Source organism: Anser brachyrhynchus (genome assembly GCF_964034855.1).
Source record: "Anser brachyrhynchus genome assembly, chromosome: 13".
NCBI lineage: Eukaryota > Metazoa > Chordata > Aves > Anseriformes > Anatidae > Anser > Anser brachyrhynchus.
Genome location: NC_137708.1, coordinates 2,718,701 through 2,779,648, shown reverse-complemented (window position 1 = coordinate 2,779,648; position 60,948 = coordinate 2,718,701). Strand labels below are relative to the sequence as shown.

At 42.3% G+C, this 60,948-nt stretch overlaps 1 protein-coding gene and 1 long non-coding RNA gene across 13 annotated transcripts; one reads left to right on the top strand and one right to left on the bottom strand.

The window, feature by feature from the left end:
* The first annotated feature begins 502 nt into the window (after positions 1–502).
* Positions 503–52,372, top strand: HDX (highly divergent homeobox). 12 transcript variants are annotated; one of them, XM_080554400.1, is made up of 11 exons: positions 503–723; positions 9,311–9,457; positions 11,276–11,341; positions 13,309–14,433; positions 20,410–20,463; positions 31,170–31,316; positions 35,529–35,736; positions 38,784–38,863; positions 41,691–41,774; positions 43,885–44,007; positions 45,020–52,372. In XM_080554400.1, the coding sequence occupies exons 2-11, from the start codon at positions 9,311–9,313 to the stop codon at positions 45,143–45,145; spliced, it is 2,160 nt and encodes a 719-aa protein (XP_080410526.1). In that variant the 5' UTR covers positions 503–723; the 3' UTR covers positions 45,146–52,372. The 12 variants fall into 12 exon arrangements, with proteins under 12 accessions (XP_080410526.1, XP_080410523.1, XP_080410522.1 ...); XM_080554394.1 differs by lacking the exon at positions 503–723 and adding an exon at positions 997–1,154; XM_080554398.1 differs by lacking the exon at positions 503–723 and adding an exon at positions 1,548–2,096.
* Positions 52,052–59,936, bottom strand: LOC308177341. Its single transcript, XR_013939023.1, has 2 exons — positions 55,073–59,936; positions 52,052–53,917 (listed from the first exon to the last, which is right to left on the bottom strand). It is a non-coding gene; the product is annotated as an uncharacterized lncRNA (long non-coding RNA).
* Between the last annotated feature and the right edge of the window lie 1,012 nt (positions 59,937–60,948).

Here is a 60,948-nt window from a genome sequence, read left to right as displayed (position 1 = left end):
TAAAACTAAGTAAAGTCTGGCACTGTGCTGAAAACAGTATCAGTAACATAAAATCTTTAGCTAAATTAAGCTTTATTAATTGATTGATCGATTTTCCGATGCGGCGGAGGAAGTGTAATTAAAATGTGGACAGAACACAAACTACTATTCAACTACGAAAGGCTGCTCGCGAAGGATGTACTTCAGTTGTGAGCGAGCGAACACGCAGCGCATCCTGCTGCTGCACGGGAACCCATAGGCAAGACGGTGGAAGTTGAGTACGTCAAAAATTGGTTGTAAGGTCTTTCAACATTACTAATATCTTATTGTAAGTTGAGTATACGTGCATATTGACCGCTTTTCTCCTGCCTACCAGTGACATTCTTGTGTTTCAGTCCTACGGAGACATTGGACAAGGCCAGATTGCCCAACACCATGGCACGAGATTTAACTGTGTCTGGTAACGTGGGGAATTGTGGCGCGAAGAGTTCAGGATAGGAACACGGCGTGCCTGGAGGTTTTGCGGTGAACACAACGGGGCCTCACATCCACCTGAGACTTTCCTGTGAGGTGACAGAGCGCTGGGCCAGGCTGCCCGGGGAGGTTGCGGAGCCTCCTCCTCTGGAGACATCCAACGCCCGCCTGGCCGCCATCCCGCGCAGTGTGCTCGGGGTGCTTGGGGGGTTGAACAGGGCGATCTCCAGAGCTCCCTTCCCGCCCGGCCACGAGGCGACTCCGTGCCAGGTAAGGGCTCTGCGTGACTTCGAGGCTCGCTGTCGCGCAGCCCGGCGCCGAGCTCCCCTTGGCCGGGCAGGGGCAGGGGCAGGGGCAGGGGCAGGGGGGGCCCCAGTGCACGGCTCGCCCCGCACGCGCTCGGTGCCGCCGGGCGCGAGGCGCTGCTCAGGGGGAGGCCGCAGGGGCCGTGCCCGCGCGCCGTGCGCGCGCCCCGCGCCGTGCCCGCGCAGCCAGCCCGGCCGCGGGCCTCCCCCCCCCCCCCGGGCGGGGGGCGGGTGCGCGCTGTCCCGGCCGGCGCTGATCTCGCGCCGCCATTGGCCGCTGTCTGCGCTGACGTCACGATCATGCTGAGAATGGCTGATCGGGGCCGCTGATTTCATTGTGTGACGCCGGGACCCGCCCAGCCCCGGCCGCCTGCAGCCGCAGCCCCGCGCAGCACGGTGAGCCCGCCGAGGGGCCGGCGGCCGGGCGACGCCCGGGGGGGGGCGGCGGGCAAAGTGGGGGGGGCGGCCCGGGCCCCCCGGGGGCTCTGCGGCCGGGCCGGGCCGGGCCGGGGCGGGCGGGCGGGAGGCGGCGCGGGGCCGGCGGGAGAGGGGGGGCAAAGGGGGGGCGCCGCGCGGGCTGGCGCGCGCAGACCCGCCTCGGGCGCGCACGCGCACTGCGCCTCCCCCGGCGGGCCCGCACCGGCCGCGCCGCCGGGAGGGGGCCGCGCGCGCATGCTCCGCGCCGCCGCGTGAGCTGGGGGGGGAAAGCAGCGGCAGGCGGAGGGAGGGCGGCTGCGCGTGCGCGGGGCGGCCCCGGGGCGGGCTGGGCGCATGCGCACAGAGCGCGTTCTCCCCCCGCCGCCGGTTTGCGTTGCCCCAGCTCCGCGGGCAGCGGCCCCAGGCCGGGCCTGGGGGGGCGCGGGCTGGGGGGGCCGCGGGGGGCCTCGGCTCCCGGAGCTGTGGCCGGGCTGGGTTGTCCTGAGCGCTTCGGAGCCTCTGCACGTACAAAAATACCACGCCTGTGATTTAAAGAGCGCTGTGCCGCGCAGTCCAACTACACTTGGAGCGTGGCGGTGTGTGAGGGGGTTTTTCGCCTTTTTCTGGTGTGGCGTGAGGTAGCGCCGCGCTTTGGGGCACGCGCTGCTGGTAAAGCATCGAGACGGGGTTGGAGTCAGATGCTTCTGCTCTCTGAACGCGCGCGGGCATCGGCTCCACGATGCCCGATGAGCGCAACCAGCGCAGCGCCCAGAGCCCTGCCCGCCGTGTCACGGCTGCGCCAGCGGGGCTCAGCGTGCGCTCCATGGAGGGTGGCTGGAGCAAGCACTTGAAGGATGAAGGTGTCCTACGCCGAGTGTGTTGTCTTGGAATAAAACCACCTGTGAGAGTTCCCTGGGCTCGGTACGGTTGCTTAAGTTAGTGCTGCAAGGGCCTTTCATGCTCTTGTTCTGTCTTACTAGAAATAATCCACCCAAGTCTACTCAAATAATAATTGAGTACTCAAATAATAATCCATGAGGTCTACCCAAAAAGCCCTACGCCTTACAAAGTTTTTACTAAGTGGCAACCAGAAGTAGTCCAACGTCCTCCAAACTGGAGTCTTGAAGCAACCGGTGTCCCCAGGGTAAAACTGACCCCTTTTTCTGATGAGGGCCTTACAAATGCTGGTGTACTCGGTTGATTTAAAACCTGGCTAATGCAGCTGAAGCCCGAAGTCTCATCTGTATGCATAAAGTTAGATGGGATGCATAAACCTGCAGAGCAGATGGCATAGGTCATGATGTTACCAAGCTTCTGAGAGCTAATTTGTCCCTAATGAAGGGCTGAGTTTTATAAGCAGAACTCTAATATCAGATTGCAAATGCCGTACTTGGTGGACAAGGAAGCAGTTGTGCTGGAAGTGATGGAGACTTAAAAGTAGCTTTGTGGGACAGGCAGTGTATTACTCTCACCTGTGGATCACCGTGATCTGCCACGCGGTCAGGTAGTTGCAGCTGGTGTGGCCTGCATGGGAACGGACCAGTAACCTGCAAGTGCAGGGTATTAAACACTGCTGCTGGGTGCTGGATGTCTGCTACCTTCACGCACACTGTGCGATTGTGTGTGTGTGTTGGGGGGGGGTTCATTGTTGTTTTTTTGTTTTGTTTCTTAACTTTCCCCTTGGGATGTGCGAAAAAAACTCAGTTTTTGCCAGACGTGGGAAGTGAATGAACTGATTGCTAGCACAGGTCAGGTTTCTAAAGCTAGTTAATAGTGTCTCTACTGCGGTCTTGTTTTATTTATATATATAATAGCTTCCTTATTGTAGTCGCAGTTCTGTCTCGGGTTTGTATTGGCACTGAGTCTTTTTATTTTGTACCACTGGAGTTCTGTGGATGGAAAGAAAAAATGAAATGAGGAAAGTGCTGATTTTCTTACTGCGCCTGCTGAGGATGGGCAGACTAGAAGAGCAGTAGGCTTAGAGGCTTTTACAAGGTGACTTTTTTTTTTTCCAAACAAATTCTTGTATGGTGCTGAGGTTAGAAAACAAACAACAACAACAAAACAAAACTGTTTGTTCCCTCTTATCACTGTGTTAATCCCTGACAGTTTTATAATGGTTTATAGTGTAAAAAAAAAATTTACAGTTATTTGTGGTGGCTCGTACTCTGAGTAAAAATCTTCTTAAGCGTAATTTCAGCTCCAAGACTGATTTCTGTTACTGCTTGAAATGAAAGGGATACCCTTAAGTTTTTATTTCCCATCTTTCAAATGAATTGGTATTTTTAACGTAGCATCTTACAAATACTTACCTTGTAAGTTTACTTGGCTCAGCAATCTTAACATTCCGAGACTTTTTGATGTCTATAATGCTACACACTGTAGACTCACTTCAGACCACAGACATATATTTATTTTTTTCCTTCTGCTGCTGCTTCTCTTTTTACGTTTACTTTTTTCCCCCAGACCTTTCAAGTAGTCGTTGCAGAGCACTCTGTTTCTTTTTTTTTTAATAAGGAATCATCAGTACAGGAATATTCCCTATTTCTTACGGTTGTTCCTTCTCTTGTGATGCTCCTTGACACCAAGTTGTTTTCAGTAGTTTCTAAAAATACATCTCCGGGCTTCACCAGGTCTCCCTGGAGAGATTTTTAATTCTGGAAACTGAATAAAGCAGCTAGAGCGGAAGAACTAGGCAGTTGTGGCAAACTGGGATTGTCATTACGTTAAGTACTTGTTTCATAAAGCAAATGCAAAGTTGCATGAAGCAAACTTCAGAAGCCAGCTTGGCTTTAATTCTCCCTTCTCCCCTTGTGCTCTCTTGCCACAGAAAGGGCAAAAAGATGGATGCTTTGGGAAAAGTTGCTCAAATGCTGTCTACAGAAGTTCAGCCATGAGAATAACCTTGGTCTCATCTGACGAGGAGCCAGTGTGACAGGCTGAAGTGTGTTAGCAGGATCGTCCTTCCTGAGGCTTGTATTCAGCTGTCTTGGAGGAACTGAAGGGCATGGAGCTCCCATCTTGGTCCTTACCTCTCACAAGCCTTACATCCCCAGGGCCCGACTTCACCACTTGGGCTATTTACATCTCCCTAACTGCTGCATATAGAGAAGGGGTTCTTCTGGTGCTATTATATATATATATTTTTTTTTTTCAATTAGTTTTCAGTTTAGAAGGGGAATGAGGATCAACATCTTCATCTTGATGGGTTCACCAAAGACTGAGGAGTGGGAGACAACCAGACTGGGAAGCTGATTGATGTTTGTTGGCTTAGGACATACAGCAGTTGTGAAGGAAATGCTTAGAGGAAACCTGTTTTTCCACTTGTCATAGGTTATTCTCAGCACTGTCACTTAGACATCAGCATACTTGCCAAAGCTGCCTTATTTTATTAGCAGAGCAGGTGGATGTCGAGTCTCCAAAAATACCGCTTTGTTACCCCTACCTTTTGCTGAAGGTTCATGCAATTTCAGTTCTCTTCTGTAACAGTCTCTCTTCAGCTTCAATGTATTGCCCACCAGCTGGACGCCTGTTTTTCTGAAAAGCTCCAATGTGTGTTTTCTAAACTTGGCAAGTCAAACATCAAAAATTAAATCCTGATAAGAACCCATGCGGATTTCTAACTCAGTCTGAGGTTCAGGATAGAGGTGAGAAATCTGAAGAAGCTGGAGTGCTTTGTGGATACACGATTTGGGAAAAGGAGATTATTTCCTTTGAAGTTACTGAGATTCTCCTGAATGATACTGAGTTCGTTGTGAAGGCATGTGAACTTCTGAGTACCTTGATACTAACGGGGCTGCATTACTGCTTAGCGACGTCGGCACTTTGTAAGTTATCTCCAGTCTGTGCGTATTTCCACTGGCAGCTGGGGATCTCCAGTGTCAAAGTGTAAGAATTAATATCCAGTTCTGAATAGCTATGGAAACCGATGCAAAATCAGTAATACTTCTCCAAAAAGCCTCAGTGTAACACTTTGATGAATATACCCTGCATGGTTTTAGTCTCCAAGTCACGTTTTCCCTTTGCGGATGCTCAATGTACTCAGTGTAGATGAATGGTAGGTCTGACAGGTATGGGAATAAGCAAAACCTGCCTGTGAAGATGGGATGTGCAGAGGCAACACCTCGTGAATTAACATGATCATCACAGAATGGTTTGGGTTGGAAGGGACCTTGAAGCCCACCCAGTCCCCAGTGCCATGGGCAGGGACCCCTCCTGCCAGCCCAGGCTGCCCAAATCCCACCCAGCCTGGCCTTGGGCACTGCCGGGGATGGGGCACCCACAGCTCCTCTGGGCAGCCTGGGTCATGGCCTCACTGCTCACAGAGTGAAGAACTTCTTCCCATTATCTAGTCTAAACCTACCTTCTTTTAGTTTAAAGCCATTCTCCCTTGTCCTGTCATTATCTGTCCATCTAAAAGGTTGCTCTCCATCTTTTTGATAAGCCCCCTTTATGTACTGAACTAATGCTGAACTCATTAGGTTCACGTGGGCCCACTTCTCCAGGCTGTCCAGGTCCCTTTGGATGGCATCCCTTCCTTCTGCTGTATCGACTGCACCGCTCAGCTTGCTGTCTGTTTGATGCTTTGGGAGTATAGATGGCTTTCTAATGGAGTTTCCAAACATTCAGTAATTGGGTTATTCAGCACAGGGTACTGTTCAAGATATCCTAAATAAGTGCTTAAGAACTGCTGATAGCAAACTGATTTCCATCTAGACTTTACAGATAATGTGCTATCGGTGTGGTGGTGGGTTTTTTTAAGGCTTCAAGAGAAGAAATATTGCTAAATGCCCTGCACACTTGTGTGAAGACAGCATGCAAGTTATTTTGTCCTCTGCTATTGAGGTGGAGTACTTGGAAGTTTACTATTAGTCCTAGTAGAAATAGTAGTAACAATCTTGTGATTTCTTATTCCTAGTTAGAAACTATGTAGGCAATCAAAACAAGCAAAGAAACAAAACAAAGAAGCCCAACAATTTACCATCTGAAATTAAGGTGATTCCTGATTTCCTTCCTCTTGTTCTTTGTAATTTGAGATCTTCACGAGAAGTTGCATTTCCTGCCCAGCTACGAACATCTTGTGAGGTTTGCTACGTCTGCAATCCAAACAGCAAAAACCACTTCAGGTTCTTGGGGAGGCGGGATGGGTTTCTTGGGCTTCATCCCAGACATTAGTGGTGTATGTTGAGGTTATCTATCCCTTGTACGCTCTAGAGCTTAACACCTGCTTGTTAGTGATGGTGTTATGCTGAACAACTGTAGTTTAGGTGACGGTACTGTGGGGTGTAAGAGAAATGCCGCAGTGGAGCGCCACAGAATCGGTCGGTTGGCTTTGGGTAGAATCTGAACCTCATTTTCTGTTGGGCAGGTACAGCGGCCAGCACAAGCCCGCTATTCTGCTATTTAGCCCTACGTTTTTGTTGCGCCTGATAACAGGCAGTTTTTAAAAACTTCCTTGAACAGGCTCCCTGTTCCCCAGTCACAGCACCAAGCCTGCTGGAGTTCGAGAAGCGTTTGGACACCGCGCTCAGACACATGGTGTGGGATTTGGGTGGTCCTGTGTGGAGCCAGGGGTTGGACTCAATGATCCTCGTGGGTCCCTTCCAACTCAGGATATGCAGTGAATTAATTGGCAGAACAGAATGAATAAGGTTGTCTTACAGAGCAGGATAGCTAGTGAGGTTTTTTTATCAGTCGGAACTGGAAATAAGAGTATTTTCTTGTCCTTTCTGTAGTTTCGGTAAATGTGTGTGGATGGGTTGGGCAGTGGGAGGCAGTACGGGGCTCTCTGTTGACCTCGGGTTCAGTATAAAATGCAAAAAGCATTAATAAATTCTTACTTGCTCCTTTGAAAGTTGAGCTTACATTCTGACAATAAAGTTATGACTCAGCTTCCATAACTCTGTATTGGTAGTGTCCTGCAATCTATTTATTTAAATCCATCCCTGATTGCCTCTGCACAGATACTCTGAGCTGTACTTGATCAGGCTCGAAGGCAAAAGGAGCTGAGGAATCTTACCAGTGTTTTAGTGGAGGTGTAATGTCCAAGCAATTGGAAGGCACCACAAAAATGCGATGTTTAATAAACCAGGCTGTGACCTCTTCTCAGTTTAGGTAGGCGAAGTCTGTCATGCAATGTGTATTTTGGATTATTATTGGATGACAGGCTTCATCTTCTGCATCAGGAAAGACAGAAGGCTCATAACCATTTCTGATGAGGTCATTCCTGGGTGCCGATCTCAGCTAAATAAAACAGGATCGCTGGTACTGGGACAGAAACTGGATCTTGTCCTGTCATCTTCAGTGTTTTTTCTTAGAGGCCTGTCGAACTCAAGTGTCCATTACCATTAAATAGCATAATTATCTTAATAACATGAAAGGTGCTGGGTGTTTGCTCCTGCTCGTGACTCCTTAATGATTTTCTTTATTTGCTGTTAGATGTTCTGTGAAGATTATATATATTTCCCTTCTCCTTTCCGGCTGAGACTTCCAAAAACAATAATTAAAACTTGGTAGCTACAAAGGGTTCCCCCCATAGCTTTATTTTCCTGTAAGGTGACAGTGTGGTTTCTTATTTTTTAGTTTGTTCTGCATTATTTTTATGTAAATACTGAAAGTATTAAAAATAACTTGTGGCTGGTGCCATTTTCCTTTTCTGAAGCACTGAGTCAGATGCAGGCCGTTCCTGGACAGTGCCTTGATTTGTCTCAGCTGGCAGCTTGCTGTGTGAGACAAAATAAAGGCCTCATTTTGGAAATCGTGTGGTGATGGGGCTTTTCCTACCAGTCTTGGTAATACTAATTGGAGCTAGATAGCCAGCGGATTGTATGTTATTTGCCTGTGTAGAGCGTATAGCAAGTGCGAAGCCTGACTTTGCTGGTACGGAGTCCCTTCTGTAGTAATTTGCTCACACTTGGCAACATCCAGCTGGCTGCCTTTTGCAGTCCCGGGTGTGAATTTCACTGGTAAGGAGGCTGCGCCTGGTCTGACGCTTCCACCAGGCCGCAGCCGAGGAGGCCGCCTCAGCACCCTCACCACGGAGCCTGGGGGGCTGTGGGCACGCTCCTGGGGCAGCTGCCCTGGGTGGCCCGGGCCCTGCGCGGCTGCACAGGGTCTCTCATGGGGAGACCCAGTGCTGGAGGCAAGACCCGAAAGTGCTGCCAGGTTCCCGTGAGCTCTGGAGGAAGCAGGGGGGGGTCTCTTGGTTCTGGCTGAGTGGGCTGGAAAACTCGGCTCCGCTTTGGATAAAGCCGTGGGGCAGAAATGCTTCCTGAGGGCTGTGGTGCTGGGCTCCGTTCTGCATCCAGCACTGCTTTATACCACTTTAAAACAACCCTTAAGCATTCTTTTAAAAAAATAAAAGATAAAAAGATACTGCTTTAGGGTACAGTTTCATGGTATCTTTCACCTTTCCAAATGCAGGCTGTGCTTCGTGTGGTCCCTCCTTTGTGTTAATGTTACTGCGTTAGCATTGCGGTGGGCTGGACTGAACCCCCAAAGCCTTTCTGTTTGCTTTTTTGTTTTTGTCTTTCGAGTTGGCCTTCAGTTCTGGTCCTTGATCTTTTCAACCTTGCAGCTGCAAAGTGCGGGTGCTGACGCAGCAGGAGGAGTGGGATTGACTGGCCGTAATGGAGTGTAGGATTTGCTGAAGTCAGAGACGGTGGAAACTACTTGTGCCAGACTGTAACCTTCATTTTATCTCAGATTGTCTCTTTTTTTTTTCTGTAAGGGGAGGGGATGCAAATCTGCCAATATTGTTGGAACAGCTGGTGTTACTCTGTTTTGCCTAATGCCTTTTTTTTCCTTTTTTCAAGTGAGAAACTTTTTTCTTTGTCTGAAACCAGAGGCTCTTGGGCTTAGCGATTCAATGTAATACTTGCTTATGAAAGGCTGTCAGTGTTGTTCCAAACATGTAGTTCACCTGCTCAACGTGAGTCCCTCACAAAGGAGTCACTAATGCTGACTGTACCAGTATTGTCTTTTTAGTTTTTTTTCAAAGTAAGTACAAGTATGGGTAAAGGATTTCTTAAAGATGTCAGCACTTAGCGTTACCACAAGCATAAATAAGAGCCTGTGCATTCTACGAGCATTACAGTTTTTATTCCAACTTTCAGAGTATCTTCTTTTATTTTTAGATGAATCTGCGTTCTGTATTTACTGTAGAACAACAAAGGATATTACAGCGTTATTATGAAAATGGAATGACAAATCAAAGTAAAAATTGCTTTCAGCTCATATTACAGTGTGCACAAGAAACTAAGCTGGACTTCAGTGTAGTCAGGGTAAGTACTGAGGCCTTCCAAATTTGTATGTTACAGTTGTACACGTTCATTTCTTTACATAAAATATCTTCAGAGGGCTGAAGTCTTTAACTTCATACATGTCTCTAAATCAGACTTCACGCTTGTATAATGTTCGCTTTTATCCAGTGAGCCTGTTCATAGTCTGTTTGCTCTGAAATGTCATCACATGGTTGCTGTATTAAGCAGGAGCCTGGATTGCACAAGGAGTGTTTGTTTTATTTTTGTTTCTTTTTTGTTTTGTTCATTTTGTTTGTCTTTTGTTGATGGTGTTGTGTTTGTATTTTGTTGTGGTTTTTTGTTTTGTTTTTTTTTTTTTCAATTAAACTGCAAATAGAATTGCCCTATAGAAGCTTTGCGCAATGTCTTGTATCAAAGAAAGGTCATGTTATTAGGAAACTATTCTTAAGTTAAACCAATTTCTGTAACCTAATGTATTTGGGAAAAAATGTGGAAGTCTTTCTTTTTAACACACTGCCACATTTGTATTCCATGTCACAATCATAAATATTATGCTCACGCGTGGTTATTTACAGTGAGCACATTCTTTTCTTAGAGAAGAAGAATGTCAATAGTGCTAACATGAGCTCTTCCAAAGTCTGTGAGTTCAATGTGGAGGGAAAGAATAATCTCTTTATGAAACTCTAGACAATAAAATGGCTGTTGTCTTAGAGCAGAAATAGAAATCATGAAGCATTAACTGAAAAAATAACAGTGGGAGTGGAGCTAGGAGTTACTGTGACACTGGGCACAAAGGAGCAAGAAGTAAGACCAGTCTAGTTCTTAGATATCTGCCTGTGGTATATTGAAAATGACAACTCCTCCTGCCCCTTAATTCTTGATTCCCCTCCCTCAAAAGGCTCTGGAAATACTAAACTTAACTTTCTCAGCTCAGCAAGTTCTGAAAGTCAGCCAGAAATTCAGACTCCCTGGGACAAACAGTTGTAACAGAAATCTGGATGCTGATGATGCAGTCGGGCCTATTTTTCTATTTTTATTCTGATTGAAGGACCTAGAGGAGGCAGCTAGTCTGCTCTGCTTGCAGTCCTCATTCATTATCCACCTTGTTACTCTTCCCTTTTCTCTTTCCCTTACTGCAATAATGTGCCATAGCCTTTTTCTTTAGTTCTCTTCCTTTAATATGCCCTTCTTTGCAAAACATACACTCTTCCTGCTTGTGAAACGCAATGGAAACAGACTATTTGTCCTGCGGTTGTCTTTTAATGATCTTACCTTTCTCTTTGTCATACCTCTCCTTTCTGCCTCTGAATTCCCACCCCTCTCTTTTTTTGTAGAACTGTTGGGCAGGGATTAGTAGTTTGTACAGTGTCTAACGAAGTGATGCATAGGTTGCAGCTGACACTTGTAGATAAGACTGTAATAGGAACGAGAATTACCTAAATGTGTGTTATAATTGAAATGTCATAACTCTACGGATAAATAATTTCCCAAAATGGGATTTCTATAATCTTATCCCATAGAACTACATCCAGTCTTTCTAATCTTTAGATGGATTGAAGAGTCCTATTTATGATTTGGTGTAAATATCTACAGATTTTTTTTACCACAGTACATAAACTATGCCTCTCCCTTTTAAAATTAGGAAACGTGGAAAAGTTAGTTCTGGGAAAATCACCTAACCCTCTTCAAATATGATAGAGATGCATTTCAGCTATATAGGGTTTGAATAGCATGTTTTTGTTGATTAATATTAGCATACTTCTGCTCTTGGTTGCTTTTTGTGTTTGCAGTAAGTATAAGCAGTATGTCTTGTTGAAGTTCTCTGACGATTTTTCGTAGTTATCACCGAATGCTGAGGAGCATGTGTTATACCCTTTTGGGGAGTTACACCCACAGATCATTCAGGTGGGTGCTTTAGGTTATATGGTGCGAGCAAGAACCTGGGGACAGAATCAGTAGAATGGGACTCTGAGCAGTGGCAAATCTGACTTGGGATGTCTTATGAAACTTAGCTTCAATCCCAAGTGAATAGTAGTACTAGTAAGTTATTTGCATTTCTTTATTTCGTTGATTCCTTTTTAGGAAAGTTATGACATAAACTTCAGGTTTTAGTTTAATACAGTTGGAGAAGTTAGGGGTGGGAGATCTTTCTTCCTGGCCCAAAATTTGCAGTGTCTCTAGTTATAATTTCTATCTTGAAAGTTTACTGACTGAGAAGAAATAATGAAAAACAAATTTGATCATTTAAATTTGTTTTATGCAACAAAAGACAATAACTTGAGACCTGTGGCTGTAATTTTGTGTATTTAAACTTGGTTTTGTGAAGCTAAATTCTATCACTAGTAACCGAGGGGTTTTTTGCATACAATGAATCGTGCCTCAGATTAGGCATTCTGTAAAATTTGACACTGAAAATGAGTAGAACGGATTGGAGACTTCGAGATATTTCTGTGTGACAGGAGTGCATATTTTGCGTTAGAAAATCTATTTACTTCTTTAGTAGGTGTCAGTATGTGAAGAAAGCTTGCCTTCTTTCATGTGATGAGATGGAAATCCAAGACAGGTACTTGGTGCAGTTGGTTCTTGTGGGGTGAGGTGGTTTATTGATTAAATCAACTGGTTTGGCTTGCTCAGTGTTGAGATCTTGTGTTGGTTTGGTTTTAGGTGTGCAGCAGATGATATCCATAGTGGTACAGAAAACTGTTTCACCTTATTTATATATGCATGTCTGATTCTTTTCAGTAACCAACATAAGCTGATGCAAAAGCTTATTTTTAGTTCTTTGGTGCTTGTGTCTTGTTCCCGTATGCTGTCACATTCAGTACAAACGTCGTGTGGTGACAGAATTTAGCAAGTCTTGCCTCACGGATCCTGTAAGTTCCCAGGAGCAGTTAGGCAGTGCTTACACTTCCCGCGCTAGAGATGATGCTTCCACCAAATTAATTCTCTTTATCTTGAAACAGTGAAGCTAATATTTCCCCTTAAGTTCTTTTAGCTATATCTTAATTTATTACTTGCAGGACAGGCTTTCCTGTCTATTTAAAATAAACAGCAGTATATTTTGTCATGTGTATAACCCGCATAGGAGGGGGAAAAAATACCTGCCTGGAAAAAGGAATACCGTCTTTTACACAAATCCATATATTGTCATTGTCACTTTCAGAAATGTCCGTAATAGGAAACTTCTGTTGGAATCCAACCCTGGTAGTCCTAATCTTGTCTCTCAAGAGCAGTTTGTGACATCAGATCTTGACTCGTGTAGCTGGCAGAAGAGGAAGTAGTCTATAGGTTTAAATACTTCACAAAATTGTTTTATAATTTTCTAGCAGAAAGAAATGTTCCTGTTCTTGTTTTCTTCCTCTCATCTAAAATCAAGAATTAGCAGTTTCTGTTCAAGGCAGTATTGAAAGTTGAGTCTGTCAAGGTATTTGTTTGAGGAATCTTACATTTTTTAGAAGTTTATCCATATGTTTCAACGATGGTTTGGTATCCCACAGTGCTAAATATAAAAACTAAAATTTCGGGGAACTCATCACAGGGGTGCCAATGAAATAAATCTTAAGGATAACTTTGGGATAGGAGGCATGATACAGTCTATTAGGGTTTTTCAGAGACTAGGGATTTGGAATTGAGGCTGGGATTCTCATGTGTATTACCATTTGAATCCCAAGCATGAAAGACATGGATTTCCACCCTGCATTGTTCAAACTCTGCATAATCAGCAAATGACTTACACGCTTGCAAACTTAGGTCTCAACTTGAACACTTAACATTTCATCAGATCTGCTTAAAGATTAAAAAAATGCCTATTTTTTTCTGCTTATTTAATGCTTTGTTTTGTGTTTGTTGTCGTTGTTGTTTGTTGTTTGCAGACGTGGGTTGGCAATAAAAGAAGGAAGATGAGCAGCAAGAGTGCTGTAGAATCTGGAGGCACTCCCCCAGGGACTGCCCCTACTACTCCCTCAGTACCTCCAGAAGCAGCAGTTAGAAATGTGGTAAATATTGCTCGATCCCAAAGTCAGCAGTCTTCTTGGACCTCTTCTAATAACGATGTAATAGTTACTGGTATATACAGTCCTGCTAGTTCATCCAGTAGGCAAGGATCCACCAAGCAGACAAATGCTTCAATGGCAGAAATACACAAAACCTCTATTCCAAGACTCTCGGGAAAAAATGACACAGACTTTCAGCAGCAGCACATCCCTATAGGACGACAAGTACCGCACTGTAAAAATGCTTCCCTATTAGTAGGGGAAAAGACTATTATTTTATCTAGACAAACAAGCGTACTGAATTCTGCGAACTCCATATATAGCCACACTAAAAAAAGCTATGGTGGCTCGTCAGTGCAGGCCGCAGAGTTGGTGTTACCTCAGAAACCGATGATATGCCACAGACCTTGTAAAGCTGAACCCGTGGGATGTCAAAGGTTACAAAAACCAGAACATGCAGCTCTTGCATCGCATGTGCCCCCCGGACAAAGGGCTAATACTAGGGACCCTTCTTGTAGCACGCAAAACCTGGAAATTCGTGAAGTGTTTTCTCTGGCGGTTACAGATCAACCTCAAAGACTTGTGGGAGGAAGCACGGCACAGAAGCACTGCTCGGGGGAAGGCAGCTGTCTGTCCATTGCGATGGAAACTGGAGATGTGGATGACGAGTATGCTAGAGAAGAAGAACTGGCATCCATGGGAGCACAAATACAAAGCTATTCAAGATACTGTGAAAGTAGCAGTTCTGTTCGAGTAGAGAACCAAAGCGCGGCCTTGTCGGGGCCAGGAAGAAACATGAGCTGTAGTTCTCAGATGGTGAATGCCAGGGACGTGCCTGACAATGTTCTGTATCATAACAGAGACTACCACTTGCCTGCACGGACCTCGTTGCATACAACATCCAGTACATTATATAGCAGTGCTAATCCATCAAGAAGTACTTTTTCTCCTCATTTTACATCTTCAAGTCAACTGAGGCTGTCACAAAACCAAAATAATTACCAGGTAATCTGTCAATATATTCATCTTCAAACCTTGAAGACCAGGTCATAGATAAGTACTGTGTTCTTTGAAAGCTGATAGCTGGTAAGGGGTAGGTTCATATTTCTGCAAGCTGTGCTCGATTTACATCTTTCAGCAGCGATGATTCCTTCTTAAACAGAAGTGAAGGGAGGACTAAAGTATGGTTGCGCTTAGCTGTGTAGCTGAGCCCGTGGCTGTACTGGGCAGCCATATAATGAGCATCAGTAGGAGCTTTATGGTTTTAATAGGTAAAGTTTGTTTACAAGAGGATCATACCTGTGACTGCTGATGCACGCTAGTCTGTGTTGTCCTGACCTGGCTTGCCAGTGCATGTCACAGCTATTCCCTTGGTTGTTCCTCTGCAGGCATCCTTTGCATGTGGCAGAGGGCACAACATGGGATCATACTGCCATTTGTGTGCTGTGCAGTTGCTTGCCCTTATTAATGTCAGCTTGGATTAGCTCTTCCATCAGCACTGCCTTTACCCACTATGCGGTTGCCAATACCTTGGACTGTTTTTTTGTTAGTTATTAGATCTCTCTCAAGCTAGATAAGATAATGGAAGACACTAAGCAAGCAAATATTCTTCCTCTCCCACAGCATCTAATTCAAATATCAGTTTTACATTCAGTCCTGTTATTTCCTTGTCCTACAACAGAGCCCATTCAAGGATATTGAGAGGGGAAAATTAAACGCAGATAATTGAAGAACTACGAGATCTTCAGAAGAAGCTGTAACACAGATACACTTACCTTTTTTATTTTTTTTATAAACAAGGGAGAGATAATCGTGCAGGAAACATCCAAATTGATTTTTTAATGGATTTTTGTGCAGTCTGGCATGCCATAATCTATAGACACTGAGATAAGTCTTACAGCTGACAGGATGTTATATTACCTGTGTTACTTCTGTGCTTTTGTCTGTTACATTTTAAAATTTATCCCCAAAATGAACCATATAAAAACATACCATCATTTCTTGTACATTGTTCACTAGTGTAGGGAGCAATACTTTGTGGTGGTTTTTCTGTCTTTTTTTCCCTCTTCTTCCTGACATGTTCCTATCTCGTGAGGATTTGAAAGAAAGTTTTTGAGTCCAAGTGCGTACTACTTTTCACCAGAAATCATCAGGATTACTGCTTTTCTAGACAAACCTGAGGTTTGAGGAACATGTAATCTCTGGACTAGATTCTGTATAGTAGATGGGACATCTGCAATTCTTATTTATGGCCTTTTTTAAGTCAGATAATTCGGATGTGCTGTTTTTCCCATCCGCTCTCAGATGGTCTGTCAGTGTTTGCTATTACTGTTCTTGAATTACAAAATTCATTAAATGATGTTTACTTTTGAAATTTCAGTTTCATGGGAGAAGAAAAGCTGTAAATGTGTGTATCTGTTCTATAAAGGGTTGGTAAAGCTGCAAAAGCACATACAATACAGTTCAGGAAACTTTTCTTAAGTTTCACATAGTGAAATACAGTATTGGTACCTCCAGCTGTATGCTCGTGGTACTTTATTTCACTTTTGAAAAAGCATCAGTGAGCTGTATTACTGTTTTTTTTTTTTAATTATTATTAATTCTTTTAGAAATTTGAAATAACTCAGATTTGGGATATTTTGGGGGTGTAGGGACTGAGTCTCTATGGATGGAATGGTTCATGGCAGGTGACATTTTATCCAGGTGGTATGGTGTGGATCAGAACAAGGACATCTCTGTAACTTACTTTGTTGTTTTTCCCCGTTATAAAGATGTACCTGTTTGGTAAGTAAGGAGTTCTTTACTCCGTTTGACTTCCATGCCTGTCTTTAACAAACCCTGTTCTGTGGATTTTGGGAATGCAGCTTGGGCTGGGGGAAATTCTGTTTCTTGTGGCATCCTCTGCCTTTCCCAGTCTTAAGCCTTGGAAAAACTGGGAAGGTCGCTGTTAACTGACTTGGTGCTGTAAGCATCCATGCTGGGAAACTCTGAGATGATAACTCGTCAGTATCAGAAAATTTGTGAGAGCAGACAGAAGCTGTGGGGTTAGGGCGTATGGAATCATGGTTCTGTAGCAACTGCAGAGGAGAAGTGTCCTACAGCCTGGGCAGATCCATACAGCCTTGCAGAAGTGGTGGTGCTGATTTCTCCACACCGCTGCATTCCTTGACAAGAGTTTTTAGCGTGTTGCAGAACAATGCAACAGTGAGGTCTGTGTCTTAGGACGTGTCAGTGCATGACAGGGACTCACTTCCAAAACTCATCTCACTTTTACAAGAAACGTTCACCTGCCACCTTCAAAATTATCTGTAATGTAGCGCACCCCAATAGGCTGATAACACGTTTCATCGAAATCATCAGGTCTGCGCACCTTTCACTCCCTCCTTCCCCAAGTGCTCCTCTTAAAATTATGAGTTGTCAGCCCTCCTCTTAGCCCCTTTCTGGCCATTTAGGACTGTAGGAAGGCTTGCTCCGATCAAATACTGAGTTTCAGTTAAGAAGCCCACTGCTTCCCCTTTCCTTTCCTGCTGTGTTTTTGCCCCCCTGGCTGTGCGGTGGGACACAGCTCCCCTGAGGCATTATTTCCTCTAGACGTGGACTGAAGGGTAGTTCCAGTTTGGGGCTGAAAGCTGGAATTCAGAGGAATGCCTTTTCTGTTGGCTGAATTGGCTGTGATTCCGTGATTCTGTGGATTTAGCAGACCTTTCTCAGCTCAAGGAGAAGGGAAAAAGGGGAACGAACAGCTCCCGTACCCAATGCACTCCTTTGCTGTGGTTTGGTTGTCTGTGGTCCTCAGCTCAGGTTGGGCAGAGTGTATTAAGTACTCATTTGCTTCCCAGAATTTCAGGGAAGCCAGAGAAAAAACTCCAAGTCTAGTATGACTGGTATCTCTTGTAGACACTCCCTTTACTTACACCGTAATAACCTCTATATATTAAACTTCCAGAGACATGTATTTTATGACTGTATTAATTCATTATTCTTTTTTTTCTTCTCGAGAGTTTTTTTTTTTTCCAGGTGCTGTCTAACTTCTTGTAGACGTATACAAGATCACACTTCTTTTGTGCGTAGTCAGTTCCTGTTACTGTTATTGCCCATGTTTAGCCAATTTATCAGCCTAGGAATGAAGATCCTTAAACTTAGGGACATTTTCCTAAATTTAAAAATAGATTAAACCCGAGTTTGCAGGATTGTTAGAGTAGTTAAGCAGCCAAGCAGATGCTTCTTTAAAGGCAGGAACGCGTGATTGGTGTTTTGATGAAGTGATTACTGTTGTACATTGGTGGGGCATCTAATTAGCAATTAGTTATAGCTTCCTTACTGGTTCAATTAATCAAATTCATGTTAGTGTAACCTAAGAATAAATTTAATAAAATGATCAATTTTAATGCCTGAGCGGTTTTGCTAAACAAATTGTTCAAGCTACGTACTTTTGTTAGGCTGGCTTTCAGCTCCCCGAACGAGGGAGGCTATTCTTACTGCTCCTCAAGGCTGAATGCGGATTTATTCTCGGTTTCCTCCCCCTGCAACCCTAAGGGGCAAAAATCCTGTGGAAAGTATGTGCGGTTTTTTAATTACTTTGTTCTACACACTGAAGCACGGTTAATCTAATTTAGTCCTATCTTCTTTTAGGGAAAATCCTAAACACTGCAGCCAGTGCAGCAGAGGAGGATATATATAAGTTGTGTTTATTTATTACTGAGATCCACTTTAAGGATACTGCTTTATATGAATGAGCTGTAAGTTTGCTTTATTTAAGGAACGAGAACTCAAACTCTCTTCTGTGTTATTAAATGTGTCAGAGTGGTTTGTTTACTCCCTTAGAGATTTTTTGAAGACGCGACGAGGACTTCCTTGTTAATTTGGGGCAGCACGGCGTTTTGCGGGGCAAACAACATGGTTTTCTCTGCAGAGTCTTGGGCAAAGTGTTTCCTGACACTCGTTCCTGTAACAGAAGCAAAGCTGCATTTGTCACAGTTGGTGTCTGCCCTTTATTTCTGGGACGAACTGCTTCCAGCAGCACGAGCAGAGCGAACCCGTGGGCCTGCTGGGGAGGAGAGCGGCAGTGAGCAGGCTGCTAAAGCACGGCACGGGGCCTCCCGTAGCCCCAGGAAACTGCAGCCAGGTGGTGGCTGGGGCTCTGCAATTGTCCCAGGGCACTGAACCTGGGACAGTGACATCCTGGTGAATTGGGAGGAGGTTATGCGGGGACCTGTGTTGCCTAATCGCTTGAAGATACAGAACTGGTAACACGCTAGTGTTGCAGTACTTTGGGGCTTTCTGGAGCATCTGCAAGAGTTTCCCCTTAGTCTCTGTTTCCTCTGAGACGCAATATATTTTCCTTAACAGCTGCTTTAGGTTGCCATTTTTGCAACTCACCGTCGCTGTTCCCGTTGGAGCAGGACTAGTGGTTACAGCTGCGGGTGTCTGGACTCTCGCTGCTGCAGGAAGACCACCAAAGGAGAAAAAACCTTCGGCCTTTTCACAGAGCCAATTTAGAATATTTTCACATATATAGTCTTTCAGATAGTTAAACTTTATTGTATTTGGCATCATGTCTGTCAGAACTGGTGTACGTTTGTGTTCCAGTCAACTGTTAATGCTCTGCCAGACCGATCCTTCTATTTACACAAAAAAGCATTTTTTTTCCATAGCCCCTCTTTAAATTTGTTGGTCTTCTGAGGAATAAGAATATAAACCAGCGTTGGGTCTGATCCGTTGCTGAAGTAATTCAGTTTAACCTCGTGGTTAATTTAGCAGGAAAAAAATAAAACATAGGAAGACTCAGGAGAGCAAATTGTGTGGATACTCGCACTGCTTTTCTGTTGTGCGAAGCTGTTGGGTGGGGTAGGAAATTGTAATAGACATAACTTGTTTCTACTTGGTTTCTAAAATGTGTGCAAGTAAGAAATTGGTATTTTAGTCAAGAGAGCTGGTGCAGACTTGCTCTTAGGAGGTGACGGTGTTCATTTGTAGCCCTCCCTCTCAGCCCTCCTTGTGCTATAATGGGAAAGTGTGTGACATGAGGTAACCCTCAAGCACTTTCAGCTAAAAGCTTGAAGAGTAAAAGTATTTTATGTGCTTGTACAATGGACAAACTGTACCAGGTATTCTATATTCGGTTATACTCATGCTGAAAGATGCATTATTAGAGCCCTTCCCAAATACAACAACTATTAGCATAGCTTGATATAGTCAGCAGAAGCAAGTAGGTTTTTCTTCCTCATGCATAGTGTGTGTAACAACTTGAGATTGATTAATCTCTTGAGCTATGTTTAGTCTGAAGCATTGCTTGTCTGCAGCAGAAGCTGAACATGAAATCCTAAATAAGCCTCAAATATTCCAGGCGATGAAACATTGCCCATGTCCAGGGAAGATAATACAAGGTTATTTTTGATAAGCCTGGCTCTGGGAATGGTGGGGGAGCAGTAGGAATCAAGGAACCTAACCTTCACCTTCACACCCATTCCCCATCCTTCTCCAGCCTAATGTCCCTCTTTTTTCTGATAGTCTACAAATTCTTAACATTTGATGTTAAATATTTCAGTTACTAATGTCCTAGTATTTTTCTTCTGAAAGTTTAACTGATGTAACTGAAAAATACATTACAGCACTTCTGTCAAACATTAGGCCTTTGCCTAACTCCGGTTTGCTTAATCTTACGAGCTTTGTGACAGATAGAAGATGAAAACTTAAATTTTTAAAATACAAGTTTTGAGATAGCAAAAGTACAGAAGGGTCTGAGTTGCGGTTGTGTTGTCACCCTCACCCGAAGAACCAGTTGTTTGTTAGTCTTACTTGTAAGACTCAGTTTGTAAGGCAGGTGTGAGTCTGTTTTGCTTTTACATCTTAAACTGTTATAAATACACTGCTATCAGAACCAAATGCACAATATTGAAGTCTTTGAAAGCTGCTCACTGTTGTTATAGTAGCAACCTAAACTGCTGTTGTTTTCTGTTCTTTTCCCCTTCCCCTCTACAGATTTCAGGAAACCTTACTGTGCCTTGGATTACAGGTTGTTCCAGAAAAAGAGCAGTAAGTATATTTCCATTCAAGTATATAATGTATTAAGTAGAGGAATAAAATTTCATGCAAATGCATTTTTTATAATTTCAGTTTGGTTTAGGTTGTGTGCTTTTTTGGGTGTGGTTTTTTTTTTTCCCTTAATGTTTGTGTTAGTCAAAGCATAATCTACAGCTACAATGCTTCAGTTATCATGAAGCTGATGTTTATCTTTAAAAGCAAGTCAAGTAATGTGATGCCCAGGTATATGAATTGTGCTATTAGCTGAAATGGAATGGTTTCTATTTGAGAGAGAATGAAATGCCCCAGCGAGTAACTCTCTTTTCTGTTACTCTGTGCATTCACAGAATTAGTCCCTGCTATCTGTAGTAACTTTCTCAAAACTCATTTTATCCATGTGTCATTTTACATTAGGCAGAATCAGCCAGGTTGGTGTCTTCAATTCACAAATTACTCCAAGCATGATACAAGGTATGAATCAGCTTTTGTAAGGAAAATATCTGTATCCAACTCTTCCGCTTGGTTACTGTTCTGCATTTTGGTTCAAGAGTAGCCTGTGAACTTCTCTTTGAAGAGCATGTAGAATCTGCTTGCCTACGGTGAAAACGGGCCCAAAACCTGTAGCTTGGGTGGTACAAACCAGGCTCTCAAGAGGCATTTATGTGTTAGTCCAACTATATCAGAAGCAATAGTCAGGGAGATGACTGTCATGATAACCGAACTACAAACCACTGAGCTGTGTCATGTGTATTGCTTTGGTAATGATGTCTAGGTAATGGAAGAACCTCGCCTTGCCTTCTCTTCCCTGCTGGGTACCCGTGGCTGTTTGTTGACGTTAATTGTTTCCTCTCAGACTTTTGCTAGGTTCCAGCAGTGGCCCATTTCTAGTTTCTTCAGACTTTGACAGTATCATTTTTATTTCTGTTTATTAGAGAGTACTTTAGAAGAGCACTTTCTGGAGGAAGATGCTCTTCCTTTTATACAAATCCTGTACAAAATTGTTCATTGAGGTGAAGGTGACAGCAATCCTGTTGGTCGTTCCATCTGTTTTGTCCCTTCCAAGTGCAAGCTTTCTTGAGTAAGCTTTTGTAAACGTAGCCTTTTTCTGGAAGGCACCTTCCTGCTCTCATTTATAACATAAGGCTGGTCAGTGTCCCAAGGTACAGCTTCACTAGTTGGCTGAGCTGATTTCACAGCACTTCACTGCCGAAAGGGGAAGTTTCCCCCCCCCCCCCACTCAGCCATGGCACTGGTGCTGGTACCTAATTGCAGGGTACTCCAGGCCGAACATCTGACCTGTCAGATCTATTTTTCTTCTGCTGAGTTTGTATTTCCCCTGCTTTTAGTGAGCCGAATGTACTTGGGATCAGGTGAGTGCCGGAGCCAGCTCCAAGTAGGCAGCAGGAGCTTGGGGCTGGGAGCAGGGACCTGGTGGGTGACGGCAGAGTTCCTGGTGCTGGCTGTGGCCGTCTGTGGCGGATTCTGTCCTGAATCCAGAGCCCTGCAGGGCTGTTAAGAATAGCACCGAATCCCTCGTTGTCTCTCCATTTTTTTTTATTATCAGTGGATAATGCTTAGGCAGGACATCTTGAACTTTTAACAGTATTTAAACTGATAATTCAGAAGTTCATGTTTCTAAACAGAGTAATCTGTTCTTTGCTCCTTCAGACTTTGTGGCATTCTGTATTCATCTCAGGCTGAATTAAATTCAGATGGTTTTCAGTACTGAATAATGATTGAGCATATTACATTTTTCCTATCGGTTTCTACTTCTCTGTGTGTACCAACTAATGTGTCACGAAGCATTTTATGGACGTTGGCAATCGGCTGGCCACTTAGGCCTGCGTATGTTCAGTGTGTGTATGGTGGGGAAGGGTGAGAGAAAGTACATGTGGGGGTGGAATTCTCTGCTGCTTGGGAAGGCACAGGAGCACCTCTGTGCTGCAGCTGGCATATCTTTTTGCAGAGAATCGGGGCATTTTACCTCCTGATGAACTACAGATTTGCTGACTAATTCCTTCTGTAGTAAGGGAAGTTACCGTGCCAGGCCGCTCTCTGTTTACAAGTGAAGTCTCTCCAGGGGTAATGTCTCCTGGGGAAGGGCTGGTGGTTCCACTTTCTTCTGGCATTTTAATTATAGCTGCCTTTCCACACAGTATGCCGTACTCCCACTCTTATTTGGAGGTAAGCATTACAATTTGACACTTCCCTAGCTTGAACTTTAGATATTTGGAACACTTAAGGGAAGACTTTTCCATTAACATCAACAGCTGCATTAGCATCGCTTTTCTCCCTAAACCATAACTTTAATCACCTGTTTAACAGTGTAAACTATTTTTTCCAAGCCATTTTGCTCTGAAGTCCCTATGTAATGAAATCATTTCTTTTTCTCATTACTTCTCCTGTTCCTCTGCCAGCCAGACTGCAACACCCGACTTAGATTGTTTAGAAAGTTAGTATGCAACTTATGGGGGGCGGTTAGTTTTGTTCAATTTCTTTCTCTTTTTGCTCTACCAAGGTTGCGTTGCCATATGGGGATGCACCCAACTGGAAAATGCAGATGTAAGCAATTGCTGTGGCTGCTGCAGGGAGGTTGTTATGACTGAGAAGGCAACAGATAGAATTTCAGGGCAGCCGTCTTCACAGCACAGAGCGAATCGCAAATGGTGTATCTCCTTTGCTGCATAGGGCAGAAAGGATCCTACCTTTCTGTCAGGCACTCCAGATAAGTTACTTCTTAGGGCAGTGTTTACCCTCATCTGACTTACATTTGGATGTCTGACTTGTTAGGTGAATCTATGTAGAAGGTGAGCCAGACAGGGTTGTGAGTTTCTTAATATCTGGTGATCGAGGAACTGGATGCTTTGTGCTTCATGGTGGGCTGGTAGTGAGAGTATTTTTTTTTTTATAGGAGACCAGGAAAATGGTAATGGGCAGGTAGGGTTAGAGAGCAGGTAGGTTTTTCGCAGGGAAGATGGGAGGCTTGGGTGGTGTGTTAAACTGGGGGGCTGTGTTTGGGGCCATTACCCTTTGTGCTGTTAAATACTTTGATGAGTAACATACCCAGGGCAAGCTGTCTGGAAAAGCTTTTTGGTAAGTGACATTCTTGTCCCGTAGAGCAGTGTGATACTGTCCTCTTCTTCCCAGCACTGGACAGGTTGTTGAGGCGTGGTGGTCACGCTAGACATCTGACACAAGCTGTAGAAGGAATTTCTGGGATAAGTATAAACCTTCGAGGATTTGGGAATGCCTGTTTGTTAAGGATGATTATTAGGGATTTCTTTTTCCTTAGACCTTCTCTCCTGTGTCTTTTAACCAACAGCTTTTGCGGTTTATTGATTAATATAATCCAATTCAACAGCAACTGTTTCCAGATTTGTGGATTGCCTTTTTCCAATTTGAATGCATAATTGTTCTTCTTGAGGAGGAAAGTTTAGGAGTTGGCACTCCAAAGCTGATGTATAGACATGAGTGTAGGAAAACTAAAAAGGGAGAACAAGCTCCTACTTCCTAGGAAACTTTGTTTTCAAACGTGAAATTCTTCTGAAGAAAGAGCATGAGGGAACAGAATTAGAATGGATAGAGTTGTAGGCTGCGATTATGGCAATTACTGCCATTCAAACAGTGAAAAGGCTGATCTGTATTTTATCTAAAATGGAGAAGATTGTCTTTTAGATGATCTGATTTTTTTTTTAATCTTCTGCTTTGATATTTTGTTTTCCTTGCCCTGTCCTTCAACCGCTTCAAGAGGCAAATAAGAGCTATCAATGCAAGTCTGCAGAAACTTGCTAGTCTGCTCAGCTATGCTCTAAGATGATGTAATCCTGACAGTTAATGAATATTAGTCTAGAAATATCACTCAGTTATTCATGAGAATGTCCTTGGAAAATGTGGAGTTCCATATACTGTTACAGTGTGTACAGTGCATTGCCCTTTATGAATACACTGATTTATTCTTTTTTTCCCCCAGTGTGGTGGAAGGACGAGGATTCAAAGATAGCAATGAAGATAACTGGCTAAATAAAAAAGGGGAAAATATCTTTTATCTTTTTCTTCTCTTTACATTTCAGTCTTAAGTGTATTAACTGTTCTTAAGTCGTGTCGTCTGATGTCTTAACAGAATGGTTAGTGTTAATAATATATCAAATGTGGAAGGCATGTTGTAACTTAGTGTGCTGACAACAGAAACCATTTTTCACAGGTGCTGACTCTAGGTAAGCTGTGTCTGGCTTAGCTGTGGAGTTTTGTTTCTGGAGGACAGCCAAGGGCTGTGGATTTTTTTCTTTTTTGTGTGTGTGTGTGGGAGGGAGTTTTTTTTTTTTTCCCCAATTTCTATTTAGAAATAGTTCTAGTGGTATTAGTGACTTTGTGTTCCAGACTTGATATTAAGACAACAGATTAAGGTTTTAGAATTATTTCAGCCTGTCATCCTTCAGAAGCAGACATAGTAAATCATAGAGTGTGCAGCACGTATGTATTTTGGCTGGGATTTTCAGTGAAATTTATCGCCTTTCATGTTAATGTCAGGGCTAGCTCATGCAAGGTTTCAAGGCGACATCGCCTTCAGTACAAAAGGCTCAAAAGGGAGCTGATTTTTGTATTTCCCTTCCACCTGGAATAATGTTGCACTGTAGCGTCGGCTTTGATGCCTTGCATAGTGTGCTTCTCAGATTGGTGGGGCCTCTGAAGGTTGGTTAGCTGCGTCTGCCTGCAGCTTCAGCTGGCGTTCTCTGACCTCTCAGACTGGCGTGCAGGTATTTTCCCCCAAAATGCGGGAGTCCCCCAGGGCTCCTGTCCTGAACATTTGCATTTTGATTTTAAATTGCTGGTTTAATAAAGACTATTTCAATTAAATTCTGGAGATAGCGGCATTACAACGCTCCCCTCAGAGTTGTTCCTGTCACGGAAGGAACACAGTAAACACACTTTGGATCGAGTAGAGGACCAGATCTAACTCCAGGTCGCTGTGAGACCTGCCACCAGTTGTGCTGACACGTCTGGGCGCAGGGCGCCGACAGCTGCTACGTGTGGAGGACACTAAGTGGGGTCGGTACATCGCTACACCTGCTGAAGAAAGGACCTCGTTGGGCTCTGCTCTGAAAGTCTCATGAAAACTCCTACTGCTAGAGTAAGCCAACGTGCACTGGAGAAAATATGTCTTCAAGCAGCTTTTAAAGTGAAATGAGCACCCCCAGGGATTAAAACTACTTGCAGTCAAAGTGCACTTCAGTCGTACCTTTTTATTTTTAAACTGCATGCCAATATTAAAATATTTATCAGTCCTGCCTCACTCGGAGCAAACTCAAAGCTTACCAACATAGTGGAAAAAGATGCATAAAGTCTCGTTTCTGGAAGTGTAAGTTTGTGTGCTAGTGCTACGTTAGCTGTAATAGTTTAAGGGTGCCTTTGGATGCTGCTTTTCCTTGTCGTCTGTTTCAAACACGTTTTTGTCTGAAGGCTGTGCAGCTCGCAGTCTTCTCCAGGTGTTATGCTCCGAATGAAGCTGGCAGTAACAACGCCGTGCTAGCTGTTTTGCTAAGGGCCTTCAGGTATGTTTCCGCATCCCAAGAAGATTGGAAGTGTCTTGTGATGAGTAGCTGTCTGCCCACATGTTGAGAAAGGAACTGTCACGTCCTGGGGAAGGGCTGTGTCCAGAAACCAGCCAGGATTGTTCTGGTATTTACAGTCACTAGCTGCCTTCTATTTTTTTTTTGTTCTCAAGGGAGAAACATGTATGGTCTTACAGGGTGGAAGTGCACGTAGTGTACCTGTCTGCGGCACACATGGCTCTTCAGGGGTGCTTTGGGCTGCACTGTTCGTGCGTGGGCAGCTGCGCTGTGTATGCACATCAGTGGCTATCCAGCACAGCAGGATTAGTCACGGGACTGTCACCAAAGTGGGAGGCAGTTTTGAGATCCAAGCTTAAAACCTCAAGTAGAAGGAACGTGTAATTTGGTGTAGCATTAATAAGGTTAAATGTGCTGATGGCGTTAAGGGAAAATACAGACCATCAAAATTACGGAGTGACGTAACAGTAAAACAAGTTCTAAACGCTTGAGTCGTGTCTGACTGAAGACTGGCTTATCCTTTCTATAAAGGGATGCACTCTATTAATCTTTGGAGAAGAAATTGTGACATTTGCTAGGGAGTAAGAAACTTGGCATGTTTATTGGGTAATGAAATAAAGAAATAATAAACTGAAGAGTAAGAATAATATTAAATGGTACAGATGAGAAAGCAGGAATATGTACAGAATGGTTAACTCAGAAATAACTTCCTACTTACAAATAAGATCTTTACAAATGAATTGATAATTCTCTGGGAAAAAAATCAACTAGACTATTAGAAGTGTCAGAGTTCAAAGAGCTGAATGCTGACATCATTAGGAATGGGGAACAAAGCAAAATAATGTCAGAAGTACAGAAAATCTAGGATTTGGTCACACCTTGTAGGCTGCTTGTGGTTCTGATCATCCCGTTCTTCCCAAAATATAATAGAGTGATCAAACCAGTGATCAAAGTGACAGTGATCAAAGGCATGGAATAGCCATGCCGTGAACAGCCACATGGGCTGCATCTCTTCAGACCTGAAAATAGGTGACCAGGAGGGGGTGGAGGAGCGTGATGGAGATCTTTGGAAGTGTGAGAAGTGTGGAGGAGCAAGTACAGACTCATTTATTCCAGTGTAAGAATGGGCATCAAATGAAGCTAGTGTTAGATTGGCTCAAAAGCAGATCTATTTAGATTAGCTTAGGTAAAGAATTTGATAGATATTGTGTGATTTGGCTGCCAGAGAAGAACCTTGAAAGTGTGAAAAAAAAAAAAAAAGAATCCTGCTGTGAGTTCTCTTGCTGTTTCTCCATGACAGAGCTTCTGAGTGGTAGCAACTAAAATTTGTCATGAGAAGTTTGTTTGCTAGAAATAGCTGTGACCTTAGAATACTTCATCACAGAGCATCACAACTGAGCTGTTGGTTTCGTTAATATAATTCCAGTGGGATTTTAATACATCTTTTTGTCTGTAACAACGTATGTAACTCAGCTGCAGCATAAATGCAATAGTCATTGCATCTATTTTAAAGCTCCAGTTCTTTCAGTGTAGAATATGCCTCAATCTGAAGCTTCTGGGTAGCTTTTGCACGTGTGGCCTGAAACGCTTTCAACTGACGCATAAAAACTGATCTAAAAGCAGGCTTTAATGACAGACAGGATAAGGACATTCCGCTGAAATGTAATTATTCCTACCAATTACAGCCACTAGATTTGCACCACAAATCCTGCGTGCACAGTGGGTATTACGAGGGGCTTGGCCAAGGGCCAGGAGTGCCCGTAATAAACTGGGTCATCTCTTCTAAGAATGTTGTCATTACACTTGAGAGGTCAGGGGATAAGCAGGGTTTAACCCTCAGCTTGGCAGAACTGCTGATTCAATTTGCTCACAAGGATTGCTTTTCGTTGGGAGTTGATGGTCTGTTCTCTGCTGGAAGGAGCTTCTCTCGGCTTTCCAAAACATGGACAACAGAAGTGAGAAATGTAAAGTGTTCTGCAGACAGTTAACGCTCCCAGGGATAAAGCCAAGCCTCAAATCGGCAAGTAGGGGATCTGAAGAGAGGAAATGAGAATTGTGTTCGTAATGTTTGTTATAACGAAGTAAAAATAGGAACTGAATTCCTGACTTGTCTTGAGCTACAAAAAGTATTACCCTAAATATGAAGCTTTTCAGTAGTATCTTTTGATATTTTTCATACCCTGTGGTAACCGATGCATAACCACCACTGTTACAGGATTTGTAGGACTGTGGGTCTTTGTTTCCTCAGTTCCCCTGATGATACGAAGCTTGGAGAGGTTATCAATATTAACTAAACTGATGGAAGTGCCGTTATATGTCTGATGCAGGGATTCTCCCCTTTGTTTTCTTACAAAAGACCTCGATTGTTTTGAGAGCATTGTGTAACGTTTGAGCAGCAGAGTGCAGGAGTCCCATGCCATCTTTGTCAAGGGCGTAATTGTGTAACTGAATGTAGTTCCTCTAAGAAAGTCATGAAAAGGTGTACGGCACGGTCACGCAGAGGAGTTAGTCTGGACCTAAACTGTGGACAAGCCGAAGTGTTATTTACATCTGGCGTGCCTAGGGGTCGGGGCTGATCCCAGCAGCACGGGAGAGCAGTGTGAGGACGCTCCTCCTTTACTCCCTCTGAAGCAGCGTAACGCGGCGCACGTGTGCTGGGAGCAGCAGTGCAGGCAGGCAGCTACTGGGCTCTGTTCAATGTGCAGCAACCTGCCGCCTTCTCGCTGACTTGCCGGTGAGTCTGAGCCCCCAAACATCAAGAGTCTTCCTGTTGGGGCACTGGTAACATTTCAAGTCCGGTGACGGATGCTGCTTTTCGTTGCTGCAGCCCGCCTAGCTGTATGAAGTCGTTGCTTCGGCTGTCAGAAGGAACCTCTCTGAAGGCAGCACTTGGAGCTGTTCAGAGGAGCCTCGATTCCTACCCGCTTGGCTGCCTGTAGCAGGTTGTTCAGCGCTGAGCTTGGTGGGGAAAAATGGCACAAATCGGATATGGACTCAAGAGTTGAAAAGTTAAAGTGGGAGGAGAGATCGGAATTGGAGAGTACACTGAGTTTGCTGGGGTAGGCTGAGTCCTGCATCACAGTAAGGCTGCTGTCCTCAGCCCTGAGAGCGAACTGACTCCTCATTATAGCTTTTAACTGTTCCCTACTACAAATTTTGTTTATTTATTTATTTTTGAAGAATACCATCTTCTGCTTACTTGAACTTGTTTTTTTCCTCTCAGTTTTGTTTCTGCTGTCTGGACTCTCTCACGTAGTATGCGTCGTAGGCTTTTGGTTTTGCTTTGTGTCTGTCCTTTCATATCAGTTGACCGAAAAAGCTTGTTCTCCATTTCCTTCGGTGACCTATGATCAGTATCAGCGTGATTCATGTGCTGCTGCATGAGTCCATCACACCGAGAGGAAAGGTGAAGTACCTGATGTGACAGTCACTGCAAGAGCAGCACAAACGCATTGTCATCTTAAACACTAGGGAGTATTTCTGAGAACGAGGTAAAACAAAAATTCTAAGTTCTCTTTGCATATTAAGTATAGTAAAGCTCATACGACGCTGTTTGAGCGTAGCAGCAGTGTTGTCAATGACCTCTCCAGCAGCAGCAACAAACGCTGTTCATTTTTGAAAAAACACTCAGCGTGCTTTAGAAGGTGGAGTTGCCCTGAGCTACCTGCCTGTTCAGGAAAGCTGGGGAGGCCAGAGTGACTTGTTTCTCCTTGTAGGTTTAGCATTGCTGTGACATTGCTTCCTGCCTTCCCTTTTTTCAGCGCTCGGCTGCCTCTCCCCGACTGCTCCGTGCAGAACAAGGGAGAACTCTCCCAGCCGTTTTCAGAATTTGCAGTCTGTTTTGCCAACAGCCATAGAAAGAGAGATTGTCACAGTGATTCGGGAAGTAACCCTGCTTTCCTTCTTTAAAGGTGGCTTGTAGGTAGGAGGAGCTCCCGGCCTGAGCACCCCTGCCTAACGTGTCAGCTGCTGGGTGCAAGGGATGGAGACGGCTCCTACACTTCTTTACGTGAACGAGTGAAAGTGCAGCCAAGGTTCCGCCACCCCTGTTCCATACCAGTGTATTAAGGAGACTCAGGTGCTTCTCATGTGTTGAGAAGTACAATGCAATTTTTGAAAGAAGAATATTGTAATGATTACCGTATTCTGAGGACTAACAAAGATTGAAATTGATAACTGTACATGATCCAAATTATTCTAGTTCTGCAAAATTTCTTTTTACTGCACTTTAAGGTTACTTCATTCTAACTCTTAACAGCTTTTAAATGAGCAAACCTAGATTTCAGACATGAAATCACAATCATTTCTTACAAAATCAGCTGTTGAAATAATGACAAATTTAGCACGTGGCAACTACTGATGCACTTTGTGGTTGCATTTCCTGCCTAATAGCAGGAAAGATTACAAACATGGGTTGTAATAAAGAAACTGGAAATATTAGTTACAATTCTATGCTAAAAACTATTGAAAAAGCTTTTAAGTCCTATTAACGGAATGTTACTGTATGCCCGTGAAAGTGGTAGGAAGAAGTAGTAGGAGGTCTAGCTTCGTTTCTCAGTTTTACTGCCTATTATCAGCAATCTACTATCACGTATTTTGATAAATATACACAAAGAGCTGGGGAACTTGCAAATAAACAGTAGAACCAATTTAAACTCTGAAGCTTACCAAATAAACATTGAAGTATTCCCTTTAGGAACCCAGAATCCTTTGAATTATGCATGTATTGTAGTTTGCAGTAAGATAAAAGAACTTTAGGGGGGGAGGGTGAGAAACTTGAAAAGCCTTAAGGAATAATTTGCATAAATTGGGTGGAGAGAGTAAACAGCACAAGGGGAAACAGTTATTTTCAGTAAGGCCTTATAGAGTGAGATAAAACAAATTAAAAAATCAGGTGGAGTTTGAAACAAAGCTAAAGTGCTTTGGACTTGCTTTAGCACTGGCACTGTCTTTCAGGCAAATCCCAGGGAACTCTCTACTAGCCTGGATGGGAAACAGCACTTAAAAAAAATCTTCAGGGAGAGTAAAAAGAGAAGAGCCATGGAGACAGTGTGACGTGTTACTGTATGCAAGACCTCTGGAAATTAAATGAACAGTGTAAGGACTTCTTTTAAATCTAACAGTGTTTTTTTTGTTTTGTTTATCTTACAGTTACAGGACCGCACACAATTTAGTGACCGAGACTTAGCTACCCTAAAGAAATACTGGGATAATGGCATGACCAGCCTGGGCTCAGTCTGCAGAGAGAAAATTGAAGCTGTTGCTGCGGAATTAAATGTTGACTGTGAAATAGTGCGGGTAAGAAATCTGGAGTCTTCCCCTATCTTGTTGCAGAAGCAAAAATAGGACAGATGAAAGCTTTTAAAAATTTCATGAGGAAGCTTGAAATAGATTTCATGTATTACATAATGAATGACCATGTTGGGAAGTGCTCTCTTGTTCTTTCTGCAGTCTATATATAGAAAAAAGCCCTCAGGTAAGAGTCTTATCGATCAGCAGTGGGAGTAGCACTATGAACCATTTGACATTCTCTTTAGATTCAAGTGAGATTTTGAGTAAATGCGATAGATGTTTTTGGGGATATCCTAGAAGAATTAAAAGCATTATCATTTATATTGTGATTAAGATTCAAAGAAGCCTCTCTAAAAATACAGGGAAAATATTTTTCCGTTAATGCTCGTAGGGAAAAATAAACGTACATAAAAGAACAAAGGGTTGTTTTAGGATTTACAGGTTTAGCGTAGATGACCTGCTTCCTAAGAATCACTCCACATCATCTGCTCCAGAGGTGGGGAAGTTCGTTAAAGCGTCAGTTGTTGCCACTGTATTCACAATTACCAGACATCACCGCTCTGAATCTGTGACTGTCTTATTCACTCAGTGCTTCCATTCTTCAGAAAACAGTCTGACTGTCTTTGCAGTTGGTACAAAAATGTCATTAGTCTTCCCTTCCCGTCATAATGGGCATGACGATTGTGACTACTCCTTTCAGCCTTTGTCGTCTTTTTCCACCTCTCCCTTAAAATTTTGACTTCAAAGCAGAAGAGGAGATAGGAGCCATTATTTGAGAAAGACAGGATGACAACTATCAAACTACTCAGAAATATAGGAGGAATATAAGGAAAACGCATGGTAATTTTATTTAATAGAACATAAAGCTTTCATACATAAAAGGTCAAATGCTACTCCTAATCACCTACCAAAGCAAAAGATGAGGGAGGAGCCCTTATTTGAAACTCTTCTCTTGTGGCCATCTCTGTTGGATTGATATATCAAACTGGTACCAGAGTTGGTTTCAGTATTGAACACTGATCTGGTTATTTACTTGCTTGTTTTCCTAAGCGAATCTGAATTAAGAAAAAATTAAATTTCATTTTTTGGAGGTTTAGAAGTATTATTTTTTTATCTTTAGAGAACAAAGCTTCTCCATATTTTTCGAGCTCTTCGGTTTGTTTTTTGAAAGGTGAACCTGTTTCCACTGAAAACGTCTCAAAATGGACTCCCAGCTCTATAGTACCTTACTCATAGGACAGGAGGATTGACGCCCCTTGTTAGCCTCCATTACTTTGTTTCCTTAAGAACATCCTTACTGGCACACAGAGGATGGCAGTACGAAGTTTTGTGCACATCTTTCAATGCTTCTGTCTTCAGGGCAGATGTACCAGGCTCAGATAACACCATAAAACTCTCTGGTGTGTATGGATGAATGAATAAACAAAGAAAAAGATTTCCTTTCTTCATAGTAGCTGATTGTTGTTACCAGTATCTGACCTACCTCTGCCTGCGGTTCCTCTCTATAGTAGACATGAGAAGTTAGCGTGAGATTTAGGTTGGTCCTGCATCATGCTGCGCTTTTTTTGTTTGTTTGTTTCTAAGGGCTGAATTTATGGTACAGGGCATGTGTGATCTTCAGTGCTTCCTGTTGTTGGTCCTCTAAGACACACTGTGCGTCCCAGATGTGGATAGGAAATTTCCGTAACGTGCTGTGGAATCTCTCCTAAATTTGTCTTGGGCTCTGTGTAGGCACAACGTATTTATGCCTCTTTCCTTATGTGCCAGCCTGGGTTTTCTTCAGGAGGGAGCACGAATGTCTGGAGATTAGAGTGCAGTGTGCTTGCTGTCTCGTAGTCAGGACGTAGCGGTGATGTGTTCTGAGGCCTGAGAGAGCCATAAAGTCTGTGCTCTGTACTCCATGCTCAGCCAAGAAGAGTTGCACTAAGAGACTCTTCTGGAAAAAAGCTCCCCACTTTCAGTAAAGGTACAGGCCTTGTTGCCTTTGGGTGTATTTCCCTGTACCGTAAATTCTAGGTAGGTAGTGTACAACTAGCAGCTGTTTCTCCATGTCTGACGTAACAAAATAAAAGTAAAATAGTAATAAATACAGAAACATATATATACACAAAACAAGTATATATATATAAGGTATGTATTAGAAACATATTGTTTATACATTCATATAAATTTATATTACACATTTTATATTTACATAACTATGTAAAATAGTTATATATATATATTGTATCTTGCTTCAAATCAATTAAATGCACTTCTCCACTTTTCCCTTTCAATAGCGTTTTCAATGGAAATTCATTATTTTTGTCCAGATAAACTTTGCTTTTCCAGAAGTACAGATGATTGATCCTTATGACCATGTGCTTACTTTAAAGATTGCCAGTACTATGAACATATCAGTACTACTGGAAAGGTAAACTTTGCCACCATGCAGAGTTCCACTGGATTTGTTCGCTTACAGTTGCACAGGGCATTTGCTGGCTTCTTCTGCCGGGACGCTGCCCTTTCTTCCCCAGCTTTTGCTGCTCATCTGTTCAGATGAAGCAGGGGAAACTGCTGCTGAGTTCATGATGGGCTGCTCTAGGTAGGCTTAGTGAGTCTGATTACATGTATTTTACAGATGTTTGAAGTTTTTAAGGAGGTAATATTTTAGGGATATAATGAGAATTAGCTTTTTGTGTGCTTGTTTTGCATTCATCATTGAGGAAATTTAGAGTTGGGAAAGCAAAAATGATTTACCAAAACCAGTGCTAAGCATGTCATTTTCTAGCTAAAGAGATTTCAGCTTAATTTTTAATTATTCAAAAATAGCAGTTGTGCGTGCTTTCTAGAGGTGTGTTTGGTTTTTCGTAACCCAGAAGTTCCAGCACTAAGTATTCTTCAAAACCTACTAACGACCATGCTGTGCAGTAATGGAGCAGGCTCTGCGCAGCCGGAGCTTACGTGGCCAAATCCCCCTGGTGGCAGTCCTGGGGCAGCGGGTGGCCAGGCCCTGGGACGGCGTGGAAGGTGCCCGTGGTGCTGTCAGCACTGCTCCTGCCGTCTCATAGACACTGTGGAAGGGGAGGAGAGCCAGGTCAAGAAGACTAGAAGTTAAAATAAGCAAAGAAGTTGTTTCCTGGCTGTGAGAGGACTTTTGGATGCCAGTGAAGAATTGACTTCGGAGTAAAGTGTCGGGGAACAGGAGCTGATAAGTAGAGCTGAAATTGGATGAGATATCAGAAGCCTGAGTAATGCAACAAAAGGAGGAGAGTTAAACGGTAGAGGTACAGGCAACTCTTCCTTCATCACGTTAAACTCTATTTTGAGTCTTTAATAATTTTAGCATAATTTTTTCTCTTTAGAATTTATCAGAGAAAGCAAGTCAGATTTATTGGTGTAAAATGAACTTAGAGCATCCATACCTATCTGGTCATGAATGGGGGTTTCCAAGCTCCCTGGTCCTGGCCCTGTTTCATCTCCCACTACTGTTATACCTTACTGCAAGCAAATTTTCTCAAAGACTCATCTTCCAGTTAAAGAGGAGTGAAAGATAATATTGCTTTGGGCTTACTTCTGCCAAAGTGTGTTCCTTCATCGAAGTGGAGTGATGTAGAGCTACCACCTTGGACAATTTTATTGTATGCTGTAGGAAATCCTAGAATAGATGGGCCATTTTGGTCACTGGATGCTTTAGTCCCGCTGGAAGTTGTGGAGTGGGAGAGCCTGAATCAAAGATCGTATGTTAAATTCATACAGTAACGCAGGTAGGGGTGGACCTTACAAGGTCACCTAATCCTACTCTTTATTCAGAGCACGACTGCCTTCAGAGTGAGGTCAGGTTTTTCAGGACCTTGTCCAGTAAGGTGTTGAGTACATGCAAAGTTGGCGATTCCAAAACTGTGGGCAAAGTGTTGTGGTGCTGAACTACCCTCACTGTAAAACTTTTTCTTTTTTCTTAATTCCAATCAGAATTTGCCTTGTGTGACCTGCAGCTGTTGCCTCTCTTCCTCTTGCTCTGCACAACTTTCCCTTTTCCCTTGTCCTGGAGGACTAAAACTGAACGCAGTACTCCAGGAAGCAGCCTCATGAAGGTCAAATACTGGGGAATAATCACCTCCCTCGGATTGCTGGCTATGCTCTTGTTCTTAGAGTGCAGATGTGCTAATTTCACTTGGTTGTGGGCCTGTTGCTTTTGTTATAGTTTCTGATATCATTCATGTTTATTTCTCTTGCAAGACGTGGATTGGGAATCGAAGACGGAAATACCGTTTAATGGGGATTGAGGTCCCACCCCCTAGAGGAGGTCCTGCTGATTTCTCTGATCAATCTGAATTTGTTTCTAAATCAGCACTTAATCCAGGAGAGGAAACTGCTACTGAAGTGGGGGATGATAATGATAGGAATGATGAAGTATCAATCTGCTTATCTGAAGGAAGCTCACAAGGTATTTGACAATGCAGTTCCTACTGTGCATATATTTTTAATTTTATGCAGTGTGCATGCTTTGGATTCTCTGTTGTACACAGTCAAAAATGTCTGAAAGTGTCTAACAGTTGCAAGTTATGTACCTTGGCTGTGCTGAAGGTATTGTTTAGTCTCTTCTTTCACTTCTGTATGAGTTTTGTTGATATTTTTATCTCAAAGCTTGCAGAAACCTTTTTTCATAAGACCTATGTTTCTGCCAGATTCATCAGAAGTTAATCACCAAGTTCGCAATTTGCTGGAGCAACTGAGAGATGAACACAGTACAGAAGTATAGGTCTCACTTCCTTCAGGAGCTGGGTTTTAGGAAGAATGCTCTCTGCTAACTTGCCAGTTCTGCTCTGCCAGCTCGAATATCCGTTCGTGTTAGCGTGAGCCACATCAGCAGTTCTTGCCTTAACAAGCACTGATGGGTGTGAACCTGCTAGCTCGGAGGTGACCAGAACTATGTAATTACAGTTTCCATAATAAACTCGTGCGGATGCGATATGCTCAGAAAATATATTGGCTCAAACTTGGGCTTGAACTGAAAGAGCTTCAGACTATGTCAGAGCGTGGCAGAAGGTGTCATTAAGCTGTCTGAGGCGTGTGTACGGTCTCTGACAAGCAAACACGAATCTGCAGAAAAGATCAAAGTCAGTAGCAGGGGACTGTTAGGAAGCCTTAGAACCGCACACACAGGGTGCGTTTGTTCACGGTAAATTCCGTGATCTCGGCTGATAAGTGTCTTGAACTTAATTCCCTTTTTACTCCACCTCAGAACCGCGTGACCACGTTGAATAAATCTCTCCCTTCCCCTCTTGTACACTTGTGCTCTGGGCCTAGGGCCGAGGAACTGCTGCTCTGCACGTTTCACTAGCTTCACAAGCTCAACTAATTGCTCCCAGTGCTTCTGATTAGAAGAGATCAATAAAGCCTTTGCTCTGTAAACTGAAAGAAAGTCTGATCGAGCGCATGCTATTTCAGCTTAATACGCCAGACTTGATTTTGTCATTTTGTCTGAACAATTTAAAGGGAAGAACTAGAAAATGGAGAACTGCTGGGAATGAATTTGTGATAGCTTTGTCATATTGCACTGTAAAGAGAATAATATGATAAAGAAATGGGTCAAATGATTGAAAGCCAAGTGAGATGCAGAATCAGAGTCCTTGATTTGCCTGAGGTGTAGAAGGAGCTGATGTAGTCAGATCTGTTTGGAAGAAAATGGTAATGGGGGAAGAATCTGAGCTTTTTGCAGCTTAAAGTGAAAAATAACACCGTATTTATTGAAAGACTTTCTTAAAACAGGGCAGAGCTGTAAGGCTATGAATAAATAGATGGCTACAAGACATAAGGAAGTGTAAGAAACCTATAGGATTTCCACAGCATCCAGAAATCCCTCTTTCATTCTACCACAAGAACTGTTTGTTTGCTCCTGCAGCTGAAAACAGTAGCTTTTACTACTGCAGTTCAGTTTGTTTTGAACTTCCTGGAAAATACTTACAGCAATAATCTTGTATGCTATTCAGCCACAGATGCGTGATTGATTGTAATATAACTTTTGGTCCTAATTAAACAACAAAACAAACAAACAACCCCCCCAACTCTCAAAGAAAGGATATTTTTAGTTGCCTAATTAGAGCAGAAGTGTTGGTGGCACTAGCTTTTAAAGAGTAGTGTGTAAATATTAAAAGAGAAGAAGAACAAAAAAAAAAAAAAGGCTGTACTCTGAGGCAAAATTAAGCGCTAAGATTCTCATAACGCCTTGCCTTTTTTAAAGGTATGTTAATTGAATCCATAGTTTGTGTAAATGAACACAGCTCTGCGGAGGCCATTACAGCTCTGCCGGTTTGTATTAGCTGAGGATGAATTTTTAAAGACTTTGAAGTGCTGCAGGGAGCTGGATTCAATAGCCAGACGGAGTAAGGGGTGAGGCAGGGTGACGGAGCCGCTGGTGCTCGGGCTGCTGCAGTCCCTGCGAGCGCCTCTTCGGTGACCTTCGTCCTGCGAGGGTGGCCGTGTGGCTGTGGGTGGCTCCTGCTTCACACTTCTCCCGTTTGCCACCACTTGCTTTTGTTTCTAGCAGAAGTTTTGCTCTGAAGCTATGGCAGTGGCAGATGAAATTTAGCTGAAACAACTTCTGGTTGCACTGTAGGCGCCCTCCACGCCGCCTCTCCTCTGCTCCCTGCTAGCTGGGCCAGTGGCCCTATGACGAGAGCTCTGCGGTGCATTTCCCCTGAGTAGCCTTCCTGTGAATGGTGGCATTGAAGGTTCTTCGCAGAGCACCCTGACTTCTGTGTTTTGGTTTATTTCCCTGTTTGCTGTTTCTGTCAACCACTTTCTTCCGGACTGCACATTAAATGGGGAGGAACTAAAGTAAATCTGAGAAACGTACTTAATCGTAGGAACAAATGTGCTTCTCTCACTTTTCCTCTTGGCCATAGTCAGGGCTGATAGAATCATCTCAGCTTGTGGCTGGGACTGAAGGTTAAGATTTGCTGTCTTCAAGTGCGTACTTTACTTTTACATATAAGAGACAAGCCTACATTTATTAGGACTTAACAGTTTGCCGTACAAGAATGAAATAATCTGCATGATCGGTTTTCTGTACAGAAGTAGTCAGCGCCTGCGAGAAGGGGGTGGGATTCTGACATGTACCCTGTAATTACAGGGCATGCTGGAATTTTCATGTATTAATTTATTTTTTTAAAAGTTCTGGGCACCTCTGATGTGAAACACTTCATCAACTTTGAATATTCGAATGTGAACCTAAAACTAAGAACAGTTTGGAAGGTTGCAAGAGAGTAACTGATACTTTTTCTGTCTTTTCAACCAGAGATTGTCATGACTAGCCTGAAAAACTTACGTTACGATGTCTTGTTTAATGAGATATACAGTATTTTTTTGAGTAGATACTGATAATGACTTTCTTTTTGTATCTAGCAGATGTGACATATTTAGTGGTAAAGACTACTAATGTTTCTTAAGCATTAAATTGAATGAAATCTGAAAAATGATTTATTTCTGCAGAAGAGACAAATGAAGGTCTTCAAAATGAAGAAATTCATCACAAAGAAGATGATCAGAATCCAGTATCTACTGATAATGTGGTATGTATACCCTTCCTTTTCCACTAATAAGACCTCCGTAATGTCTAATGTTGAGGTTGCTGTCCAACACCAGTGTTTTTCACTAGGTGAAAACTTCGTTTGGGTGTGCTGAGAATCCTTCCTTATTGCTTGAGTGCTAAAAGAAATTGTACTTAAAGTACTAGAAGAGAGAATTTTGCGCGTTCAGTAGAAATTGAATACTACAGATGTTTCTGTATTATAACAGTCTAGTGTTCTTTTTCTGGAGCGCAAAGCACAATGCTTGAGTAGTGTTCTGTAAGTATATAGCATAGTAAAACAGTAAGAATTAAATAAAAATTGAAAATGTTTTTCTGTAGCTTTGAGAAAGTCAGATATTTGCTAGTGCTTCCTCTCTATACTTAACCTTGAATCTGTGAGATAAACCAGGGTGATACGTACTCTTCGTTCCCATAATCTCGATAGGGCATTATTTAGATGATTGTTGTTTTCTCACTTGCATTCAAACACAGTTGTTCTTGCTGTTTTTAATTGACTGCAGTGAGACTAGGAAGGAAAGACAGAGGGAGGAGTCATGGCAAATAATGCAATATGTCCCTTTGTTTAGCCTGCCTTCTCTCAAATTAGAAGAAAGGAGAGGAGGAAGAGGAGAGAAGACCCCAAGTGGTAGGGTATTTTTTATCTTAAAAAGTTATCTAGAGAATGAACAGGGGATGGTTCCAGTTCCCAATAACACTCTTATTGCAGTCAGAGACAACAGCAGCTCAGAACATGACTAAAACATTTGTTTTACTTTAATCACACAAAACCTGAAATGGGGAAATGAACAGGAGATTCTCTTTCCTTTCTCTTTCCTCCATGTGTGTGTATATATATATATATATATGTAAAGGAGAATGTTTAATTTTTTTTTTGTTACTGTAAGATCATCTTTTGGATAAACCGAAATCCCACGGCTGTATTTTCTGTGGCTTGCCTGAATAGAAGCAGCAGCCTTTTTCCTTTCTGTTTACCTTAGCAGCCTGCTGTGACCTTAGATATAATCACTGAGGCTGCTGTGTTTGCCATGGAGATGCAGAATGTGAAATGACAAAGGTAAAGGTTTGCAAAGGTGATGTCCAAGAGACTCAGTTCTCCAGTCTACCTAAACTCCAGCGTTATATAACTTGTCACAATAAGAGGAGCAAAAAAGATGACTACTTTTTTCATACTCTGTTTTGAAAACACTGTAGGTTTTTTCTTAAATATTTGCTATTGAAATTGGAATTGCTAAGAGAGTTTTCTTATTTGAAATTCTAATCCATTCTTTCCCCTGCTATCTTAAAGTGTATAATTATAAGACAGTGTGACTGTTTGGCATTTATTTAGAAACTTTTTCTTCAAGCTGAGTCTAAAACCAAAAATATTGAAATCACAGTGTTACTCAGTGCATGATACAGCAGCAGATCTTTGTGACATTAAGCCTTTGAAATGCTGTCACTTCAGCTGGGTTGTCAGACGCTGAAGGACAGAAAATGTGTTTTTCCCTCACTCCCTTCAGCACATGCTGGTGAGCTTGGTGGGTTCTGCTAGTGGGAGCGATAACCTCTCTTTATGGATTTCTCACAGGCGATGAGAAGGAAATTTCCAATGACAGGTCTGCAGGTAGATGGAAGAAGAAACACATCTATGATGTAGTGACAAAAGCTTCTCTGAAATAATACCTCAAGAACTAATGATCAGAGGGTATTGTGTCAGTGTGGGCCCTAACCCACATTGTATTACACAGCATACTAAATAACGTAATAAAATTACTTCAATCTATTACATGCAGTCTCTATTATAAGCATACAGCTACCAAAACAGTGAAAAATAGTAAAAACAACAAAACAGCCAAACCCCCTCTTCTTACACTGCCACTGCTTCCCCTCTCAGAGATCCAGTGAAATTTGTTGTTTTATCTGAGCAGCGATCCTTCTGAGTTCTTGGCTAGAAATGCCAGTCTCTTGTTGCTATTTCATTCAAATTTGTTCCATCTGTTTGAGATCTAATTTAGATACGAATAAAAATAAAAATCTTACAGGTGCACTAAAAACATGTAATTTTTGAGCTTTCTCCTATGGAAATAACTTCTTAATTTTCTCACATAAGAAGTCTGTCTTCTGGGGAGAAAAAGCATGATGTGTAGAAGTGAGTGAATGTTTTAAAACTTGAGATACGGTTATATTGTATTTCTGTATTTTAGACAGCATAAAGTTGGCCTTTAACATTTTAGTTTAGATATCTTTAGAAAACCCAATATAAAACTATCACAAGAATTGTTGTGAATCAAGGGAAAATGTCCGTGTTTATGCATTTGGGACTGTCTTCTGTATCAATGCCTTACACTTTTTGGGGCGTTTGACTTGCCCTACGACCAAAGTGGGCCAAAAGGGCACCTCTTCTATTTCTTTGGCAAGAAGTAGGTCAGTTAGGACTTGCCTGTCACTTGCTGTAATGTCTTTTTTGCTCCAGAGGAATAAACTTTGATAGTTTTTGCTCTCTAGGAAGTCTTCATCAACGGCTTATGGAATAAAATGCAGGCCATAGTGAGCCGGTATGCGATTTAATGCCAAAATTGTGGTGGCGTGTAGCTCCTCCTCTGCACGCGGCCGAGTCACCGCGGCAGCAGCTCTTAGCACAGTTTCAGCTCGGATTCTTCTTGTGGCTGAGGTGCATGATTGCCACCTAATGGGTGCTTCACAGTTCAGAACTGTTCATGAGCAAACGGGTCCTCTTCCCCTCATCCTGTCCCGTCAGCTGGAGATGCAGGTTGCTTGTCTGATTTACACATTGCATATTTGGAATGAACCCTCTGTTTCTGTTTCAGAAAATAGAAATTATAGATGATGAAGAAAGTGATATGATAAGTAATTCTGAAGTGGATCAAATGAGTTCTCTTCTGGATTATAAGGTGAGTAATTTGGACTGTGAGATGCTCAGCAGGCTAGTCTTTCACAGGAGGTGCTGACGGGTCCGCCTGCGAGGAATTCTGCAGAGGTTTGTGGGAGCCTGCAGCTCCCCTGTCAGGAAGCCATGGCACCACACACCATCCCCGCAATCACATCCCCTCGTCCCATTTATGGGGAGTTTGCCCTAATTTTAGTGCAGAGGGAGGCAGGAAAAACTCCATTTGTGTGGAGCAGCTCTCCTACCAGAGCTGCAGCCATCTGCAGCTCCTGCCACGTGTCCCAGAACAAAGCAGCAATTTCCTTAGCATCTAGAACAAAACTTTATCTTCCTGTGCCAGAATTGTTCTTTGGAGTGCTATGGCATGATTTTAAATGCAGCATGTTGCTGCCAGCTCTGGAAAGGGACATAACAGCTGGAATCCTCTAATAAAATGGAGGGAACAGAGAAATAAGTCATCCTAACAATGTGGTGCAGGACGTGTCTGTAAGCGGTAGTTGTGGGTTGGAGGAAGATCAGTTGGATACCCGACAGCTGCTGTCTTCTGCCAAATGGTAAAGGTTGTGTGTGTGTTACTGCTCTCAGACGAGTTGCCACAGTTCTGTACTGTGTATTGAGCGGGTTTTTATGCATCTAGCTAAATTTTTCCATTAGGTACAGGTACGCTCTACTAATGATAATCGGTTATCAAGATAATGAATAGATCATCTGTTCAGAACAAAAATTACTCCCTCAAGCGTGATTTTCCTGGTAAGGGCAGTGCAGAATGAATATGGATAGGGAATGACCTTTTCATAATGTCACCTGTCACCAGGCTGAAAGGCTTGTTGTGACAGCATGCCCTACAGAATCTTGTTTGTTGTTTTGTTGTTTGACATTGGTGATTAGTCTTTGTGGCGACGTGTTTCGCGCATAAATCTGAATCCCATCTTTGGCTGGCAAAATCTATTGCTACATGGGCAACTTGTTTCTATCTAAAAGATAGAAAAGTTTCTATCTAAAAGAAAGACATTAAGCTGATTTCTTTATGAAAGCCTTAAAATCAGAGCCCAACTATTTATCCCTTACTCTCAGAGCTGTTATGACCTGAAACAGTACGGTGAGCAGTGTTTTGATTGAAGACACCTGAATTTTCAGGATGGAATACAACAAACAACAACTACATTTGAAGGCTTGTTACACACTTCCCATTCATCACCTACTTTCACCTTTTCTTACCAACTGAAGTTGAACTACAGCCAGTCTAGCAAATGGAAGCAGGACTATCAGATCATTGTTCTGTATTATGACAAAAATATTTTGATTAAAGCAAAATGCTAACTTTTGTAAGTTCAGTATCAGAATCTGTTTATGTAACTATTTACTGCCATCAAAACCAGCCATCAAGGAACATTTTATATGCAGCACTGCCAACCTAGTTAGTCATGTGGCTGCCTAATAAAGGACTGCTTTTTTTTCCCTACTTCCTTTCCATATTGAAAGGGAGAAAATTAATTTTAGCTTTACTCTGATCAACAGATAGATTTAGCATTTGAATCTTACATACCAATCAGTTGGTAAGTTTGAAGGAAAAGAGACACTTGTAATAAACTGAAGTATGTATCAAATCTGAATTTTTAATCAAGATGTTTGTTATTTCTGTATAAAAGAAGTGATTTGCATGCACAGTGACGTATATTTATATGAAGGTTGGAAAAAATGTCTTTTCATCCACACTGTATAGAGATTACTAATATTACTCCATTTTTGTACATATGTTACTATTTATTCTGTAACCTGAGAGTTCCTGGGGAGGTTGGTAAGCTTCTGCTTCATGATACGAAATTGGGCTGCACTAGAAAATGCTAGTAATGAGTGCAGTAATTCTGAAATGCCTTGTCTGCTTGTAATGTGATTTGCCATTACACATCTCTTTTGGAGGGTAGTGAGAAGCGAAATGGCATGTGCCATTTTTTCACTTAGTACTGATTTTGGCAGGAATCATAACATGCAGTTTTACCTATTTTCACTAAAAATAATCGAATACAAATATGTTTAGGTGTCATTACAATGATGCAGTACTTATTTATTCAGTATTTATTGTTTCCAGAACTTTATGTAATTTTCCCCCACAGAATGAAGAAGTCAGATTCATTGAAAATGAGTTGGAGAATCACAAACAGAAGTATTTTGAATTACAGACATTTACTCGGAGTTTGATACTTGCTATTAAATCAGATGATAAAGAACAGCAGCAGGTGAGTCTTAAAGCAGATTTTAGTAATGGGAGGTATTTGTCATTTTGTGTTCTGTCATTTCCTTGTTTTTAGTCCTTAGTGCCCAGAGGCTCCAATTACGATTAGGGCAGCATTGTGCTGAACGTCTTGCAGACAAAGAAAAGTTGAACATATAAAAGAAACATCCCACAATCTACACGACCAATGACATGGGGAAAGTATTACTTTTACAAAGGGACAACCAGTGCAACAGCATACACTGAGCGAATTTGATTCATCTGTTGTGAGATGGATCTAGGAAAAAAAGCCAGACTTGTTCAGTTTTACTGCACTGCATTTCATACCTAGCACTTCTTGTAATATTTGGTTGGATCATGTCCTGTATGACTAATGTTCTCTTTTCTTTTTTCTTTTTTTAAGGGATTTTGTTGCCTTTTTTTTCTCTTCACCTTTACAGTCTGCAATTTTTCAGGTGTAAAAATAGTAACTATAACTTGCAAGAAAGAAACTTAGAACACCTCCAAAATAAATTTGTCTTCTAGTTGTTTTTATAATTCTTTCATAAACCAATGTGAACTGAATATAAAGAAAAGCGAACTTGAAGTCTTTTGAGATAAATAATGTAACAGTAAAGATCTTGTACACAACATCTATTTCTATCCCTTGCATGCCCACAGTATAGCATGATTATAGGTATGTTAAAGCTTTTGCATGTCCAAAATATCTGAATAAAATAAATGAATATAGATCATGTGGTTTTGTCCAGTTTGGGGGAAAAAACATTTTGAGTTCTTTAGAGAACAACTTAAGTAACTTATGGGATTGTTGTTCTAAGATGCTCATCTTGGACAGTGTTCTTCATTTCAGTATCTGTCAGTACTGACCTTGCGGGGGCTGGTTGGTTGTTTTTAAACCATCCAATATGAGTGCTGACCAAAAAGCTCAACAGTTTTTTCAGTGTATGTTTGAAAGATATTTAATTGCTGATATAAAATATACCTAATACTGCATTGTAATATTTCTTAAATTGTAGGCACTGCTCTCAGACTTACCTCCTGAATTAGAAGAAATGGATTTCAATCACACGTCCCCAGAGCCTGATGATACCTCATTCAGCTTGTCGTCTTTATCGGAGAAAAATGCCTCAGACAGTTTGTGATTATTTTTTTTTTCAATTATTTTTAACTGACAAAAAGAAACCCCGTGTAACGTGTAGGTTTCAAGAGAACAGCATTTTGCTATCCACTGTTCTTCAGTCCAAAACAGAAAGCCCAAGGTGAAGTAGACCTGCCTGAAGGATGACTGTAGTACGTAATGGCTGCAGTTTGCAGTGTCAAGAAGTTTCGAGTGTTGTTTTTGCTAAATGAAAGAACCGTGTGAGGAAATGTTTCACTTTTAGCAGTTTGGCCTTGATTAGGATAACTTCTGACTTTCGAGAATAACACTTGCTCTGTAGCGAAGTCCTTTTGAGCAGGGATCCAGGAATGGAAAACAAATATCCTATTATACAGACAGCTAATTTTTCAGAGTTGCTTGCTCACCAGTCCCAGTTTTATATTTTTCTCCATTTTTACTCAGGTAGGCGGACTAAAAATTGGGAATCCAAATAAAATAATGATTTTTTTTTTTGAGTTGTGCTTGAACCCTTTGAAAATCTGAAATTAAACTAAAGTGTTCTTCATTACATGACTTCAGATTATTGAATCTTCTATTTTCTGACCAAAATAGCTGAAAACACTTTGAAAGCCTAACTGAATAATTTGAATTATCATCAATAAATTATTAATGTACAGAAGCAGTCCATACGTGTTGTAACAAATTAGATTGTGGGAAACCTGAGAGCTGTGGAATGTGACTTTCTGATGTTGTCACAATAGCAATGGGTTTAGATATGTTTACACTACTGCTTGGGGTTTATGAATGTAGTTACAGATTTTCTTTGTCCAAGTCTGAATGCTAAAGTTTATTGTTTTTAAGTATTGTTTACTTATTTTTCAACAAACTTTACTCTTTTTTATCAAGACACTGTCTTAAATCCACAGCTGTCATTGTGTCCTGAAAGGCATTTAAGTATTTGGAACTGAGCATTGCAGATCTTCATGTGACCTGTTTTAGAAGTGTCCCTGTCTGACGAATTTTTTGGCAAGTGCCATGTTACCGTTGCCATTTCTAAAATGTGAGCTTGATTGCAGGCAGACTGAAATGAATTCTTCCTTTCCCGGCTGTCATTCACATTGAGTCTCGTCACTCATCTGAAAGTGGATGTGCAGACACATTCAGATAAACTTCGCAGGGCATGTAGGTGCATGCTCCTATTATTAATGCTCTATAATTTCTAATGTGAATATTCCTCAGCAAGCATTTTTGAAACGTACCTTACATCAAATAATGATTTAGTCTGATGAATCCCTATTCATGCAGTACAGTAAGTAATCCCATTAATTTCAGTGGTAGGCCCTAGGTGTAGCTCAGAAAATTGAAGAGTGTTGCGTGGGTGGGAGTGGGGACAAAAACATTTTTTTTATTTAAGACTGGGATTAACTCACCAACTTCAGTTTTTTCTCAGTCTGGTCTGGTCCTCCCTAATTACTTCTGCAGATTTTCTTAGTATCTGTAGTGAGCTCTGTTTTTTCTTTTCTTTTTTTTTCTGTTTCCATGTTGTCCTTGGACATGGGGAGTTTGTAACTGTACTGTTAAATGCCAGTTGCATAAAGGATAGTAGCAGTTTTAAAAGTTTTTTAGAGAAAAAAAAAAACAAAAAAGGTTTCACAGTTCTGATTACTCTACAATTCAATTAGTATTTGGTCCTCAAAAGACCTCTTGCCATCTATTATACAGAGTAACCCCACAAAAGGATGCTGTTGGGCCTGTATTTGAGTTTAGATAATAAAACTCAACGTGGTAGCCCATGAGGGAGAGAAGGCACTCTGCGTAACCAGTGTGTAAGGGGCAGGTTGTTCACTCTCTTGCTATCTGAGCTGAAATATCCCATCCTGGCTGGCAGAAACATCCTCATATCCTTACTCAAAGGAGGAACAATATTTTACATCCCTGCTGAAATGACCACCAATCTAAAATTAATTAAGGTTCGTGAGCAAAGATCACAATACTATTCTTCAAATGCGAGATAGAGCTCAACTGTAATTCTGCTCACTGTGGAAAAAATACTTTACAAAGGGTTTTTTATACTGAGTTAACAATGCTCTCTATTACTGTTCTCTTGGGATAGGAAATTTGTGCCCCTGACAATAAAGCCTCTTGTTTCCTGTGAGCTTTGCTGAAATAATGAAAAAATAGTACTGAGATTTGCCACTATTTGGACCCCGTTTTCTTGCTGCTTTTGCTTAAATTCCCATGACAAAGGGCAGGAAACTCTTACGGAGAGTTCTTGATTTTGTGGTCAGTTAAGTTATCCACCTTTATACAAGAAAATTTTCATTGCTAGTAACTGGTATTTGCCCTGTCTTGCTTTTATTTGATGTGCCAAATAAATTGAAGTAAATAGTTTTGAATGAACTACTGTCAGGTTCAGGCAATTACGCAAGCCCCTTTTCTCAAGGAAGTGGGAATCGTCTTTAGGATGTGCAGCTAAAATACTAGCTGCAGTCACCACCCCCGTCGTCCCTTCGGACGTGTCCTTCTTTGGTCCTTTTCTGCTGTAGGGTGACAAGACAAAGCAGAGTGAAGTAGTCACAAACACGTGACAATAGTAGAGGCTATTCAGGAGGAAGAGGTATGACTTATATTCCTGCATAATGACATACTGTGTAAGATCACACTGCACAGCTGTTCTGCGCACTTTTTCCAATATCAGTATGTACTTCCTGTCGTAGGTAAAACAAAACTCTTATTGCCATATTACCGTTGCTGGTTACTTAAAATGTTGCGGCAACAACAGTTTTGTAGTTCAGTGGCTGAAAAGCAACACGCTCGCTTCTGAGGCTCCGTAACACAAAGCGTAACGGTCCTTCAGAGTTACGGAAAGCACATACTGAAGTATTGCAGAATAGACGAGCACCACACATGCTTTATGGCTTTGTGATTTCATTTTTTTTTTGGTTTGCTTGTGTCCCTAACAGATTTAATGTGCCCCTCAAATTTGCAGATTACGTCCAGATCCTGGTAACTTGTATCAGTTCAGCTGGACCTTGGAACAGGATGGTGGAATTTGGCGTTGTTGCCATCCGTATTCCTGACCAGCTTTGTCTTAGCAATTGTGCTGAGAAGCATCAGGTTCTACTGTGGAGTTGTCAGGATGCTCATTTCCATTCTGAGAGTTCTTCAGGTGATGGAAAATGATAGTGATAGCTCTCTGGGCCCATGACGTATTTAGGATTTTGGTTTGTGTTTATTTCCTCTGCTCATAGGATGAGCACAAAAGCATGCATTAGCTGGTTCAGCATTAGCACAGACTTTCTATGACAGAGAAAGCTAATGTCGCGTTGTGTCATGACGAAAGAAATAAGTCCCCCTTGCTGTTTCCCTGGTTTGGATCTGTGACTTGAATCACCGCCGCAGCCGAAGTGCTGTGTATTGATGTTTTCATTGTCTGGCTGCTAAGGCTCTCATTTGTTTGTCCACGGAAGATGACTTGGCAGGCGTTGTTTATTCCCAATGCATCTGTTGGAATATGAATGGCCAATCTTTCTGAAGAAACCAAAGTGGAAAAAGGTAGTTCGGAACAGACTCTTTACAACAGAAACAGGGCGCTCTCCTTTCTTAAGGAGCAGTGCAGTTCTTTGCTAGCAAGCTTGCTTGTTCTTAAGAAAGCTGCTTCCTGAAGCTATGCCTCTTTTCATTTCCCTGCAGATGTTGCTTCTGTCAAGTGTAGAGGTCTAACAGGAGTAATAGTAAATATTCTAATAGGTTAATTTTGGCAGATTTAAAAGTAGGCGAACAGATGTACCATACAAGTGTCAATTTTCTTGAGTACTTGGCTCTTGAAGCAGCACTGCACTTTAATCTTTCCAAGTATTTCTTTTCTCTAAGGCAATAAAAAGTCTGAAAATGACAAGCAGATCATGGGCTTTGCAGTCCTCTGAGTTTAAAAAAAAAAAAAAAAAGCTTCATTTTCTAAATTTGGGAAGCAGCTTGTCAGGTCTATTAACCAAATGGGGACAGTAATATGTACCGTTGTGGTTATGGAGCTGAAATGATAGGACAAATCAACCATATCATGCACGCCTTTATTGTGGAAATTACTGCTTAGAATTCATCAGCTATCCGATTCGGGGTCTCTGTTGCACTACCGTATTAGTAACGTTAAAAAGAAGATAATGCACAGCACTAACTTTTCCATAGGTACTATAGTCGTAGCTGACTGTTGGTCTCAGGATACTGATAGAATAAGATAAGAAAATAATATGCTTAAATGGAATAGCACACAGAATATCTGAAACATGAAGAATTAGTAACTTTTAATATTGCAACCAAAAGTGTAATTTACTACCTCCAGTCCTGCTGCCCAGATCCTTCAGGTCAGCCCGTGAATTACAAGGCTGCTTTCCATGTTGGAGGAACTAGCGGCTGTCTAACTCTCAATTTTCATTTCAGGACTCTGCCTTTTCTGCCCAAAAATAATCATAACACTTTAAGTTATCAGTTGTGAGGTGCCTGGCCAAAGTTAGAGGATGGTAAGAAAGCTCCAGCTAGTTATTAGAGAAAACAGGAGCTGGTTTACAGCGTTTGATTTATCTGACCAATTAATACTTCAGTACATTGGCCAAATGTTGAAAGTTATGAGCAAAAAATAAGAAAAAAGGTACTACAAAGTGCTTTCTGTGGCAGAATAGGGTTTTTACTCTTGACTAAAGAGTATTTGTCTCTCTAAGATAGTGACTGACATTTTGGTCAGAAGACAACACAGAAAAGAGGCAGAAACTCGGGCTCGTGGTGGTTGTTTGTTATTGTTTTTAGACAAAAAAGCAATCCTCTTCAATAAATGATGCTTAAGAATGTTTCTGTAAGGAAAATGGTTTCAGGTCAGTGCTTGGGTTATGGTGAACATTTTACTGTATGACGGAACTAAGTAAATCTTTTCCAACTCTGTATTACATTTTACACACACTACCTCTGAAACATAACACCACCTTTAAAACCACACAGAAAATGTGAATTTAAAAAAGTTTTTATAGGCAATAAATTATTTCCAACACACATTCTTCAATTTTGTGCTTCTTTTTTAGTTGTGTGACATGTTCTTTTTTTTTTTTTTTTGGTAATTTTAGTATATTTTATGTACTTGTCTTAAACACAGTCTGTGGACAGGGAAGTAATAAAGATGTGATACTGGGGAAAAAAGTTCAGCATATGTTAACAGTAGTAAATATTTATATAAAAGTTCAAGGATGATACAGTAAATTTTTGTAGCTGTACAATTTTTGGTATAGCTGTTGTAAGAAATGGATATTATACTTAGAAATACTCTGGTAATAAATGATTGTCGTAATGTTTCTTAATACGTTGTAGATTAATTTATCAGAGAGATCAGGCAAATAACAAGTCTCAGCAATGTAATGAGAAGGAATAAGATTTTACATTTTCTGAGATAAAACATTTCATAAGAATGTTCTTTTAGTGCCAGCTATTACCTATTTTTTTTTTTCATAACAACATGCATAAAGATCTTGTAGGAACTATTTTGATTTGCTTGTAAGCAAGTGTTAAGTTAAAATGAGTCAGTAGCAAGCTAAGGCTTATATGTAAATGTAGATCATGTTTTGTAACAAGGTCCCTATAATTTTCCCCATCCCATCTCTCTCTACAAAATATATGGGGGGAGGTTGACAGAATGAACTAGCCTCTTCAAGCTGTGGCTTTGGGGAGGGAATGAGATACAAGGAGGCATTTCAGCTGAATGGCAGCAAGGAAGGTCTTGGGGATTTTATTAAAAATATATATATATAAATAAATAGAAAAAATTCTACACCTTGGACAATATGAGCTTCTACTTTATCTCTGATTTTGTGAAGTACAGCTTATAAAGTCATTGGAGAATCCACTAAGTCATGTTGGGGAAAATATTGCTCTCTAACGGGAAGTAATTTCTATGATTTTTAGAATTACTGAGAGTGTGTATGAATATATGTACGCATAATTATAATGTGCACAGATATAATGAACACGATCAACCTATTAGCACCTGCAAAGATATTTTTACTTAAAATACTAATGTAATTCATCTAAAATATACTTGATTTGCTCTCATTTTTGTAAGTTTTACTATATTGATTACATAGTTCTGAAAGGTTAAAAAGGAGTAAAATACATCCCTGCAAATATTGATTAGAGTTCAGCTCTGCAAAACCGGTAACTTTAGGCTTGGAAATGCGTTAAAATGCCCCTAACAATGGTATTTCTAAGTGCTCTTGGCATATAAAAAACCTGCTGTATTTATGAAGAGGTAATGAATCTTCTGCTAGGATAGTTTGTGTTTTAATTTCCCTAAAGGTATTAGTTTGACTTATTTTTTCTTCTCAAAGTTTAAACATTATTCTGTATCATGGATGTTTTCATCAGCTTACAAAGCATAACATAACTGACCAGCTTAGAACTAGTATGATTTCTTTCCGGGCCGATCTGTCAAGCCTTGTAACCCGAGTGTGTTAATGACTCTCTGTGAAAAATCAGTATTTATATTGCATTTTTATTATTTGTATCAGTACGTGTAGCAAAGAAACTACTATAAATCCTAAACTGAAGTACCTCCGCTATAGTCCAGGATGGATGATCTTGGCTTATTTGAGAGATGGATGCCTAGTGAAATATTCCATTCATTTATATATATTTTTTGTTCTGTATATATAAGGGTATTTATAATTCTGTATTAACAGAGTCACCATAAGAAATGCTTATTTCCTTCTTTAGAAGCCTGCTCAGCTATTTTTATATAAAATGTTGGTCTTTGCCTTATTTTTTTTATTTTTATTTTTTTGTGAAAAGTTGTGCCATAGGTATTTTAACTTATCCACAGCTGGTTTACAGAATTTGCTTTGACTTATTTTATTATTTTTTTCCTAAAATTATTCTAAATTGTTTTCTCCTCCAAGTGTGTGTCAAGATGCTATTTTCTTTTTTTCTTTTTTTTTTTTCCTTCCCCCCCCCCCTTTTTTTTTTTGTAAAGTTTTGGAGGATATCTTCATATGCATGCTTTGGTAGAACGAGCTTTTTCTCTGTAGCTTATTGTTTATAGTTTAGCAAAACCTTTCATTGAAAAAAAAAATGAAGTAATGCTTGTAAAAATGTATCTAGAATGGCCCAAATGGTCAGAGCAAAGGGCTATTTAGCATTGGTAAATTTGTCTACTAGACTCAAGGATATTTTTCTACGTCTGTCAAGTTTGGGACTATGGAGAAATGAAATAAAGGTTAACTAACTCCTTTTCCTACATGAAGTTCTCAGTTTCTATATTTACTATTCACATGTATAAAACTGGACGCTGCGTTCGTGGAACCTCATTCCTTAATCAGTCCGGATGTCCGTGTAGGTCTGCGTTGTGAAGATGAAGAGGGATGGATGTGGTAGGGCCTGGAAAGGTACGGCCCTTCCCGCGGGTTAGGCGTTGGGTAGTGAAGCATTCAGCTAACCACTAACAGTTTATAGAGAGGCTCTTTGGGTTTCTGTATGGAACTTGCAAACCTCTATCTTGAAACCCTTTAAAAAATGTTCTCCCTTTCCATTACATTATATGTTTCCATAAATTATACATTAATTAGCAGGGAGTTACAGGCTTAGTTATTAACATGCAAAAAACAACAATTCACACTAATTCAGGTGAACCATTAATGTTTAAAGTGCTTTTTAAATTATTTATTTTTAAGATAAATGTCAGCTCTAAGTTGCTGCTAATCTTGATACCAGGTCTTAGCACTTAATCTTCAGAGCTAAATGCACTTGCCTCTGACTTCAGCTGGGAATCTAAATAATTGGTTTGACTCCGTGATAGAAATCTGCCAAAACTTGGAGGTGCCAATTACTGTTTGCTGTGCGAGCAAGTGTAGGTGATGAATATAATAAAACACTACAGCTGTCCTGGAGAGCTTACGTGGTGCTGTGCTGCAAAAAAACAGGACTAAGGCGAAAAACTTAAATGAGTTCAAGACCAGGACTAGCAAGAGAGAAAAACAGCTGCAGGAAATGCTGTGTAAAAGGGCTCTGGTTCCTGGGAGCTGGCTTCCACGCATGGCACAAGCCCACAACCCCTCCAGGACGAGTTCCTGCTGGCAGTGTTCGGGACAAGGCTCCGTGAGCACCCATCCATCCCCCTGATCAGTTTTATTTGAGAGGGCTCGTGTTCACAAACGCTGCCAGGTGGCAGTCTAGCTGCGTGCATACGCATGCATCGTAGGGTGTAGGCACACGCGCTCACCTCTTGCTGCAGGTGCATGGGAGCCTGATTACTGTTCGTTTACAGAGACTTTGTTAGTAAGATTCTCAGTCCTCTGAAGTCAACTGAATTCATCCAAAACTTGGCGTTAAGACCCAATCCAATCTCAAAAAACTGGCCTTTGCAAGGGTAAAACTCTTAACATTCAAAATTACAAATAAGCCCCTGCCAGTAGCAAAGAGGGGCTAAGTCATGCTTTAGAAGGACTAACTTGTTATGGTCTAGACATTCAGGAGAAGGTATTTCAGGCATTTCTCCTCTCTCCATGTCCCCACACACCCTGGGGCAGGGCTCAGCACCGAGTGTGCCCACAGCAGCAGCTCTTGTGTGGCCATTCCCTGCCGGGGCAAACCCAAACCGGGGGCTTGTAGGCTTGAGAGTTCAGCTCTGAGAAAGGTGGAAGCCAAAAAACTGAGATGATGAAACCTACGTTCCGGCACTGACACAGCCGCACAGCTCCAGTTATTCCCCCCCACAGAAAAGCTGTAGAGGTCACGAGCGTCGCAGCCTTGTGCTCCTGGTGGCAGCCGGAGCGCAGTTACGGGGCTAAAAGGATGCAGAGGGGGAGATTAAAAAAGTTTGGGAGAGAAAAGCAGGTAAATGAAGAGGAAGCAAGCATGGCAGACACACAAGCTTTAGTAACAAATTTGCCGGTGACTGAAATTGAATGTTTGGGGGGGGGGGAAGAGAGGAAAAGATGCGATGGCTGTGGCTGCATTGCCACCTGGTGGCGAAAACCTAGTAATTGGGAAAAAATGCCTTCAGCTGTCCCCGCGCTGTATTTTTCACGAGTAACTCTTAATTTAAATGAAAAATAAATGCAGTATGAAACTGAGGGGTCAAGCATTTAAAAATCAGGAGACCGAGACCAGGCTGAATGTGCAGCCTTAGTTCTGCCCCCTGTTCGTCCGTGGACGTTCTGCTCAGCACCACGTGCGTGTAGCTGGAAGGAGAAGAGTGTTTGGTGTGGAGATCCGGAGCCCTCGGGATACTTTCAGATTTGGTTGTTTCTAATTTTTCATAATCACCTGCTGAAGTTCAGCCAGTGCGCTAACCTAACCAAGTCAGTCCTACTTCAGTGTTTTTGAAATCCAGTGCAGTACAGAAGTAGTAACTAAATAGGACTTTCAGGATAATATCTAAAGAGTCTCGATACCAGTATTTGTGCTGAGCACGTAAAGAACAAGCATGTGTGTGTATCAGGTAAACCAAATTTCCTGGGTCTGTCCCAACCTGAAGGAAACTCTTCCCAGAAATCAAGCATCCAGGGACTTGCAATATGATGCTGAGCCTTCCAGCTATTTTGTAATCTTCCCTGTCAGAACATTGTGTTTCTACAACAAATGCCTGTAAAAGAAAAGCTAGCAAAAAGAAGATAAAATATTACCTGCAGTCATCTGAGGAGTACTGAGGAGTTGTGTGTGTAAAGTGCGGATACTGTTCAAGAGAAAGGTCTGGAAAACTTGCATAAAAGCTGGCATTCAGCAGAGGGAAGGTTTTTCACCAGGAAAGAGGCAGGCGTAGGGTGCCCAGGGAGCTGCTCTGGAAGGAAGTGATGCCTGGAAGCTCTAGCTGTGATGCCAGATACTGCTCAGGATGGTAAGAAGCCTCTCTGTGCCCTCTGTTCTTGTGTCCCCCCCCCCCCAGCAAGTGGGCCGCTCACTCCATCTCCGTGCTACTGCTGCAAACCAAAATACTCACGTGGGCGTGGGCAGTGCTGGGTTTGCTCTTTCTGATGTGGCCAAACAGAGCATTCAAGGACTTTTACACAATCGTTTGTTCTTCTCGTGCAGCAGCTTCAGCCACGTCCAAAGTATTCCCCAGCAGCTCTTCCCTGGCCTTGTCTACAGGCAGTGGATAAGGGAAAAAATATAAATAAATCAGAAAGTGTTTTCTGGTTATTTACTTGCAGTTGTTTGTTTCATTTTAGTGGGGAAGAAGCAAGGAGGAAAGGGAGGCTGTTATTCCTGCCAAAGAGAACTGAAAATATCCTGACCTTCTCTGTCATTTTATCTGAATTTTTAGATATTTTTCCCTCGCACTGGAAATCCGCAGTAATCTTTGGCTGCATTATTTTTTGTAAAAAATAAAATCTGATTTCTAATTTTTTTGAAAGTAAAGTTTTCCCTAGTCCCGATCTTTCTGCAACCATTTTCTCTGTTTAATGTGAAATTTCAGTTAATGGTCTGTTACTGGGCTCTTTCTTCAGCAGTGTTTTGGGTACAGCTGGCCTCACGGAACAGGGATGGGGGAGAGGGGAGGATCCTGTGCTGGCACTTGCTTGAACCAGCCCCGTCGCTTGGCCTGGGAGGCCTTGGAAACAAAAATGCACTGTTAGTATCCGGGCAGGAGGCCAGCTGTGTCATCTGCCTCTTCCTGAAGGGAAGCAGGGTTTCAGGGCGAGTGGAGCTGTGTGTAAAGCCCCATCCCAGAAAACAGCATCATTCCCGGGATTTCATCTGTCGGATCCATGTGAACCCAACAGAAGGTGATCCTTCTGCCCAGGCTGCTGCCTCCTTGCTTCTCCTATGTTGCTTAAATAATTACCCAGCAAAACGCCCAGACGTGCTACACAGCATGCCGTGAGCAGAAGCCCTCTTCTAGCCCCCTTTTGCTATTCCCTGTTTCACAGGGAATGAAAAGAGACTGAGCAAAGTGGGAAATTATGAAAGACTCAAGAAAAAGCGGGTGGAGGTGGAGATCAAGAACAAACCCATATGGAGGCACTTAAAAGCGAATTAACCCCCTGACCAGCAAGTACCCCCCTGGTCAAAGACGACCTGAGCCTGCAGCACGAGAGCAGCAACAAGCACCAGGAGAGCACGTCCCGAACGGCCGAGGCACCGCCACGGCACCCACGAGCAGGTTCTCACCGCAGAGACCGCCAGGGAATTTGCCTGTATTTAAATGTTCTCTTAATACTTTTGTTCTTTAATATCTGCAAAACCATTGCAAGCAAAATCCCTCCGATGCTGGGCCTTATTTCCAATAATAGTAAGTAAATGGCTCACTGTGATCTCAACTATAAACAGATTTTATGAATTCTGCCAGAAATTTAATATTGAATTATTTCTTTATGCCCACATGTCTTTCCTGCTTTTCTTAATTCTGCCAAATATTTAGCTCAGCAATCTCTTCTCTCAGCAACCCACACTCCCCTAGCTACATAATCCCATTTTTGGACCATTATTTAAGATTTCAGCATTTTCGCAGAGCTGGCCAAAGAAGCGAAACTGATCTGAGAGGAATAAAGCGAACGAACTTGGTCAGCTCTTATCTGTGGACCGTGGTAGTCACTGCTCGCATCAAATTTGGACGAGCAAGCAGCAGGGACTGAACCTAAAATCAAGAAGCCTGTGTGCGCCATTAACCTGCCCCGTGCCCTGGCCAGCCCCATCCCTCCTTTTCCCCCTCCCTGGGTGCACGGACCCCTGGCACAGGGACCTTGTTTGTAACCCTTCAGGGAAGTGAAGCAATTTCCACTGCTTGCTCTTTCCGAAGCAAGCACTGACCGTTTTCTTTATTTGCAATAACTCGCTCAATGCGCTCATTTACACTAAATTCTGAGAACTTGGAGGATAAGAATAAGTGTTGGTGACCATCACTGTGCACCAAAGGGCCAGTCCCCTTCGGAGCATGCCTTTTGCCTCCCAGCTGAACTAAGAGCCACGAGATGGATAGGATGGATATCCTATTGCGTCACACCTCACACGTCACGGTCACACTTCAGAAATATCCTTTTCTGATTTTAGTTTCATTAAAATGTTATCTTTTTTTTTTTCTTACAAACCCTGAGTGCTTCCCCAAAAATGTCATTTCTTGCTGCCATCAGTGGGCTATGAGCTCACTCGCTGCCTGCTATGGTCTATTTCCTCACTGGGAAACAGGATGAACACATGCCACTTAATTTTCAGTGTGTTGCTTATTTGTCTAAATGGCATATGTAGAAAAAAAAAAAAAAACACAGAGAAAATGATGCTCACTCTTTTTTGTGTGTGTTTTTGTTTGATTGCTCAACTATCAAACGCAGACAATGATTGAAAATGAAATGAAAAAAAATCCACATTTGTGCAGGCCCTCACACCAAAGAGTTAAGCCACCTGTGTAGGCTGTGTAAATGGTCTGCTCCCGCTGCGAGGCCCTTACACCTTCCTGCTGAAGAAGCCACCTACGATGACACCCAGAGGCTTGCTGCAGCTGCTGGCTCCGTGCCCGCAGCCCCTGTGGCTGGTGCCCCGGGCACAGTACTGGGGGAACGGGGGCACCGGGGGCTGCCAGAGCCCCGCAGCCCCCGGGACGGGGACGGCGGCAGTGCCGGCTGCTCGCTTCTCCCACGCTGAGGCAATCTGTTGATTCACTCTGTAATTGATTTGGGCAGCTCGAAGCAATTGGTTTCCAAGATACCACATCCTTCAGATATTTAAAAAATCATAACTCTGGCAGTATATTATATTTAAATGTCGATGTATAATGTGTGTGTGTGTATATATATATATACAGACTCATAGGTCTCTGTGTGAATTGAAAATGTGTACACGGGAAGGGAAGCGTGTGTATCTGTTGCATCTCATCCAAGGAGGCTGCTGGAGGTTCGGTGGGTGGCACCTCTGTGAGTCACGGCACCGTCAACATCTCCGCACAGCCTTCGAGTTGCTGGTTTATCTCCTGCACTGGGTTTTTTGGGTAGAGCTCAAATTAACACCCTGACCACGTGCAGTTATGAAAGATCAGTTTCAGATTTTTCTTAAAAATACAGGGGCAGTGACCAACTCGGCAAGATACGTATTATTTGCTGTTTCTGTGGGAAACGTTGTGGTGCCTCAGCATCTTCCCCACCTGACACTCACTGTTCAGAGCTCGGTGTCACTGACTGGCCACCACGGTTCTCCTGGGGGCTGCTAGCGGTGATGGGATGGCCTCCCACCTCAGCAGATGTGGTGCCAAACGCAGTTTAGATGTGGTAGCTGCTGGTCATGGGGATGCAGTCACTCCTCAAGCTGGCTCTGCTGGTGCAGGAGCAAGGACAAGTTTGGAGGAAGGGAGATTTCCTGTCCTCCCTGCTTTGTCATTCTCATACAGGAGCCGCCCTTGTCGAAATCCTGAGGTGTGGCATGAGCAAAGCTTAGGCAACGCAGTTTTCCTCCCTTGTTCTGAGGCAAAGACAAGTTGTAAAGTGTATTAAGAATGGAGATAAAACAAAGGTTTGTGACCATCGTGTTTTAGGTTTGAATTTAAAGCCTGGTTCCAAGATCACCCAAACTCTCATTGTATCTGTCTCTTGGGTGTAAGCAGCGGCAGGAGACCACACAGGGACCATAACCAAACAGCCAAACCAGCTGGGAACTGCAGGTAACAAAACCAGATTTAACCGATGGACATCAGTGTAAATACATAATGAGAAAGAGAAGCCTGTAAAAAAAGGACAACTGCGTGAGACATGCAAATGCGGTCTAAGGAAGGGTTTGAGTACATGAACGGACTTGTGGAAGGAAGAACAGCTTATTGACAGCAAGGACGGAGCACCATGAAGGAGGTGAAGCATTTGCTTTGTGTTCACTGTAAATGGAGAAAGGTTGCAGATGTACCAGACAGCAGGGACACACGTACAGGTCTTGGAGGAGAAAGAAAGAGTGGCAGGAACTTGGAACCAAACCGCAGGAGCCTCCTCACTGGGGTTTAGTCAGAGCTGACCTTGGGCACTGCTGCCTTTCCCTCTCCCATCTGCCTTTCTGGGGTGGCACCAAAGGGCTACGGCAGCGGGGCAAGGGAAGAGAATGGGGGAGATGTGCAAAGGGAATCAGGGGGCATCATCTTCACTGCTGCCTTCAAAAAAGGCAGCAGTCAGCATTTAAGAGCTAAGTGGCAAACCCATTACCTGCTGCCTGTCCCTTACCAGCACTTGTTGTTGAGACGAATTAAGAAAAACTATTGAGTAACACCAAAATGCTTCAGTGCAGTTCCTGAAAACATGGACAAGTCAGTTTTGATGCTGAAGTGAAATTCACACTGTAAATTAGAAATATGATTGGAGAAGTCACCCGAACATAAGCTTGTCACCCAGGACTGCACAAATTGAGCCTGGCACACACCAAGGAGGTGCAGCATCCTCAGTATGAGTCCTGGTGTTGTATGTGTACACACCTCTTTGATGAAGTGGCCTGTAGGTGTATCTGTGGGACATAATAACAGTTGATTTTGGGCTCAATAAGGGGAAAAAACTAAAACATTTTAGAACTGTATTGCATGTAAAAATAAAATGTGTGCACAAAGTAATAATTTGTATTAAAAGCAATAGAGTAATTAGAAGCAGAAATTCAATCAGTTAGTAAAACTCCTGATCAGGAGGAGTTTTAAAGGCTGTATTTACACTTATCCAGTACTGATGCTGGGTTACATATTGTTTTCCATATCCTAACAATTTCAAAATGATGAGTATTTTTTCTAAAAGTATGTCTTAGTTCAAGGAAAGAGATCTTGAACTGATTCACCTCATGCTCGGAAATAAACAGAGTTGTACCAACTTCCTCTATCCAGATCTGACCTGATAACTCTAATTTACGCTTTTTTGGAGACTCCTTCAATGTATTAGTCATTCAAATATAATTAGAGCTTGTAAATGTGTGTTTTTAATTTGTAGTAAAAGGAAGAAGTTTAACTTCTAAGTGGCTCTTGCAAGAACCAGCTGGGAGCCACGGAGCGGCGTTGTGCAGTGCTGGTCGGGAGCGATGCTGACTGCTGCAGAGGGACAGCCTGGCTGAAGCAGACCTTGCCCAGATGCTGTTTCTGAGATCTTTCTGGATACACCACACCAGGATTATAATAACCCACGTGTCAGACTGGAGCTCTTGAGGTCCCTGAAGACTTTGAATCTCTCAGGAAATCTGGAGGGCCATGCAAAAAGGTTTTAGCAGCTCTCTGTGAAATCGATGCCAGCTGAAAGATGGACAGTCTGGAGGCAAAACAGCTGACTCGGTAGCACTCAATGTGCTTAATAATTTTCAGCACACTTGATAAGAAATTAAAACAAAAATTGAGAGGCATTGCAGTCCACGGAGACAAAGCAGAAGAAAGATGATTTACATAGAGAGTGGGATGAGGAAAAAAACACAGAAGAGCTTGGGACTGCATTAGGGCCAATCAACATGCTTGTCGTTTGGGGGGTTAAGGCCCTCAGTAAAAGCTCAAAATATGATTTCCTGCTCAAAAACAAAACAGAAACCCCCACACTCACCCACACGCAGAGCAAGAAGCTGAAATGTTCTCCAAATTAACCCTTCCCAAAGTGAGAAGGATTTGATAATGAAATGAAGTCTCTCAAACCTATCCACTTCGGTGGTGAAGACGGCGGGCTGCTTAGGCAGGATTTGGCCCGGTGTCCCTCACGTCACTGATGGGAAAAGGAGAGAGGTGGTGTCCAAGCCACAGAGAAGCTGATGCCATGGAGAAACCCTTGTTCCTTGCAAATATTTAAACGATGTTGAAGTGAAATGCATTGGCAGCAGTTTTGGCAGGTGCTGTTCAGACTGAACCACCAACCTGTGCAAGCTAATCACCCTCTTTGGAGGCACTGTTTGGTA

What these genes read in the sequence shown, in the direction of transcription:
- HDX (XM_080554400.1), top strand. Translation starts at nt 9,311, where the DNA reads ATGAATCTGCGTTCTGTATTTACTGTAGAACAACAAAGGATATTACAG. An exon ending in TACACCCACAGATCATTCAG is followed by an intron (nt 11,342 to 13,308) that starts GTGGGTGCTTTA and finishes TGTTGTTTGCAG; the next exon opens with ACGTGGGTTGGCAATAAAAG. An exon ending in AAAACCAAAATAATTACCAG is followed by an intron (nt 14,434 to 20,409) that starts GTAATCTGTCAA and finishes TCCCCTCTACAG; the next exon opens with ATTTCAGGAAACCTTACTGT.